Consider the following 70,426-nt stretch of genomic DNA (forward strand, 5'->3'; position numbering starts at 1 on the left):
GCTGATATCCTTAACGGGCTCTGCGGTCTGGGAAGACTGGGGAAACGGCATCCCAGATGAGGACACAGCAGGGCAGAGGCCCTGAGATGAGGAAGTGCTGGGAGAAGGGTGGAAAATCATCTTTGCGGCTAGAATTGCACATGAGGATGTGAGAGGTGAGGCCTGGGAGGGAACTGTGGGGGAATGCAGGGGCTCTGCAGGCTGGGATTTTGCTCTGAACCCCAGCAGACTGACAGGACCTGCAGTGGGTTCTTGACACGTCCCCTTTAGCCCTTGAGGCTTCCCCACGTGGTGCGGTGGTAAAGAATCCGACTGCCAAAGCGAGAGACGCAAAAGACTCCCTGGATCCCCGGTTGGGGAAGATCCCCTGGAGAAGGAAACGGCAACCCACTTCAGTATTCTCGGGAGAATTTAATGGACAGAGCAGGCTGGCGGGCTACAGCTCCTGGGTTGCAGAGTCGGACATGACTGAGCACACATCTTAGCCCTTACTGATAAATTTCAGGAATCCGAGATGAGGCCAAGGAAATGGAGTGGCCTCGACACTCACGCAGACACTGACCCAAGCCCGCCAAGGGGCTGGTGGGCGGAGTCCGGCCGAGGCCCCGCCCAGGCTGCCTGGGCGCCCCACCCCCTCGGACGAAGACAGGAAACCTGCACGACCCCGACCCTCAAAGACCCCGAAGCACAGACTCAGCCCGCGGAGGAGGAGCACGGTCAACAAACGTGGCCTTTATTTCCGGGAGAGCCTGAAGGAAGGTGGGGCCGGGTGGGTCCTACTGGCCTGGGGGGACCGTCGGGACCAGCTCCATCGACGGCGCCAGGTCACCCTCACTGGGGAGCGGGGGGCCGGCCTGCTGGGGTAGGGGGCGGGCGTCAGGCCTGCTGGGGCGGGGAGCGGGGGGCCGGCCTGCTGGGGTAGGGGGCGGGCGTCAGGCCTGCTGGGGCGGGGAGCGGGGGGCCGGCCTGCTGGGGTAGGGGGCGGGCGTCAGGCCTGCTGGGGCGGGCCCGGTTCCCACCCCACGAGGACGCCTCCCGCGGGGACCCCGGGCGCGCGCCGCCCGCTCTGTCTCGGCGCGCCTGCCGGCTCTCTACCTCTCCAGCGCCGGCCCGGTCCTCTGGAGTGCGCGGGGTCTGGGCGGGGGCCTCCCCGCCGCGTTTCTCCAGCTCCGCCTTCAGCCTGCGGGGAAAGGGCGCTGAGGACCCCCGCGGAGCCGCGAGGAGGCCGGGGCGCGGGGGGAGCCCCGCCCTCCGGGGGAGCCGGCGCTGGGGGCGGGCCTCGGCCCCTCCCCGCCTCCCCGGCCCCTCACCCGCCGATCGCAGCCCGGGCGGCGGGGGCCTCGGGCGGTGCGCGCAGCCGCCGCTCCACGTCCTCCAGCCGGGCCAGAGCCTGCCTCTCTGCGGGCGGGCGGGGCGTCGTGGGCGGTGCCGGGGCTCCCGCGGGCCGCCCCGGCCCCGCCCCCGCCCCCACCCCGGGCCCAGATCCCACCTTCGGTGAGCAGCTGCTCCTGGCTGCTCTGTAGGGCACGGATCTCCCAGGCCAGTCGCCGCTTCAGCATCTGCGAGGAGAGAGGAGCCCTCTCCTTGCAGCTCTCCTCCTGGGCCCCTCCTCTTCCGCACCTCTTGGAAAGTGCTAATCTGAATTAGTGGGTTCATGCCTTCATTCAGCTACCCATTCATTCGGTGTGCAGCTTCTGCTGGGGCCTGGGGGGCTCGGGGAGAGGCGCTTTCCCCCTCCAGTCACTCCCCAGGTCCCCGTGTACCTCTTAAACCTCACCTCTTCCCATTCTTTCATCCTCCAGCCCCACGGTTTGCACTTCCTCAAATACACCAGGCACGGTTCCCTCCCAGGGACATTTGCACTCTGACAACTGCATGGCTTCCTTGCTTATTAATCCGTGTCTGTGTTCAGATGACACCTGCTCACAGAGGACTTCCCCACTGGCATTACAGGATCTATCGACTTATTTTCTTGTTTTAGACTCTGGGCATGCCCACCCCGTGCCGCTAACCAGCTTGGGGACAGCAAAGACTTGGCCCCTCTGGAGTGCCGCTGGACACATCCAGAGACACTGGCTGAAGGAAGGGGTGGCCTGGCCATGTCTGGGTTAGAGTTCCCACTTGCCACTGCAGGATGAGTACTGTAGGCGAGCAGGAGGGGAGCGAGGTTAGCAAAGGCCAGGGCAGCAGTCTGGCTACCGGAGGCTGAGTGTGGCGGTGGGGGTTGGTGAGAGGTAGCTGGATGGACTGAGCTGAGCGGGTGACAGGAAGAAAGGAGTCAAGGACCACCCCTTGGCGTTGGGCCTGGGCAGTAGGAGGACCCTGGGCCCATCAGCAGACAAGCTGGAGCCAGGCGAGGAGGGGCTTCAACCGAGGCAATGATAATGGCTCACGTGGAATTCCCAGAGGTCCTTGTGCGGGCCTATTAAATCCTCCAGCTGTTCTTCCATGGGCAACCTAGGGGCCGACATCCAGGAATAAACAAGCTCACGGTAGGACTGACACCCAGCCTGGCCCAGTCTGGGGCTTCAGATCTGTGCCTAGGGCTCCCTCTGCTAGGAGCCCCTTCATGGGTTTTATCCTCCAAGCCTTGCTTCCAGTAGCTTACCTTGCAACAAGCTTGTCTTCCAACAAGCTCTCCCTCAGGCAAGCCCCACTCCCATCCCCCACACCAGGCCACTCCAAGCCCTAGACCCAGGGTCACCCCAGGGTTACCCCAGCTTCCTCTGTCCTTGACTCTCTGTGATCTGAGAGTTTTGGATAGAAATTTGCTCTGTGTGCTCCGTCAACATGTAGTTCCTGGGAAAGGAAAGAAAACCCTCATTTATAGTCTCTGAATGAGCCACCAAGCCTTCTAGCCAGAGTGGGGCTGGGAGTCTGTTCAGAACCTTTATCATTCTCCTTTTTTTTTAAATCAAATGTGAACCTTATGAGCCTTTCTTGACACTCTCACCCTGTCCATTCTGTCTCCCATCAAACCGTGCCTTTCCAAGAAATTCCTGTGAAGGGTACATTGGTTTAGTTTCATACATTCTAAAGTCCAGGGTTGAAGCCTGGATCTGCTATTCCACTATAATCTTACACAAGTTATTCAACCTCTGTGGGTCTGTTTCCTCACATGTAAAATGGTGGGACTGTCATTGTGAGGACTGGTTGATAATGGAACACTGTCTGCCCCTCGGACGGTGGTAGGTGTAGTGTGATTAAGCATATATACACTTAACTATCTGTCATCAGGTTTTCCCACGTTATTAAAAATCTTGATGCCCCAGGGTGTGAGACCTCTGGTCACAAGAATGTGTTAAGCAAAGGTTCAAAGGATGGAGAGAGAGATGGATAGATGGCTGGACAGTGAATTGAATAGGTGAGTGATAGGCTGGAGAGATGAAGTCTGGTTAGAGAAATGATGAGTGGAAGGATAATGGATGGATGGAGAAATACAGGAAAGACTGACAGAAGGATGGATAGCTGGATGGATGGATGGCTGGGCAAAGAAATGAATGACTACATGGGTGACTGGAAAGGTGGAGAAAAGAATGGTTGGATGGATGGAAGATGATTAGATGGAAGGCTGGAGAGATTAATGGCTGGCTGGCTGGCTGAAGAGCTGGATAGTTGGTTGGATGTATGGGAGAGTGGACAGATGGGTGTGTAAATGGGTGGCTGGGGGCATACATGAGCAGACAGATAAACAAATGAATGGATGGCAGAAGAGCTGGATAAACCATAGGGGAAGACCTAAAATAATATCAGTGGATGGAATTTAGTATCCACTTGATAAAGAAACTAGCAGTGAATGATTAAATGAGTTCATCTTAATACTACCACTTATCAAAGATGAGCAGGCGAGGCTCTCATCTAGCCACTCGATTTTATACAAAGGGAAAATGAGTGTATGCCCAGGATTTCTTTCCCCTAGCTCTTGCCCCTTCCTCCTTCAGGCTGGGAAATGAGGCGGGGAAGAACTGGGCAGGACCTCTTACCTCTGTACCTCCTCCGCCTTCCTTTGGCAGTGTAGCTGGAGGGTCCGCAGTGCCTCTGGGGGGAGAGGGACCAGGGGGCTCTGAGGAGTCAGATGGGCCAGAAGGGGCCTCACAGCACACTGGCCATTGGAGGGCACTGAGGGGACTTCAGTGTTTACTCCAAGTCAGACGGCAGCTGAGGGGCAGATCTGAGCAGAGAGGGAAGCACCCTGCCTCTGATCTCAGGGGGATTCCTCTGGCTGCCTGGGAACTTCAGGCTTTTGTAGGGGGACTGGGTAGAATAATGAGGATGAAGCAGCTGGTAAATACCTTGCTTTCTGCTCAAAACCTCCTCTAGGTGCACTTTCTCTCCATTCACTGGAAAACACAGGGACACTTTGAGTCTCCAGGCGCCTCATGCTATGCCCAGACTGCAGCTTCATGCAAAGGGAAGGCCCCAGGTCACACAGAAGGTACAACCACCTCAGGGGAGGGCGGTGTCTTCTTGCTGGCCCCGCACCCATCTCCCGCTGGGGACCATCTTGATCCCGCTTTCTCCCCCTGGGAGCCCACACGCGCTGTAAGAAGGGGTGACGGCAGGGCTCCCTTGTGTAGCAAGTGCTCAGGAGAATGGAGAGGGTGAGAAATGCAGAAGGACACCATGACAAGCAGGGATAAAGGCTGTGAAGAAATAAACCAGACTGGGGGGTGCGAGATGAGGTGGCATTTGATGTTCAGAGGGGGCCGCCAGGGTAGACCTGTTGGGGTGAAGTGTCAGCTGAAAGGTGACTCAAAACAGTGTGAGGCGATGTGGGTTATGTAGGATGAAAGCATCAAAGGTGGAGGGAGCAGACTGCGCAAAGACCCTGAGGTCAGCACTGGCCACAAGCTCCCTGCACCCTTCTGCTGGTCCCACTTACAGGAATCCAGGTCCCGACGCAGGGCCTCCCAAAGAGCTTGGGCTTCTCCCAGTTCCTCGCTGGATTTCTCCTTCGCTGGGCCAGAGAAAGGAAGAAGACACAGTGCGGCCTCCAGCCTTGCTGGATTCTCCCGCAGACCGGGACGCTGCACGCCCACCTTCAGACAATCTAGAGGGGCCTGGATCTTACAGGTGATGCAGTGGAGGCTTCCCCAGCCCATGCCCCTCTTGGCCATGGGCCATCTTAGATCCCAGAGTTTACCTTGCTGAAGCTCATGAATCCGGTTAATCAGGTCTTCAATCTGTGGCTCCAGGCTTCCCTCTGCAGAAGGAAATAAAAGACTGAGCCAGAGACGGCAGGTGCCTGGCTGTCCTGGGCAGAAGGAGCAGGGTGGGTGTTGGCACTGTGTCTCTGCTGCTGTTGATCAGCATTTACGGAGCGCGCAAGAGAAACCCTTGCAGGGCCTGCATTCTGGGTGGGATAGATGGACACTAAACAAAGATTTGTGATGTCAATGCTGGTGGCAGTGGATGCTGCGAAAGGAAATAAAGTGGAACAAGGGGCTGAAGGATCAAAGAAGGTGCCTCTTGAGATATGGAGAGGCCCCAAATGATGTGGAGGAAGGAACCCTGTGGTTCTGGGGTGCAGGGTGTAGGGAGCGTAGAGGGGGTAACATGCCAGCCGGAAGGACCATGAATGCAAAGCCCCTGCAGTGACTGAGACACACGCCTAAAACATATGGCTAAGGGGCCTGGGATGGCTGGTGTGAGTCTAGTGAGCTAGCAGACAGTAGCAGGAGGCAAGGTGGAGACGTAGGGATGGCAGATTGCTCAGGGCCTTCTGGGCCATGGCAGAGGCTTGTGCATGTAATTCGGAATGAGGTGGGAGACAGTGAAACTAATGCCCCATCGCATGGAAAGCCTGGCAGGGTGGGTTGTCGCTTCTGCATATCTGGACTCCGGTGTTGAAATATGAAGAAGACGCCACTTGCATTTTGACAGCTATCAAATTCTCCAATGACAGGGAGATCACTGCCTCTTTAGGGAGTCATCTCTAACTTCACACAGTCCAAATTTCAGTGCTCCGAATGCGGAAGCCCTTCTTGTCCTCTCTGGCTTCAAGGTTGAAAGCACAGAATTGAGGGGAAAATCTGCCCAACCTTTGCTGGGTGTCACTACCACCCCGAGACATTCTGAAGTTGAGTTTCTGAATTTTTCGAAGGCCACTAACCCAGCTCCTGTGACTTCGTGGAGACTGAGTGCTCTCCGATTAGGACGTGACTCCCTGAGGTCTTTGTTTTACCGGGAATGGTCAGGGTCACTGTGCATTTTCAATCCCCCAATTCCTCTAATTTTAGCCTAGGCAGCAGCTCCAATGCTATAGCTGCAGAGTCAGGGAAGGGAAGGTTTTCATTTATTTGGAACAGACCAGTGGATTGTAAGCTGCTGATGGACTAGGGGAGAGGGAAATCCAACCTCAAACCCAGCCAGTACTTTGCCCCAGCCCTGATGTAGGTACTGGATGCAGGCTGGCTCCCAGTCTCCCACCAACAAGCAAAGCCAGGTGCAAAGCTGCTTGTGTTGCCATCTGCCATTTATATATAAAAAAGGACAAAGAATATATCCCCAAAATGGAATTTTTTTAAATCTCCAGAAAAATACCAGAAAATTAAAAAATAGTTGCTGCTGGCCTATGGGTCAGGGAGATGGCTGGCTGGCTGGCTGGCTGGTGTGTGTGTGTGTGTGTGCGCGCGTGCCTATGGGTCAGGGAGATGGCTGGGTGGTGTGTGTGTGTGTGTGTGTGTGTGTGCCTATGGGTCAGGGAGATGGCTGGCTGGTGTGTGTGTGTGTGTGTGTGTGTGTGCCTATGGGTCAGGGAGATGGCTGGCTGGTGTGTGTGTGTGTGTACGTGTGTGTGTGTGTGTGTGTGTGCCTATGGGTCAGGGAGATGGCTGGCTGGTGTGTGTGTGTGTGTGTGTGTGCGCCTATGGGTCAGGGAGATGGCTGGCTGGTGTGTGTGTGTGCGTGTGTGTGTGCCTATGGGTCAGGGAGATGGCTGGCTGGTGTGTGTGTGTGTGTGTGTGTGCCTATGGGTCAGGGAGATGGCTGGCTGGTGTGTGTGTGTGTGTGTGTGTGCCTATGGGTCAGGGAGATGGCTGGCTGGTGTGTGTGTGTGCGTGTGTGTGTGCCTATGGGTCAGGGAGATGGCTGGCTGGTGTGTGTGTGTGTGTGTGTGTGCCTATGGGTCAGGGAGATGGCTGGCTGGTGTGTGTGTGTGTGTGTGTGTGTGTGTGCGTGTGTGTGTGTGTGTGTATGCACACATGCATTTGTGTGTTGGGGAGTAGCTTATATGTCTTGAATTTTGAAGCTGTGCTTTTGGCTGAAAGAACGAAATGATATAAGAGGGAGAAAGTGCAATGGAATAATTTCCCAAGGTTGTGACTTGAGGGGTCAGGGATTGAACCATATCTTCCTGTCTTAAAACCTCTTCAGGCTAAGCCTCAGACACAAGGAGACACATGACCTTTCTGTAACTTTTTCACCATTTCCAGCAAGTCTTCGGTCTTCTCTGAAGACTCGGTCTGACCTGTGGAGTGAAAACCAGAATCACAGCATGCAATGAAAATGTGAGGGGACTGCAGAAAGGCCCATTCTTGTCTGGGAAGGGAGGAAGAACTCTCAGCAGGTTCTGAGAACACCCTGGGCTGAACCAAGGATCGGCCGAGGGGCAGCCCTCCAGCTGGAGAAGGGTCCCTACAGGACCCCTATCTTTGGTCCCTGAGGTCGAGGGAGTGCAGTGGGTGAATCAGAACCTCTACTAGTCAGTTCTCCCCAAGAGGTCACAGGACATCCCCCCTTAGCAAAATTCAGAGATGAGAGAAGATGAGGCACTTTTGTTGCTGCTGTTCTCAATCAGTTTGAAGTTGCAGGCAATGTGATAGGACAGAATGATTTCATATGAATTTCTTTCCAATAATTGTAGGCCACTATTTGCAAATTCTTAAAGAAGCGACAGGTTTAGGACACGGTTTAGCAATGGCTGCTAACATCCACAAAAGACACCTGGATATTGTGAGCCTCCTGATGAAAACACACCACCACCTGTTGAGGACTCTGCCCCCTGTCCCTGACCCCAACCAAGAGAAAAAGAAAAAGGAATACTATCAGGTTTGCATCTCTAAATACCAATTCAGAGGAAATATGAGGACTAGGAAAACATGTTAAATGACACAATGGGGATGAAGTCAGCATCATCCAGATGCTGGGAAATTCCACACATAGGACAACCTGGTTTCTTCAACAAATAAACTGAAAAGAAGGAAAAGCGGGGAAGAGGAAACCCTATAGATTAAGAGATGAGACATATAGCAATCAACTCTAATGAACAGACTTTATTTAGGTCTTGATTCAAATGTAATTTTGCCACATATATTTCTAGGTACTTTTTAAAGTGAGACTGTGTTACTTATAAGAACAACAAAAACAACAAAAATACCAACATCTTAAACTCTTGTAAAATCAGTGAGAAAAGGGCAACTACTAGTGACTCATTGCTTGCTCTCTAAGAAAAATTAAGCCGAGAAGATGAAAAGAAGCTCACAAAACGCATATGACAGCCAAAGAGTAAATGAAGAAATGCTTACCCACCTTGGTATACAGTGCAAAGTCCCTCCCTCAAGACCTAAGTTCCTCAGTTACCCTCTGCAAGGCCACCTGTGTGACAGGCTATTTGTGTGTACTCAGTGATCATTCAAATCACATACAAGCATTTTCTGATAAAGATGGTGTTATGTCCTAAATGGCATTTCACAGTTTATATTTTTCCTTTTTATTTAAAAAATATTTATTTGTTTGGCTGCATTGGGTCTTGGGGCACTCAGAATCTTCAATCTTCGTTGCAGCATTTGCGATCTTTAGTCACGGCATGTGGCATCTGCTTTTTAAGTTGTGGCATGCAGGATCTTTAGTTGCAGTATGTCAACTCTTAGCTGCAGCACTTGGGGTCTAGTTCCCTGACTAGGGACCGACTGAACTCAGGCCCCCTGCATTGGGAACGTGCAGGCTTAGCCAGGAGACCGCCAGAGAAGGCCCTGCATTTTTCTATCTGATAATATATATACTAATGATCTTTTAAAGTTGTCCCTTTTTGATGGACATTTAGGTTGCTGCTTTTGCTGTTACAAATAATGCCACAGTGACTATCTGTATTAGTTTTCTTGAGAAGCTGTAACAATACCTCTACATGGGTCTTTCTTTTGTGTCTTTCACCTGAAATTCTATCTCTGTATGTCCAAATTTCCCTCTTCTTATAATGACACCAGTTATTAGATTCGGGTACACCCTTATTCTGCACGACGCTTAACACAGTCTCAAAAACTCTGTTTCCAAATAAAGTCACATATTGAGGTTCGAGTGGACATGAATTTTAAGGGGACACTATTCAATCTAATGTAAGATCCTGGTACATTCTTTATGCATGCATGGGAATGTTACTGAATGAATTCCTAGGAGACTACTGGATGGATCAAGGGGCATGTATGTTACTAAATTTGGTATTTTGAAGTTGCCCTCCCCCTAGAGGCCCATGGAAGACTCCTTCCTCACACTCTTATCATTCAAAAATTTTTTCAACCTTTGTCACTTTTGCCAATCGTATAGGCAAAAACAATATTTCATTTCAAACTTTCTGGTAGTAAATATCAAAAACTTACTCAACTCCTCTGGATCAGAAATTCCACCTCAAGGCATCTATTTTATGAAATAATTAAGGATGGTGGGCAAGACTGTTTCATTGTCCATAATCTTAAAATATGGAAGCAACTTAAAGATACCTTAGTTGATTATGGCACCTTCATAAGCTAAAATACCTATTAGCCATTAAAAATCATGCTGTAAATCAGGGGCTCTTAACCCAAGCTTATTAAATTTTGCTGAAATATTTGGTATTATGTTCACTTTCTATACATCTTTTTTCCTTATATTAGTATGTATTCAATTTTGCATTTGAATTTTTAAGTTACTTAATAAACAGCTGTAGAAGAACAAGGAGTAAAAAGTAAAAGTCTCCTCTCACCAACAGTCCCTTATCCAAGTCACTCCAAGTTTGGGGAAGACACTTAGAACTTGATAAGATGTATCGCATGTATTGCTTTAATTTTCACTTACCCAGTTCAGTTCAGTCTCTCAGTCGTGTCCAACTCTTTGCGACCCCATGAATCGCAGCATGCCAGGCCTCCCTGTCCATCACCAACTCCCGGAGTTCACTCAAACTCATGTCCATCGAGTCGGTGATGCCATCCAGCCATCTCATTTTCTGTCGTCCCCTTCTCCTCCTGCCCTCAATCCCTCCCAGCATCAGAGTCTTTTCCAATGAGTCAATTCGTCTCATGAGGTGGCCAAAGTATTGCAGTTTCATCTTTAGCATCAGTCCTTCCAATGAACACCCAGAACTGATCTCCTTTAGGATGGACTGGTTGGATCTGCTTGCAGTCCAAGGGGCTCTTGAGTCTTCTCCAACACCACAGTTCAAAAGCATCAATTCTTCAATGTTCAGCTTTCTTCACAGTCCAACTTTCACATCCATACGTGACCACTGGAAAGACCATAGCCTTGACCAGACGGACCTTTGTTGGCAAAGTAACGTCTCTGCTTTTCAATATGCTGTCTAGGTTGGTCATAACTTTCCTTCCAAGGAGTAAGCGTCTTTTAATTTCCTGGCTGCAATCAGCATCTGCAGTGATTTTGGAGCCCCCAAAAATAAAGTCTGACACTGTTTCCCCATCTATTTCACTTACCCAAGTAACACTCTAAAAACATTCAAGCACTACAGAAATATGTGAAGTTAAATGCAACTCTCTTCTCTTCTTAGCTCTAAATCTTATTGCCTTTCTCTGGGATCATTGGTTGGTATGTCTCCTCTGGATACTTTTAAGTTCTTCAAATACTCTTAGTATTTGGAATAAAACAAAAAAAAAATTAAATCTACTTTAATAATAAAGGGAGGTGTTTGTGATTGCTTGTTTTGTTTTTAATATTATGAGGATTTCCAAATGCACATGAAATTAGATAGGATGCTGTGATGACCTCTGTTTTACTCACTGCCCGGATCTAACAATCATTAATATCCACTGGTATCTGCCTCAGCTATTGTGTGTGTGTGTGTGCTGAAATATTTTCAAGTAGGCCCCAGACTTCATGACATTTCATCCCTAGATGAAATTTATTAAGAGTCTCAAAAAAACAAACAGTCTAAACTACTAGAAGACATTTTCTTAGATGACTGCAGTTCTAGAATGTCACCAAGATTAACAATCATCACTAATCATTGAATCATTTATATCACCAAATACCCACAGCACATGTGGTTTCCCCTGATTGTCCTCATAGGTCTCTTACAGCTGGCTTTTTCAACTATTTTGGGAAAGCTCCGTTTTTCCTCTCCACTGCATTTCTAGTCACGCAGTAAGATCATGAGTAAATCTTTTAAATAGTTCAAGTAACATCGTGACAAAAATTTGAAAAAATCAATGTGACAAAACAAAACAATGAAGTATGAGCCCCTTTGAAACATTTTATTTTGAAATAATTCAGACATACATGAAAACTGTAGAAATAGGCCACAGTGCTCTTTCCTCCTGCATCAGATTCCACATTTGGGAGCATTTCTGCACACAAATTGCAGGCATCATAATCCACTATTTCTTAATATTCCGGTACATATTTCTAATTTATAAGGGAACTCTACCAGTATAACCATCAAAATAGAGATGTTAATAACTTGACCAACATTAAGGTACAATGGCCAGATGCCGATCGACAGTTTTTTCTCTTATAAAGTTATTCATTACTACTGGCATTTTCCTTTAAAATTTAAAAAAAATGCTTTCACTTCTGCACAACCTCCAAAATTCAAGTCCCTTGTTCAGAGTCACCAGTTAGGCCTTTAGCCTTCAGATATTTTTTTGTGTAACACACATAGAGATAAAACTGTATAACTGAACTGGCTTTTCCTTAATTCCAACTTGCTTTCCCTCCTAAGAATATGATCCCTGTGAAGCTTACTCTGTGTTAACGAATCACGGTGTTTGCCCTTTTTGTTTGGCTGTGCCGCAAGGCTTGCAGGATCTTAGTTCCCCAACTAAAGAATAGAACTGTAGCCACAACAGTTAAAGTGCTGAGTCCTAATTCACTGGACTGTCAGGGAATTCCTATAATCTTCTCCTTTTAAAATTAACTGTAATTAATTAAATTGGAATTTAATTATTTTTTCCTGCCTCTTAAAAAAAAAAAATGTCCACCACATAGGCATTCCATAATGTGTGAATATACTTAACGGTAGCCGTTTCCATGATTGTTTCTGTTTTGCTCCCATCAACAATATTCCAACGACCCTGCCTGGTCCACACATCTGTGTATTCTATGATTTTCAAGCATGGCGACCAAAGATAAATAGCGTTTTAGATGCTATGCGTATTCTGACAAACTGCCTCCAGCAAAGCCTTTGCTGGCCACTTCTACCATCAAGGCAAAAGAAGTCCTGTTCTGCCAGAGTAATCAATAGCAGATATTCTTCCTATTCTAAAGCCACTTTGGATGGTTTAGAAAGGGCAACTTGATATGCTTTCCAATTTTCTCCACTGCTGCTGAACTTAATCATAACTTCCTTTTTTAAAAAAATGTAATAATACTAGGGTTTTTCCCCCACAGTGGCAGCTATAAGTGCTTAATAAGGGCAATTTATTGGCAATGTATTGGCGTCTTCTTGTTGAAAGCTTGCACTCAACATGAGGCCATAATCTAAGAGAACTCTGAGTGTTATTTCATTATTCATACAATAAGAAAATTACTGAGCACCTACTTTTGCCAAGTAGGCACTGTTTTAGGTGCTGGGGAAATGGTAATGAATGGTCTGTTCTCAGGAAGCTCACATCCTAGGGCAGACAATATACAAGTACATAATCATAATCATTGCTGTCATCTGCATAGGTATATTTGGAAAGATGTAATCCAATGTGTTTATTATCAATAAGGTGGTCCAAAGAGTGTGTAGGCGGGTCAGCGATAGATGAAAGGAGGGCAAAGAGTTGACAACTGCTAATACACAGTGACCGGTACGTGGGCATTCTTTTCACTTTCTGTGCTTAGGTACATTTTGAAAATTTTTATAGTTAAAAAAAAAGTGCTAGTGGCATAGTGGGGGATCATTGTCTTGGACAATTTTCTTCTTTTGGCTAGATGGCAATTTCCAACTCCCTCTAGAACAATTTTGTCTTTCCTCTCACTGGGGTGTGGGGCGTCAGTATTAACAAAATGCCTGGGAGAAAAGAGGCCCTCTTAAGAGTGGCCATCCACGATTAAGATTCAAGAGTCCATGCAAAATGTGGTATGTGCTGGGAGGGTGTGAAATGACAATATTGGAATTACTGTTAAGTTTTCTTAGATGTGGTAGCAGTTGAGTGGGTTTTGTGAGATCCACCCCTTTATTGTTTGAAAAGATGAATACTGACGTATTCTATCTGTTTAACACACATATAACCAATAAAATTGACAAGTTAATCTAGATGCTGAGAATATACATGTTATTTATCTCCACTTTAACAGCAGTAATTTTTTTTTTTTTTTTTTGTACTGGTGCCAGTATTTCATTATTGTAAGGACACAAAGGGCTTCCCTGGTGGCTCAGCCGGCAAAGCATTCGCCTGCAATGCAGATCCCAGTTTCTTCCCTGGATTGGGAAGATTCCTTAGAGAAGGCAACCCACTCCAGTATTCTTGTCTGGAAATCCCCTGAACGAAGAAGTCTGGAGGGTTGCAGACTCGGACACGACGGAGTGACTATGCACTGCACTAGGGCAAGGGGACGAAGGTTCCCTCCCTTCGACCCTGGATGCCAGAGGCCCCTTGCCCTCACTACCTTCACCGTCCTCCACGACTTCCAGTGACTTCACTTCCCGAGGCTCCAGCTTCCCCGCCATTTTCCAGCACGCAGCTGATACTTTGCGCTTTGCTGATTGGTTTAAACAAAACAAAACCACGCGACGGCAGAAAGGCGGTACAGCGTGCACGTGTCCAGGGCGTCTCTGCGCATCAGTTGACCAGGGTGAAGAGCGACGGGTGATCAGCTCACTGAAGTGGAACACCCAGAGATCTCTGAGCGACAGTTAGCGCGCACGCGTGCAGCACGAGGCTCCAAGCTCCAGCTTAGCGAAACCCGAGGCAGGACTAGGGTCTTGGTTGTTGGGGTGTTGAGTGTTGCATACACACGTAGAAATTTCAGGCGGGTCTCGCTCTCTCCCTCTCATCTTTGCTTGGGTTGTGCGGTTTGTGAGTCCGGGACGACTGTGCAGGTGCTGTGTGGTGGTACGCAAGTGGTGCAGTCCCCTTTCGTTCACAAATCCTCATTTAACAGCCTATGAGCGGTTAGTTATCTCCAGCTCATGAATGAATAGAATGGGCCGTGGAAGCAAGTGGATCTGTGTAAAAATTCTGGATCTCAGTCACTGTGTGAAGTTGGGTACTTTGCCCCGGGTTACACGGGCAGGTAGAAGCTGGAGCTCACCTTATTACTAGCAGCAGCAGCCAGCACTGATGGGATCATTTTTTACTGGGTAAAGATGAAGCACACAAAGCACAAAGGAAATGTCCTTGTGGATATCGGTTTCAGGCCTTTTATGTGCAGTTCTCTTTTCTTTTAAAACATCCTCAGGCCGTTTCGTTTCAGGGCACAGACTTGGCCCTACATTTTCCAATTCCGGAACTGCGTGGGCCACCAAGGGAGACCCTGGCCAGCCCTAGACACTCTGGGCTGAGATCCCAGGGAGGAGGCAGGCCCCCAACGCAGGACCGAGCGTGTGGTGTCCAGGAATGGAGGAAGATGGTCCCTGACAGAGGCTGGCACACCATCCAACAGGAGGAGGTGAAGGCAGACGGAGGGCAAGAGGGAGTCTGAAGGATTTCCCCAGAGGTGGAGGGGCATGAGGGGGCTGGGTGGGCAGCCTGCTCACCTGTGTGCAATCACACTGCCACCCACGTGTCTTCGGTGGGCAGCCCCCCAGATCCCGCTGTACTGCCCAGGGAGACAGGGACCAGCCACAGGACATGGCAACCCACCCCGGTATTCCTGCCTGGGAAACTCCATGGACAGAGGAGCCTGGCGGGCTACAGTCTGTGGGGTTGCAAGAGAATCGGGCTTGACTGAGCAACTGAGCACACACACACACTACGGCCACCAACCCCCAACCCCGCCCCATTTCCAGGGTGAAGACAGAAGGTAAGAGCCCGGGGTGGTGGTTCTCAACACTGCCATCTGGGAGCTCTGCCTCTCAAGGGCCAGTAAACAAGCCATTGTGGGACGCTGGGTCCGCAGAGGCCGCTGGGGCTGCTGGGGGTGTGGAGTACTTGGGGGGGTAACGAATGAAGAGCCGATCCTCCTCTTTCTTCACCCAACGCAGGAGTTTGGTCACTGCGAGGATGGCACCTGCCTTGGTCACCAGGGGGCTGAGGCAGGTATACAGCTCAAATTTGGAGGTCACCTGCGGGTTTGAGAGGAGACATGGTCAGTTGGTCACTGCTGTCCATCCTCCCCTAGCCCCATACCTGTCTCCTGTTTGGAAAGTGCACCTGGTGGCAGCTCCAACCTGGTCACTGGGCTAAAGCAGGTAAGCTGATGCTTCTGTATCATGAGTGGGCCAGGGATCAGCTAGAACTAGTGATTTCAACTGTGTGCTATGTGTGTGTGTGGATACACTCTCTGGACCTCAGTTCACTCATCTGTGGACTGGAGATAATGACAACAGTGCTTAACATTTAATGAGCAATTGCTGTATACAAAGTCCTGTTCTAAGTTCCACACACTGAAGTTTTCATCATCTGTAGCCTGGGTGTGATATGAGGATTAATTCAACTTAGTCTTCACACCAGCCTGAGAGGCTTAACCCGACCAGGTCACCAGCACCTATCGACACCACCTCTTCATTCTCCCCCTCACTCCTTCTGTTCCAGCCACGCTAGCCTCTGCCTGCTGTTCCTCAGACACAGCCAGGTTCAGCCTCGCTGCATGGCACTGGCACAGTCCTTTCCCTCTGCCAGGTGCACTGTTCCTCCAGATACCCACATGCCCTGTGACCTCCCCTTCCACTTAGATGTCATTTCCTGACCGCCCGATTTAAAATCCAGGGACTACCAGATCCTGGTATTGAAATGCTATCCTCTACTAAAAGGTTCAGGGACTCACTGGACAGATGGTGGATTTCAGGACAGGCACAGAGAAATTACAAAATACGCTTGGACTATCTTTTGCCAGAAAGTAAGAAGAATTGATGCTTTTGAACTGTGGTGTTGGAGAAGACTCTTGAGAGTCCCTTGTACCGCAAGGAGATCCAACCAGTCCATTCTAAGGGAGATCGATCCTGGGTGTTCATTGGAAGGACTGATGCTAAAGCTGAAACTGCAATACTTTGGCCACCTCATGCAACGAGTTGACTCACTGGATAAGACTCTGATGCTGGGAAGGGTTGGGGGCGGGAGGAGAAGGGGACGACAGAGAATGAGATGGCTGGATGGCATTACCGACTCAGTGGACATGAGTTTGAGTCAACTCCGGGAGTTGGTGATGGACAGGGAGGCCTGGCGTGCTGATTCATGGGGTCGCGGAGAGTCGGACATGACTGAGCGACTGAACTGAACTGAAGAAGTACTTCAGAAGTGATACAGATGTGTCAGAAAGACATGGCGGGGGACTTCCTGGTGGTCCAGTGGTTCATACTCCACCACCGGAGACACAGGTTTGATCTCTGGTCAGGGAACTGAGATCCCACATGCCCACAAAGAGCAGTCAAAAAATTTAAAGAAAAAAATAAAAAGATATAAGGGCCAGTCTGGCTAAATCTATGGCTTCAGCTGACTAAATAAGAGAGAGTTTGAGTACAAAAATAAAAGACAGGAAAAGGTTTTAGCTCATTGAATTCAAGAAAAATCCATGATATGAAACTTAAAATTCAACAAATAAACGGGAGCAAGGAAAGCTCTTCCATACAGCAGAATCTCAACCAATAAACATAGATGTTGGGATGAAATGAGAAAAATCACCATATGGTAAACACCAAAGAAACAGCTGTCACAGGCAAAAATCATTAATGGATATTAAAATTAGTGGATGAAAATATGGTGAAAAAGAGAACACAGACCTAATCACCACAAGGTACTGACTAATTACGAACTGCAAAAAGACTAACTATGAAGTGGAGAAACCTGGCAGATACCGCCTTAGTAACAGGAGTCGTGCCAACAATGGGACACAGTGACGCCACGGTCCTCCTGATACAACACGGAGAAGGACACAACGTCACTTCTGCGAGAGGCTTGCTCAAGATGTGTGACCTGACAAAATATTATTAGAGAAAAACAAGTTGAGGGGCATTCTACAAACTAACTGGCTGGTACTTCCTAAAAATTCGCAGGTCGTGAAAGACAAAAAAGACCGAGGGAATGTTCCAGAATAAATGAGACTAGGATGACACAATCAATCTGAACATGTGCTCCTGGACTGGATCCTGGGCCAGTGAAAGGACATGAGTGGGACGACTGGTGAAGTCTGAATGAAGCCTGTGGATAAGATGTGATTGCACTGATGTTAATGCCCTGATTTTGATGAGTTCCTCTGGTTATGTTAACATCTGGAGAAACTAAGTCAAAGACCTACTTCACATAATTTTTTGCAACTTCTTTGTGAGTTTAAATTGCTTGAAAATGAAAACAAAGAAAATTTTTTAAATAAAATTCTCAGTCCAGAATAATGCCTGATACATAACAGACATGCAATAGATGAGTTAAAAAATGTGCACTAAATGTCAGAATCTAAGGGAAGTGCCATCTCCAATGGAGTCACGTTGACCAAACCCCCTGAATAGCTGACCTTTAACAGAAGTGTGGACAGTAGTCCTGAAGAGACCCCAGGGAAGGATACCCCAAGTGGAAGGCACAGCATGGAACCAAGCCTGCAGGGCTCAAGTGCTGGGGACAGACAGAATCAAAGTTCAACCGGTTCCCACGGCCACAGAGGGCGGGGCTGATGTGAAATTGGCAGGCAAAGTAGTCGTAGTTAATGGGACCTCTTGAGAGGGGAAGACATTAATGAGGGAATGGTCAACAGAAGGATGAGTCTAAGAGGTTTCAGACACTGAGACTGATGGGTTTCAAAGACACATGGGAAACTTCCCTGGTGGTCCAGCCGCTGAGACTCTGTGCTCCCCATTCTGGGGACCCACACTGGGTCCCGAGTCAGGGAACTAGATCCCACATGCCACAGCTAAAGAAAGATTCTGCATGCCCCAACAAAGACCCAGCACAGCCAAATAAATATTTAAAAACAAAACATGTGGAGTGACAGGGACAGTGCTGGATACAAAACCACAGCCCAGGCAAAGGTGTGGTGTGCTTGAAGGAGGCTGCTGTGGCTGGAGGGGACACAGCAGAGGGAAAGAAGGCTTGCAGTGCGGGGAATCGACTCCTTCAGAGCCCTGCTCAACTCACCCAGGCCAGAAGGGTCTCCTTCTCAGCCACGTGGTAGATGAGGCGCAGCGGCCGGGAGGTGCTGTGCAGCCGGGCGTGCAGGCGGTGGTACAGGTCAGACAGGCGCTGCCGCTCCTCCTCTCTGCTGTAGGGGGCCTCCAGCTCGGGGCTGCAGTGATGGAGAAGGGTGGGGGATAGGGTCAGTTTAGAGCTTTCTTGGCTAGCCCATTTCCCCCTGTCTGAGCAGTTCAATTAAAGTAAGGGAGCTGAGCCTCCTCCCCCATTAGACTGGAGGCTTCTTAGGGCCTAACCTCCCCATCAAATGTGGGGATTCCTGGAGTCCTGGGGCATTCCTCTCCATCAGGACAGGGGACTTTTTGAGGCTGGAGGCTGAGACTCCCGCCTCAGGCAGAGACCCATTCTACTGCATCTCTTGGGAGAAAGGCCGCTCCCTCTCCAGAGTCTTGTCTGTTAAGCGGCTGAACCTTCCAGTTAGATAGGCCTCCCCACCAAGCCAAATGCCCACGGGGGTAGAGCCCACCTGGTAAACTGGGGAAGCTGGCGGTGATGATCAGGGATGTCCAGTGGCTTATAGAGGAAGTGCCAGAGGCCAGGAGCACCCACAGCCTGCACACTGTAGGCCGAGGCACTGGCCGATGCAGCATTTGAGAAGCTGGCAGCCTCCCTAAGGGCACGCATGGCTCCGAGCGAGTGCATGCCCTCTTCAACCAGGCGCCGGCAGGTGGCCATATCATGGAAAGCCTCGGGGTCGGTGCCCAGCAGCAGCAGGCAGACGGGCATGGCGTCCAGGCGGGCCACGTAGGCATAGAAAAAACCATCAGGATTGAAGCGAGGCAGGCACACGGGCGCCCAGGCCTCACCCGCCGCGAAGGCCGGTGCCCCCATCCAGTCCAGCAGCAACTGCAGGTCGGCGGGGTCCAGCCGGCACTCGGCCAACACCGTCCGCTCCTGGGCGGCTGTCACCAGGCGCCCACCCACCGCCAGCACCGAGAGAGCCAGGCCGGGCGCCGTGCAGCGCCGGAGCAGCGTGCCCAGCGCATCCCGCAGCGGGCGAGCCAGAGGCACGCAGCGCACGGCGCCGAGCAGCAGGGCCCCCGGGTCCCGCTCCACACTGTCCAGAAGTCGGTCCAGGGTGCGCTCCGAGCCGGCCAGAAGGCGGCGGAGATCGTAGTTCTGCTTGCGCGCAAAGATGCGGGCCACGCTGGCGCGCGTCAGGGTGCTCACGATCTGTGCGTGCACAGCCAGCAGCTCCCCACGCAGCTGGGCAGCTGACTGAGGAGTCCTTGACACGGCCACCAGCAGCAGCGGGCCCTGCTGTAAGAACACCAGCTTGTGGTCCTCTGCGGGAGGGGAGCGAAGGGACAGTCGGACGGAGATGGGTCAGTGGTGACACAAGGGGGTCATATGCGGCTCTTCCACCCTCACCCCCCACTCCCCCCAACCCTCACCAAGGCACACACAATTGGTCCAAGCCCACTCTGTCACTCCGAGGACATCAGGACTAGGACAAGGACAAACTGCGGAGTTGGGACATTTGCAGAGATATGATGGAACGGTCAAGAATCAGGCATAAAGCATGCGGTGGGGAAGATGGAGAAAGGAAAACTAACAGAGCTAGAAAAACACCCAACTCACACAGCCCCCACGCTCAGGCTCTCAGGCAACAAGGAAGTATCCAGCCAGTTACTTACATCCCAGTGAGTTGATCAATCAAAACTCAGCAGGGTAAAGGGACAGATAGACCCCCCTGGACAGACGCCTGGCCAGCTTCCACACACACTGACTCACTCCTAACTAGCTCTGTAGTCCCCTAGGCAGCCAGCCACCCAGCCCTCCTGCCAGACTGCCAAGGTCCCAGTCACTGTTGCCTATTCTGCTTCCTGCTCCTTTGCTCACCAGCATAGATGGCGCGAATGGCATCTCCTGCACTCTGCACGAAGGACACCAGGGCTGTCATCACACCCATGGTGGTCGACAGGGCTTCCACGCTGCCATACCTCGAGTAGATGGGCTTGCCGGCCTCACTCAGCACAAACACATGCTTCCGCTTGCTGCGCCAGTCCTCGTCGCTCGGATCCCCGCCCGGGCCCCCCGAGCCAATCTCAAGGCCACCCAGAGGACTGCCCTCGGAGGCCGTGGGGCTCCAGAGCCCATAGGTGCATGATGGAGCCTCTGACTGGAGCAGCAGACTAGGTGACTGGTCCTTGGTCTTGGATCCTGAAAGGGAGCCCCCCAGTCAGTCATCTGCCTGTGGACCTCCACTAACCGCATGTGTCCACAGAACCACCAAATCCCTACCACTGACACACACCTCCAGGTGTCTCCTCTGCCCCTCAATGACATCTACCAACACTTAGGTTTCAATGACCTCCCCCACAAAAACGCCAATAAGCCCATCTAACTTTCATTACTGAATCCTCTATTTCCCTACTGAATAATTATTCCCCTTCAATAATTGCCATTCCCAAGTTTGCAAAGCACCCATCTGTGAATGATCTAGGTATTAGTTATATTAATGTGGGGTATTAATGTGGGGTCACTGAAATAATGACCCATCTGCCATTCCCAAATTTGCAAAGCATCTGTGAATGGTCATCGATATCTTCATCTTCAGTGAACCCCCATTTAATCTGACCCCTCATTTACTCTCCTGATATCCACTCATTAATGGCCACCATTATATCTACTAACATCTGTGTCAGCAGTTATGCACCCCTCACTACCCTAACCCCTTATTTATCCTCATAGATGTGCACTGATCCTGACGACACTATTGACTCTCCTGGTCACCCATTTATATTCTTGGGGAAGACCACTAATTCTCCCAAAGACTGCCATGATGATCCACTAACATCCAGATCTTTAGGACTCCCCCAACTTCCTATTCGTTCCCACTGCTGCTAGGTAACATTTCAGTGACCCCACATTAACATAACTAATACCTAGATCTTCAATGACCTTCAGTGCCTGCCCCAACCCACAATTTAATCTACTCCATGTCCACTGCATTCCCAACAATGACTACCATTGACCTCCAATAACATCCAAGGCTTCCAATGACCCCTACTGACTCCCCTGACCTTTATTCTCATTGATATGACTCTCCTTTATCCTCACTGATATCCACCCCACTCCCTACAATAACCACCATAATATACACTAACACACAGGACTTTAATGACCTCTATTGCCCTTCCCCATGACCATTATTAACATTCAACAGTGAAATCCACAATTTCATTGCCCTCTACTGACTACCCTCCCATTTATTTTAGTCAATGTCCACTGATCCCTACTGACAACCAGTATTATCCACTGGCAACTATGTATCAATACTTTCCCCATAAAATTCCAATGACCTCATATTCCCTCACTCTCTCATTGACAGTCCCCAATTACCTCCTCCCAATACTTCCCAAGTTCTCAAAGACAACCCCCCGCCTTACTGATTTTCAGTAATGTTCAATGATCCTTTCCAATGACCCCACCAACATCCACTAATTCCAAAGTGGTCAATAAGCACTCATTCCCCAATGATTTCTGCTAATCTTCCACTTTATACCACTACATATACACTGGGGTCTTCAAAGATCTTCCTACTGGTAATCTGACTCTCTAATTGTCTCACTGATGTCCACTGTCTCTCCAACAACGATCACCATTAAATCCACCAAGATCTGGCTCCTTAAAGATTCCATCCAACAACTGCCATCAACTCCTCAAAGATGTAAATATTCTGAGTGTCCACTGGCCTCCATGGATCCCCTTTCCCACTTCAGTGATTTAAAGCCCCCAAAGACACTAACTTCTAAATAGTCCCCCTTTGACCATATTAGGACTTCCCTTGTGGCTCAGCTGATAAAGAATCCACCTGCAACACGGGAGATCGGGGTTCGATCCCTGAGTTGGGAAGATCCCCTGGAGAAGCGAAAGGATACCCACTCCAGTATTCTGGCCTGGAGAATTCCATGGACTGTATACTCCATGGGGTCCCAAAGAGTCAGACACGACTGAGTGACTTTCACTGACCATATTAACTTTCTTTTGGTCATCATTGATCTAAACTGCCTAAACCCCCAGGGTTCCTCTCTAACCCCAACTGATCCCTTTCTGATTCTTCAATGGCCTATATTCACACCACCTCTCCAGTGAACACCCATTGACACTCGCTGATTTCCTTTTCACTCTTCAATGATTTAAACTACAACTTGAGCCTGCAATGACGTCCCACTGACCCAAAGTATGGTTTAAACTACTTCCCTAGTCCCAAAGACTCCTCTCTGGGCCCCCAAGAACCTTCCCCAAGAATAACATCCCCGAGGAATTCCTTCCGAGACCCTCGTGAAGGGAATGTATACCTGCTTTCTCCAAGCTTGCATCTCCAGGATCGGGTAAGTCCTTGTGAACCCCTCCACCGTCTTCAGCCTCCTCACTGGGGAACCGCATCTCCTCCAAGTCCTCCGTATCCCCAGGGACTGGGGCAGCAGTGTCTCCTCCGGCCTCCATCTGCACATCCCTGTGGGGGGGCGGTGGGATGGAGGGTGACCCGCAACAAAAGAAACTTCGTAAAAGCTTTTACTCAGCCTGGCCTCCTTGCACACACTCTTGGGGCTCGTTCTCTGCTGGCGTTTCCACAGGATGAAACATTCAAAAACACGACCACATACTTGCAACCTCCAACACTTCCCGCAAAGGAAGGCTCTGCCAAGCCTCAGCAAATAAAGATATACAAACACCTGTTTTAACTCTGCATCTCAATTGGCCAGGTACCATTAGTTCCCGTAGCCCCGGAAGCACCACACTTCCGGGTGTGGCTGCCGTCCCGCCACACTTCCGGGTGCGACGCCGCTCTGAAGGTGCTTCCGGTTGCGGAGCTTTCGTCGCCCTCCGGGCGCCAGACCCCTCCTTCCCACCGCCCACTCGTGTTCCCTCACCGGTGAAGTGGCCCGCGCTGCTCCCGGGTCTGCAACGGATCTGGCCGTCCCGGTCTTCCCTCACCCCCTCCGCGAGGGCACGTGTGGCTACGACTGGGGCGAAATGGGCCCACTTCTCGTGCGAAAGCCGCCGGCGTGAGGGGGGCGCGGCTCGCGCTCAGCCAATCCGGAGTACGGAGGGCGGACTTCCTCGCCGGTGGCCCAATAGAGAGAAGCCGGTCGCCTCAGGTCGCCCCGCCCCGTTCCGTCTGAGTTGTGTCTCCACAGAAACCTCGCGTCAGGTCGCTGTTGGACCCGCCCATCCCTTGACTGACATATCTCCGGACCCAATGGAAGGCTGGGGCCTATTCCTCTCTGCCCTGGAGGAAGCTCGCAGCCTAAGTCTTGATAGATGGGGCTCGCCAGAATGGAGGAGACTTCATCCTCTGATATCCTCCAGGAAAGGCAGGGGCAGGAAGGTGGAGCGGACAATGGACAGAGGGAAAATGCTTGACGGACAGGGGCCGCCCATAATCGGAGTGCCGTGCCCTGGCTGGCCAACTTAAGGGATTCGGTTGCTAAGGCGAGAGGCGGGCCTCTCAGGCAGGAAGTTTTTGTGGGTGTCTGGGGATTCAGGCAGCCTAAGGGCTTGGGGGCCTCTGGAAAAAGGGAGGCTCATGGCACAGAGGGGTGAGTTTGAGAAAGCAATGTGTAGGCTGACCAGACCCTGCCCAAACCCGCGAAAGGCGGAGCTGACCTCACTTCCGAGGATGGGGCTCTAGGGGTGAGGCTATGCAGGTTAGGAGTCCAGGCCTAACCGGGGCGTTTGTGGACGTGCCTTTGGCAGGCTCCTGATTCCTCCTTGACCCCAGCAAGGCTTGATCATCACCTTCTTTGCTGGCATTTTTGCAGCTTGGGCAGCTAACCAGTCGCCCTCTTTTGTATGAGTTTCACCCTTTTGGTGGCCTTATGGCCACTTGGGAGGGCTTATGGACCGCTTCTAATAGAGGATTTCAGAAGCATGCTTTCTCTCTAGACCGTTTGACTGAGGAGCCCCTATTCTTTCCACATTGCCCGTGAGTGTGCACCAGGGAGCATGCATAGTGAGAGTGTGTGTGTATATTTACTCCCTTGTCTTTAGTGTAGGGATCTTGTCAGAGCAATAATTTCTGGTCTATGAAGCTGCTTCCATCCGTGATCAGTCCCACATGAGGCTCAATGGAGTGTTGGTCCCTTAAGTTCCATCTGCTGCAGTACACTAGCTCAAAAAACGTGTAGGCAGTTGTGTGTTGAAGGGTGTGAAGCATCAGTCAGGAACAGTGTGGCTGGATTTCAGGCTGAAGTGACCTGAAGTCTTAAGTTGGGATTGTCTAAGAGGATACTCCTGAATTCTCTCAGAAGTCAGCCAATAGCTCCCTCTGTTCCAGTAAAGAAAAGATGTAAGGAGGGACATACATAGTGGTGGGTTGCCCCAGGGTAAATGTTTCAGCTTCCTGAAGCCTGTCACATGTAGCTGCTACAGCTGGAAAGAGAGGGAGCCACCCCTTAACAGTCTATACTAGTTGTTTTAAGAAGTAACCCGCCCCCGACCACCACCGCCGCCCTGACTCAGGCCTTGTCTCTCCTGGACATACAATTTGAAAGGTTGCTGCTGCTACTGCTGCTGCTAAGTCACTTCAGTCGTGTCTGACTCTGTGTGACCCCACAGACAGAAGCCCACCAGGCTTCCCCATCCCTGGGATTCTCCAGGCAAGAACAATGGAGTGGGTTACCATTTCCTTCTCCAATGTGTGAAAGTGAAAGTCGTGTCCAACCCCTAGCAACCCCACGGACTGCAGCCTACCAGGCTCCTCCATCCATGGGATTTCCTAGGCAAGAGTACTGGAGTGGCTTGCCATTAGGCTGAGGCTAACTTTGTTTTTATTGTTCCAAACGGTGTCTGATACTCTTTAGTCCAAGTAAGGGACTCAAGATTATGTCCCTTTAAAGCCTCATAGAAGAGTTTTCCTCTGAGCCCATAGTTTGGGATCCAAATCTGAGAGAACCCTGCCATTCCCAGGAAGACCCTCAGGTGCCTGTGGGTCTTGGGTGTTCTTAAGTCTGAACTGCCTGTTGTCTATTGGACAGAAGATCCCACTGTCTTAGGAAAGGAAAAAGCCTAGATAGGTGACTTGTTGCTGACATGTCTGGGCCTCTTTTTGGGAGACCTTATATCCAGAATTGGCCAAATAGTTTAGAGTTCTGATGGTGTTTTGTAGACCTTTCTCATATGTAGAGCTCGCTGCAAGCAAATTGTCCACATATTGGAGTAAGAGTCCTTTGTCCAATATTAAGTTTCTAAGGTCCCTAGCCAAAGGTTTCCCCAAAGTAGTGTTACCCAGTGAATTGGGTCCTGCTGCTCACTCCTTACAAAATCAATGCTCACAAATGTCAGTGGAGAGAAAAGATGCTTTTAATCAGAATGGCAGCAATCTGGGAGAAGGTGGACTCAGTGTTCCCCAGAAGCCACTTCCGAAGATTCTCTTCAGCCCTGAAAGTTTTGAAAGGGAAATGGAAGTAATCTCAGTAGGTAGGATGTGAGAGTCACGGCCATCCTCCACTGTGTGCACGCTGGTGGACTCCTCATGATCTTCCCCTAGATGTTAATCTTGTTCACACAGTGTGTTCAGGCTACTGAAGGGGAAGCTAAGGAAGAGATCTGGTCACTTGTTAACTACTTGTTCTTCATGTCTACTGCTTTGATCTATGGAAAAAACCAACAAGTTAGGCAAGGTATTGTGAGATTAAAAGATTTGAAAAGTATGCTTGGGTTGGAGTTGAGAACATGGGGTGCCTGGTTTAAAAGTAAGTTACAGTGTAGCTTTGCTAAGGTGATAAGGACAGGGGCTTCCTCCTGAGGGCAGTTTTCTGCAAAGAGCCGCTTCCAGGAGGGGAATTCTTAAATCCTTGATGGAGGTCTGTCCAAGCATACTGTTGAACTACCTGTGTTTCTGGGTCCTGCCACGTAAAAGCAAATAGCTCAGGGGAGAAAGAGCTCCATCTCCTTTTCTGGGGTTTCCATGAGCGCCATCTGTAGGCTCAAAGCATGCTCTGGTGGGTGGGCCCCTGATGTCAAGCTGTTCTGGTAAAAATGTTACTTGAGCTTTTAACTTACAAAGGAGATTCTGTCCCCAAAGAGGGATTGGACACTCTGGCATATCATAAGAAACAGTGTTTCAGGGTGAGGTCCCCTAGTTGACATTCTGGAGATTGTAAGAACGAATGATTTTGTGCTTCAGTCACCCCTCCTGTGACTGGGGTGAATTGAGATGTTTTCTGTGTCAGTTTGGTGCTTACCACAGAAGGTTGTGCCCGTATCTATTAGAAAGTCAGTCAATTTGCTCCCCACTATCAAAGTAGCCCGGGGCTCCTGTGGGGAAATTGGAATTGCATGCATGCCTCTAGTTAAAGGGTGCCCCCTAGATCTCTGGGTTCACCTTGAGTGTTCCTCTCTTTCTACCGTATAAGAGGCTCCTGGATTCCTTGTGTTGTTTTTGTTCCTATGTTTTAGCCCAGGGCAATCTTTTTTCCAGTGCCTTTCCTCCTTACAGTAAGTGCATCATTCCTTCCCCAGTGGCGACTTACCTCTCTTCGGGTTACGCACTTTACAGGAATCTAATGCTGACACCAGGAAAGTGGTGTTCCACTTTGCATCTTCTTTCTTCTGTCCTTGTTCCCTGTTGTTGAACATGTTAAAACAACATCTACCAATTGAGAAGCGTTCATTCCAAACGCACCATCTGAATTTTGTGATTTTCTTCTTATATCTGGGATAGTTTGTTGAGTGAAGCTCATATTTACTGTCCTGATATTCTCGGGGGCCTCAGGGTCTGCGTTCCTATAGCACCTATGAGCTTGATAAATTCTTTGAGTTTGTGTGCATGTGTGCGTGTGTTTGCATGTGTGCTCAGTCGTGTCTGACTTTCGTTACCCTATGGACTGTAGCCCGCCAGAATCCTCTGGTCCTGAGATTTCCCACGCAAGAATACTGGAGTGCGTTGCCTTTCCTCCAGAGGATCTTCCCAACCCAGGGATCGAACCTGCATCTCCTGTGTCTCCTGCATTGCAGGCGGATTCTTTACCGATTGAGAGATAACTCTGATGGAACCTCATTAAGATTTTGTTCTATCTCCTGAATTTTGTTTAAGCTCTATTGCCTAGGTATACCCTTTCAAAGATACACTTTCTATAATGCTCTAGGTGTGATATGCCTCCATTATTAGGATCCCAGTTAGGCTCAGCAATTCTGTTGTGTTGTACTCAGTCATGTATGATTCTTTGGGACCCCATGTACTGTAGCCCACCAGGCTCCTTTATCCATGGAATTTTCCAGGCAAGGCCTGGAGTGGGTTTCCATTTTCTCCTTCAGGGGGACTTCTGACCCAGAGGCCGAACTCGAGTCTCCAACAGTGGCAGGTGTACTCAACCACTGAGCCACCTGGAAAGACCCTAGGCTCAGCAATAGAAACTGCCAGATTTGCTTCTGAAGATGGATCTTCAGAAGCACACTAGATGGAGCTGGTGTGCTTCCTCTGTGAAAAGTGAAAGTGAAGTCGCTCAGTCGTGTCTGACTCTTTGTGACCCCAGGACTGTAGCCTGCCAGGCTCCTCAGTCCATGGAATTTTCCAGGTGTTTGAATCAGTTCTAATGAGGTGGATGAAACTGGAGCCTATTATACAGAGTGAAGTAAGTCAGAAAGAAAAACACCAACACCGTATATTAATGCATATATGTGGAATTTAGAAAGATGGTAATGATGACCCTATACACAAGACAGCAAAAGAGACACAGATGTGAAAAACAGACTTTTGGACTCTGTGGGAGAAAGTGAGGGTGGGATGATTTGAAAGAATAACATTGAAACGTGTATATTATCATATGAAACAGATCATCAGTCCAGGTTTGATGCATGAGACAGGGCGCTCAGGGCCGGTGCACTGGGATGCCCTGAGGGATGGGGTAGGGAGGGAGGTGGGAGGGGGGTTCAGGATGGGGAACATATGTACACCTGTGGCTGATTCATGTCAATGTATGGTAAAAACCACTACAATATTGTAAAGTAATTAACCTCCAATTAAAATAAACAAACAAACAAAAAAAGAGTACTGGATTGAGTTGCCATTTCCTTCTTCAGGGAATCTTCCTGGCCCAGGGATTGAACCCAGGTCTCCCGCATTGCAGGCAGATGCTTCACTGTCTGAGCCACCAGGGAAGCCTTCCTCTGTAGCCTTGTCAAAAGCCATCCTCCATTTATCCCCAAATTTATCCTCCATTTATCATGGAGGAATTGATGCTTTTGAACTGTGGTGTTGGAGAAGACTCTTGAGAGTCCCTTGACTGCAAGGAGATCCAACCAGTTTATCCTAAAGGAGATCAGTCCTGACTATTCATTGGAAGCACTGATGCTGAAACTGAAACTCTAGTACTTTGGCCACCTGCTGCAAAGAACTGACTCATTGGAAAAGACCCTGATGCTGGGAAAGATTGAAGGTGGGAGGAGAGGGGGATAACAGAGCATGAGATGATGGACTTGAGTTTCAGCAAGCTTCAGGAGTTGGTGATGGACAAGGAAGCCTGGTGTGCTGCAGTGCATGGGGTTGCAAAGAGTTGGACACCACTGGGCAACTGAACTATTTAACCATTTATCCCCGGTAAGCATCCTACCCCTGCAGAAGAGAATAACAACCCAGTCCAGTATTCTTGTCAGGAGAATTCCAAGAACAGAGTAGTCTGGCGGGTTACAATCCATAGGGTCGTAGGGGCACAAAGAGTCAGATAAGATTGAGCGACTAATACACAAGCTTTCTATTCATGAAAGTATGAATGTCCACCCATTTGGGAGGTTGAGTGGCAAAGACAGAAATAAAAAGTTCAGCCATGCAGGGTCCACTCAGCGAGGTTATGGTCTCTCCAGTTAAGCACATCTTAAGAGAATGGATTGTGCATCCATAGAAACCCAGCTGGTTGGCCATTTGCAGTAACACTTCTCATGGAGTAGCAGCACAAGGGAAACTGCCCAGCTCCAAGCTCGTTCTCTTTGCCACACGAGAGGCCAATAAATCAGGAGCCAGGTGTTGGGGCATGGAACAAGGACTTTGTTCGTAATGCCAGGATTCTGAGAAGATGGTGAGCCAGTGTCCTAGAAAAGCATCTTATCAGGGTCTGGAGGCTAGTTTCTTTTAGAGAACAAAGAAAGGGGAGGTGAGGACAGAAAGACCATGAGTTGTTGCAAAGATCTCCTGGTTTCGGCCAGACTGTGGGAGGGGATGTGTTATTTTTTTCTTTCCTGTAGCTTTTCACAGGTGGGCTGGTTCAGGATGTTTCCTAGGAGCTTAACGAAGGTATTTTAGTCTAACATTCAGGCATGGAGGGACAGGGTTGGAGACAGGCCATTATGCGTATTTTTGGCAATTGGCAACATTCCTTTAGTGACTACCTTGTAGTAAAAACAGTAGAAAGCAAAGTTTAAAAGAAACAAGGTTTCCCCAGGGGTCCAGTGGTTAAGACTCCATCAACCAACGCAAGGAACAGTTCGATCCCTGGCCAGGGGAAGATCCCACATGCCTCAGGGCAGCTAATCCCTGCACCACAGTTGCTGAAACCCATGTGCCTAGAGTCTGTGCTCTGCAACAGAAGCCACGACAATGAGACACCTGCGCACCGCAAGGAAGAGCAGCGCTGCTCGCTGCACCTGGAGAAAGCCTGAGTGCAGCAGCAGAAAATCAGTGCAGCCAAAAGGAAATAAATATATTTTTTTTAAAAAAGAAAAGAAAAAATTTAATTTGAAGTCAGATTCATTCTTCCTTACTTTCCTATAACAAATCCTGATATAAAGTAGGGCACGTGAGATAAAGCCAGGCTCCTGGCGAAAAGTAGGGTCAGAATATTTTAGCCAGGATAGGAGAGAAAAAGCCAGATCGCTGGCCGAAAAGTCCAAAAACCTGAGATCAGGCTAGTTAGGGGAAGCGCCCACTGCTCTTCTCTGTGTGATCTGTTCTCTATTTTTTCTCCCCTTTCCCTTCCACCTCACTCTCATCCTATCTCCATCTCTGTTCTGTGGCTTCACCAAGAACCAAGACTCTGTTTCCTCTTCTCAAATATTTGATTCACTTCGTTTCTCTGTTTGGGGTAGCCTCCTGTAATGGGAAGCAGACAGAGACTTGGCTGTTTTTTGAACTTGAGAGATAAATTTCCAAAACAGACACGGGTTGCTGCTTCCCTGAATTCCTGTCCCGTGAAGAAGCCCCATTTGTCTGAAAACATTAAGTTTAGTCACTTATCCATGACCAGCTCCTGCTGCTCTCTCTACCTGGCCACTGTCAATGAAACTACAAAGCGAGAGCCTCCTGCATGTCACTCCATATCACCTGACTAGTGAGTTGTCTTCGTCTCTAGGCTCATAAGAGCTTCCGTGGTGGCTCAGATGATAAAAGAATCTGCCTTCAGTGCAGCAGATCTGGGTTCAATGCCTGGGTCAGGAAGATCCCCTAAGGAAGGGAATGGCATCCCACTCCAGTACACTTGCCTAGAGAATCCCATGGGCAGAGGAGCCTAGCAGACTACAGTCCATGGGGTCTCCAAGTCTTACATGTCTGAGCAACTAAAACACACACACATATACACTCTCACACTCACTCATATAACTCCCCAAGCGCATCAACACTCCCAAACAGCTTAGGACTCCCAGGCGCTAGTCATCCCAAACAGATTCTTGCTAATCCCATCACTCCTCCTTGAAGCCCTCAAAGCTCATCAAGCACATGAATTCCTGTCCGCATTTGGGCACTTCTTTTGTTCAATCCTGGGTTTTCATTGGAAGGACTGATGCTGAAGCTGAAACTCCAATACTTTGGCCACCTCATGCAATGAGTTGACTCACTGGAAAAGAGTCTGATGCTGGGAGGGATTGGGGGTGGGAGGAGACGGGGACGACAGAGAATGAGATGGCTGGATGGCATCACCGACTCGATAGACATGAGTTTGAGTGAACTCTGGGAGTTGGTGTTGGACAGGGAGGCCTGGCGTGCTGTGATTCATGGGGTCGCAAAGAGTCGGACACGACTGAGCGACTGAACTGAACTGAACTGAACTTTGTTACAGTTCATGTGCTTACGACGTTCACGAATCAGTGTGATAGAGTAAACACGCCCCCCGATTGTCATCTCCCCTCCCACTCTTCCTTCCATTCACTTGACTGTTTGAATTCTTCCTCGCCCACAAGTCACACTCCTGGCCCTGTTTTTTCCTCAGTTTCAAGTACAGTTTGTGTCTCTACCCATATAAAACCTCACCAGATGCAGAATGCTCTGGGGTAAGAAGACTTCTTCGGTCTTGTGAACCTCTCTTAAAGACTGCGGAACCCAGGAATCATCTACGAGAGGGAGACAGGGGAAACATCCCGCCTGTTTGGAGTGCTGAGTGTTACGTTTGACTGTTAAATCCCACAGGGTCTTAGCCCCGTACCAGAGATGGTCTTGGAATGTGAGTGTGTGAATAGTAGGGTTGTGCCTCATGGATGCCTTTGGCAGCTTGACCCTTTTTCTCTGACGGGTCTGTAAGCCTGGCTCCCCATCCAAGTCAGGGGCAGGGCTCTGGAGTAACGGACAAGTCTGTAGAGAAGGGCATGACACATGGGGAGAATGCCCTGTGTTGCCCGTTTCATCCTCCTGTCTAGAATCTGGCTTTCCTCTGAATGGCCCAACTTCCCTCTTCCTGGTTTCCTGTTCTCAGAGAGCCTTGAAGGGGACCACACTGCTCAAAACAGGAAGTGCTCACACTGGGAGTTGAGGAGTAATACTGGCAGACTAGAGGAGCTAGACTGCCAAGCCCTATCTCCTCCAAAACACCCTGGGGATTTTGAGAGGCCCAGGGGTGTGCCTAATCCAATGGATTTAATTCTGAAGAGAGTGATCAACCTGCTATGTAGACAGAAGGGCTTGGGGAATGGTAATGACCTGGGTCACTGCCCAGGAGGGGAGCCCTGTAGGAGAACAGGGCCACCGGGGCCTGACCTGCTTGTGTTCTCCAGCCAAATGCTTGCTTGATCCTGAGCCTTCCTGGGCCTAGGAAGAAGTTAATGGTCTGGTTACGACCAGTGTGTATCCAGAATTGATGAAGACACGGTAACTGCTTTCTGACCCCTAATTGCCCTCTCAGTAAGTCCTTGATTCCACCTGTACATTTCCTTGCTTAACTTGTGCTCTGCTGTGACCCCTGCACATAGGGTCTTCAGGGTCAGGGGGACCTGAGACCTTTTAGGAAGTCAGCAAGCCATAGTGCAGGCTGGATGAGCTAGTCAGGGCCTCAGAGACTTAGATAAGAGGAAACCTGCTTCTCTCCCCATCCCATGACGAGGCATGGACTTGCCTTGCTAATGGCTCGGGTATGGCCAACCCTGTAGTTTGGGGTAGGAGTCATGAGCATTAAGCCTTGACTTGTGCTTGACCTTCCGATGAGGGCCTGACAGCTCTTGGGCGTTCTTAGGATGAAGATGAAGCCATTAATGCTGCAGATAATTGGCCCAGTAGAGGAGCCGAGAATTTCATAACTAACCTTATATCTTTGTGTGACCTTCCACAAGATCTAGCCAGGGCCTTGCCAAGACCTAACATGTGGCTGCATCAGTAGTTGAGGTCTGTGTTCCCTTCCATGAAATTGGATGGTTCATGAAATCATCATTTAAACAAATGAACTTTTCCCACCTCCATGTCCCAACTAAAATACAAGGGCTTTAAAAAACACCTCTGAGTGAATGGGTTTGGGTGAATTCTTGGAGCAGAACAAATTCTCTTGAAATAATAAGACTCTGGGCTCCCACAAATTCCCTTGTATTAATCACCTGTTCCTGCTTTAACAATTTACCACAACTTTCATGGCTTAAAACAAAACAGAGTTATCTTATTAGAGTTCTGTAGGTTAGAAATTCAACAGGGATTTCATTCATCAGGCTACAAATCAAGATATAATTTGGTGTTCTTTTCTGGAGGTTCTGGAGGAGAACCTGTTTTCCTGGTTTTTTTCTAGCTTCTGTGATCTTCCTATATTCCCTGTGTCATGATCCCCTGCCTTCAGCTCCACAGCTGGCAGTGTTGCATCTCCCTGACTACTGTTTGTAGTCACGCTGACTTTTCTGACTGAGAACCAGGAAAGGTTCTCTACTCTTCAAGATCTGCACAATTAAATTGGGCCTACCGAGATAAGCCAGAAGAACCTCCCCAACTCAGTGTCATTAAATTTAATCACACCAACAAAGCCAGCCACTTTTGCTATGTAAGGTAACATATTCACAGATTCTGGGGTTAGGACACGGACATCTTTGTGGGGAGCATTATTCTGCCCACCTACTATCGATTGAATTACAACATACACTCAAATCTGTCTGTCGAAGCCTTAACCCCCAGCATGATGGTATTTGGAGATGGGGGCCTTTGGGAGGTAATTAGGCTTAGACAGCTGTAAGGATGCGTCTTCCTGATGGAATTAGTGGCCTCATAAGAGGATACCAGAGAGCTTGCTCTCTCTCCACCATGTGAAAATGCAGAAAGAAAGGCAGTGGTCTGCAAGCCAGGAAGTGAGTCCTCACCAGAAACCAAATCTGCCATCACATTGATTTTGGACTTCCCAGGCTGCAGCACTGTGAGAAATAAATGCCTGCTGTTTAAGCCACCCAGTCTGTGCTATTTCATTATAGCACCTCGAGCCATCTAAAACATTCCATACTCTTCAAGCCCATGCCTCAGCCCTGTGTTTTTTGTTTTTTTTTTAATTACAGATGAGCAAGACAAGTGAAAGACTATTTGAGTTCATTTGTGTGACTTTTAAGGATGCTAACTGTTTACATCCAAAAGTGAACATTGCAGGAGAAATTGAACTTGTCGGGAAGCACTTGCCCTAGTTCCTCATCTAGGGTAAGTTGACCGTTGTCCAGACTCCTACCGCTAACGCTTGGAGTTCCTCAAAACTGTTCCCCACCCATCTTCCCAGGACCAAGGGTCCCCCTCCCTGCACATTATTCTTAATGAGCCTCCCAGGACTGATCAGCCACATCCCTTCTTAACATGCCCCAAGGTGCCCTGAGCCTCTGGAACAGGCTACCTGGAAACCACAGTGTGTTCTTTTCTATGGGTATCTGCACACACCAAGGTGGCTCCAGGCTATGACTTCTGTTTCCACAAACCTTTCTGAATCATAGGGAATTAAGACTGAATATATGCAGCAGGAATTTCTGGGAAAGATTTCTATCTGGGAGCAGCAACAAGTCACCCTACGGGTCATCAAGAGAGATTGTGACTATGCTAGTTCATTGATTTACTTATTTTTAATATATTTACTTGAAATTGCAGGATAATCACTTCCCAACATTGTGTTGGTTTCTGCCATACGTCAGCATGAATCAGCCACAGGGATACACACGGCCATTCCTGCGCTATGCTATTTTAGACTGTGTCATGGATGTGTTGAATACTACATGGCACGGTTTTATTTATTTTACTGTGCTGAATTTGCTTTATTTTTTCCTTCCAATCATATTGAGATATAATTGATGCATAGCACAGTGTAAGGGCTTCCCACGTGGCTCAGTGGCAAAGAATCTGGCTGCCAGTGCAGGAGATGCCTGAGATGAGGGTTCAATCCCTGGGTCAGGAAGATCCCTTGGAGGAGGGCATGGCAATCCACTCCAGTATTCTTGCCTGGAAAATCCCATGGAGAGAGGAGCTTGGTGGGATACAGTTCATAGTGTCGAAAAGAGTCAGACATGACTGAAGTGACTTAGCACACACACACAGTATAAGTTTAAGAGGTATAGCATAATGGTTTGACTTACATGCATCATGAAGTGATTACCACAATAATTTTAGTGAACATCCATCATTTCATATAGACAAAATTAAAGAAATAGAAAAAAAATATTTTCCCTTGTGATGAGAATTCTTAAGGTTTACTCCTGCAACCACCTTGTTATATAACCTATATAAACACTGTATTTAATAGTGGTAATCATATTTGCTCATATTGTACATCATATCTCAGGTGTTTGTCTTATAACTGGAAGCTTGTGCTTTGGACAGCCTTCTTCCAATTCCCCCTCCCTGCAATGCCTATCTCTGGTAACCATAAATCTGGTCTCTCTTTCTATGAGTTTGTTTTTTCTGTTTGGACATGGTTCCTTTGAAAATCTTCCATTGTAGTAAGTGACCAACCTGTTTCAGTTTAGAGCACACATTCTGGCCTACTTTAGGCACTGTGGCTCAGCTATGAATTTAGCTTTCAAAGTCTTTGCAGTGTGACTCTTGTCTGTCTTACTTGTGTGCTCCCAGAGAACAATTTGAAGCCTGTTTGGTTTCTGTATTGTAGTTCACTTCTCAAACCTTCTTCTGTGTTGATTGATTCTGGCCATTCTCATACATACATTTCCTAACGACATCAAATGCAGATTTACTGAATCCCTTTCTCCTGCACCATCATTTCCATAAAGCTCCCCATACTCTCTAGTTGAGATGGGAGAAATGCCATTTTGTTATTGTAGGGAAGCAGTGAGGATGTAGGAATGGAATTTCAAGCTCTAGGCAACAAGATGACAGCAATCATACGTATGTTGAAGGAGAAACAGACCTTATAGAATTAGTCCAGTGAAGTCACTAAACAGACAAAAATCTATCAACTACAATCACCTACAAGGCAGCAACAGAATCTAAAGTCAGTACAGTAGACTGTCTAAAATGCCGTGTTTTCAAGAATGCATGCAAAGAAACAGGAAAGTGTGCCTTGTGTGTGCATGGTATGTGTACACACACGCATGCTCTCAGTCATGTCAGACTCTCATACTCAGGAAAAAAATCCGTCAATAATAGTTCTGTGAGGGGGCTAACGTGTTGAACTTAGTAGAAAAGGACATCAAAACAGATATTATAAATATGCTTTAAAAACTGAAGAATTAAAATACAATTATGTGACTCAGGAAATTGATAAATATGAATAAATACACATAAACTAATAAGAATATCTGGAGTAAATAAGTACAATTCAATAACTTGTATGGATAATTCACTAGAGAAGTTCCACAGCAAAGGTGAGCTTGTAAAAGGAAGAGTCTGTAGATCTACTGATAGATCAATACAGATTGTCCAATGGATAGACATAAAAGAATGCAGAAAAATCAATGAATCCTAAGAGACACTGGGGAAACCATTAAACATGTTACATTAAACACATAATGTTAATCCCAGAGAGAAGAGGAAGGGAAGGAGGGAGGGAGGAAGGAAGGAAGTAGAAATTTAATGGCTGAAAGCCCCTCAGATTTGAGGAAAATATGTGCATTTAAGAAGTTCAATAAATTCAGAACAGGTTAAGCACAGCAGCGTTACTCCTACATATTATGGACAAGATATACCTAGCCTAGGCCACCGTTCTAAAATGATTCCCCGTTGGTGTTCATGTCTGATACATTCCACAGTTTCTCCAGAGCTCTCAAGATCCTTAGGGGATATATCCGTCCGTTCCGTTCCGTCGCTCAGTCGTGTCCGACTCTATGCGACCCTGTGGACTGTAGCCTACCAGGCTTCTCTGTCCATGGGATTCTCCAGGCAAGAATTCTGGAGTGGGTTACCGTTTCCTTCTCCAGGGGATCTTCCCAACCTGCATTGGAGGCAGACGCTTTAACCTCTGAGCCACCAGGGAAGCCCATAGGGGATATATAGTCAATTGTATTTTATTTTCATCTTTTGGATGTATCTGTGAGGGAAATAAAGGCTGATGGTGGGTTCACAAATTAACTGCAGTCATTCTTCTTAGGTGACTTGATACACGTCACCAATTCTACCTGCCCTGGACTCCTTTGCTTTATTTGGTTTATCCCTAAAAAGGGCCTTTTTTACAATTTTGGTTTTGCACTTTAACTTTTTAAATGATCTTTAATTTTGGAAATTTAGTATGGAGTTCCTGTATACCTTCCATCTAGTTTCCCCAAGGAAAGTACATAAATACAAGGAAAGTACATAGCACTTAACCATGGTTCAGTTCAGTTCAGTTCAGTTCAGTCGCTCAGTCGTGTCCGACTCTCCGCGACCCCATGAATCACAGCACGCCAGGCCTCCCTGTCCATCACCAACTCCCAGAGTTCACTCAAACTCATGTCCATCGAGTCGGTGATGCCATCCAGCCATCTCATTCTCCGTCGTCCCCTTCTCCTCCCGCCCCTAACCTTTCCCAGCATCAGAGTCTTTTCCAGTGAGTCAACTCGTCGCATGAGGTGGCCAAAGTATTGCAGCTTCAGCTTTAGCATCAGTCCCTCCAATGAACATCCAGGATTGATCTCCTCTAGAATGGACTGGTTGGATCTCCTTGCAGTATAAGGGACTCTCAAGAGTCTTCTCCAACACCACAGTTCAAAAGCATCGATTCTTCGGCGATCAGCTTTCTTCACAGTCCAACTCTCACATCCATACATGACCATGGGAAAAACCATTGCCTTGACTAGACTGACCTTGGTTGGCAAAGTAATGTCTCTGCTGTTTAATATACTATCAAGGTTGGTCATAACTTTCCTTCCAAGGAGTAAGCGTCTTTTAATTTCATGGCTGCAATCAGCATCTGCAGTGATTTTGGAGCCCCAAAAAATAAAGTCTGACACTGTTTCCACTGTTTTTCCATCTATTTCCCATGAAGTGATGGGACCAGATGCCATGATCTTTGTTTTCTGAATGTTGAGCTTCAAGCCAACCTTTTCACTCTCCTCTTTCACTTTCATCAAGAGGCTTTTGAGTTCCTCTTCACTTTCTGCCATAAGGGTGGTGTCATCTGCATATCTGAGGTTATTGATATTTCTCCCAGCAATCTTGATTCCAGCTTGTGCTTCTTCCAGCCCAGCGTTCCTCATGATGTACTCTGCATATAAGTTAAATAAGCAAGGTGACAATATACAACCTTGACGTACACCTTTTCCTATTTGGAACCAGTCTGTTGTTGCATGTCCAGTTCTAACTGTTGCTTCCTGACCTGCATACAGGTTTCTCAAGAGGCAGGTCAGGTGGTCTGGGATTCCCATCTCTTTCAGAATGTTCCACAGTTTATTGTGATCCACACAGTCAAAGGCTTTGGCATAGTCAATGAAGCAGAAATAGATGTTTTTCTGGAACTCTCTTGCTTTCTCCATGATCCAGCGGATGTTGGCAACTTGATCTCTGGTGCCTCTGCCTTTTCTAAAACCTGCTTGAACATCTGGGAGTTCACGGTTTACATACTGCTGAAGCCTGGCTTGGAGAATTTTGAGCATGACTTTACTAGCGTGTGAGATGAGTGCAATTGTGCGGTAGTTTGAGCATTCTTTGGTATTGCCTTTCTTTGGGATTGGGATGAAGACTGACCTTTTCCAGTCCTGTGGCCACTGCTGAGTTTTCCAAATCTGCTGGCATATTGAGTGCAGCACTTTCACAGCATCATCTTTCAAGACTTGAAATAGCTCAACTGGAATTCCATCACCACCACTAGCTTTGTTCGTAGTGATGCTCTCTAAGGCCCACTTGACTTCACATTCCAAGATGTCTGGCTCTAGGTCAGTGATCACGTTATTGTAACTATCTTGGTCGTGAAGATCTTTTTTGTACAGTTCTTCTGTGTATTCCTGCCACCTCTTCTTAATATCTTCTGCTTCTGTTAGGTCCATACCATTTCTGTCCTTTATCGAGCCCATCCTTGCATGAAATGTTCCCTTGGAATCTCTAATTTTCTTGAAGAGGTCTCTTGTTTTTCCTATTCTGTTGTTTTCCTCTATTTCTTTGCATTGATCGTTGAGGAAGGCTTTCTTATCTCTCCTTGCTATTCTTTGGAACTCTGCATTCAGATGCTTATATCTTTCCTTTTCTCCTTTGCTTTTCGCTTCTCTTCTTTTCACAGCTATTTGTAAGGCCTCCTCAGACAGCCATTTCGCTCTTTTGCATTTCTTTTCCATGGGGATGGTCTTGGTCCCTGTCTCCTGTACAATGTCACGAACCTCCGTCCAGAGTTCATCAGGCACTCTATCAATCAGATCTAGTCCCTTAAATCTATTTCTCACTTCCACTGTATAATCATAAGGGATTTGATTGAGGTCATATCTGAATGGTCTAGTGGTTTTCCCTACTTTCTTCAATTTCAGTCTGAATTTGGCAATAAGGAGTTCATGATCTGAGCCACAGTCAGCTCCTAGTCTTGTTTTTGCTAACTGTATACAGCTTCTCCATCTTTGGTTGCAAAGAATATAATCAATCTGATTTTGGTGTTTACCATCTGGTGATGTCCATGTGCAGAGTCTTCTCTTGTGTTGTTGGAAGAGGGTGTTTGCTATGACCAATGCATTCTCTTGACAAAACTCTATTAGCCTTTGCCCTGCTTCATTCCGTGCTCCAAGGCCAAATTTGCCTGTTACTCCAGGTGTTTCTTGACTTCCTACTTTTGCATTCCAGTCCCCTATAATGAAAAGGACATCTTTTTTGGGTGTTAGTTCTAAAAGGTCTTGTAGGTCTTCATAGAACCGTTCAACTTCGGCTTCTTCAGCATTACTGGTTGGGGCATAGTCCTGGATTACTGTAATATTGAATGTTTTGCCTTGGAAACAAACAGAAATCATTCTGTCGTTTTTAAGATTGTATCCAAGTACTGCATTTCGGACCCTTTTGTTGACCATGATGGCTACTCCATTTCTTCTAAGGGATTCCTGCCCACAGTAGTAGATATAATGGTCATCCGAGTTAAATTCACCCATTCCAGTCCATTTTAATTCACTGATTCCTAGAATGTTGACGTTCACTCTTGCCATCTCCTGTTTGACCACTTCCAATTTGCCTTGATTCATGGACCTAACATTCCAGGTTCCTATGCAATATTGCTCTTTACAGCACCGGACCTTGCTTCTATCACTGGTCACATCCACAACTGGGTATTGGTTTTGCTTTTGCTCCATCCCTTTATTCCTTCTATAATTATTTCTCCACTGAGTTCCAGTAGCATACTGGGCACCTACCGACCTGGGGAATTCCTCATTCAGTATCCTATCATTTTGCCCTTTGTTACTGGTCATGGGGTTCTCAAGGCAAGTATACTGAAGTGGTTTGCCATTCCCTTCTCCAGTGGACCACATTCGGCTGTGGTCCATGTGATCAGATCGGCTAGTTTCCTGTGATTATGATTTCAGTGTGTCTGCCCTCTGCTGCCCCCTCACAATACCTACCGTCTTATTTGGGTTTCTCTTACCTTGGTCGTGGAAAATCTCTTCACAGCCGCTCCATCAAAGTGCAGCCGCTGTACCTTACCTTGGACGAGGGGTATCTCCTCAAGGCCGCCCCTCCTAACCTTGAACGCGGAGTAGCTCCTCTGGGCCCTCCTGCGCCCGCGCAGCCACCATCTGTTGGACGTGGGGCAGCTCCTCTCGGCTGCCGGCCCTGGCCTCAGGCGTAGGGTAGCTCCTCACGGCCACACCTCCCTGCGTGGTTCGTTGTGAAATTAACACTGGTGCTTATGAGCTAACCTGTAACCTTTCTTCATGTTTACTCAGTCTTGCCACCCATATCCGTCTTCACTGCCCTGCTCAATCCTGGGTGACAGATGACGTTGTCTCCTTGTGCTCCGGTAGTCTTCCACAGTGTGCTGCGGTTCTCAGTCTTGCTGAGTTTTCCACAGCCTTGAGAGTCTTGAAGAGCACCAGCCAGGCGTTCTGTAGCATGTCCCTCACTGCTGTCCGCCTGGTGTTCCTCTTGTTGAGATTTGGGTAATGGGTTTTTGAGAGGATACCAAAGAGGCGGCTCCCCCTTCTCATTGTGTCATACCAGGTGATACATGACATCAACCTGAATCGTCACTGGTGATATTCACCTTGATCACGTGGTTGCAAAGGTGTCACCAGGTCTCTGCAATGTAAGGTCACTACTTTTACTTTTCCATACTTCATTCTTTGAAAATGAGTGAGTCACCAAGTCCAGCCTGCACACTAAAAAGGAAGTGAAATCCTCTAGGGGTGTCTCTATATTCATTACGTGGAATTTTTTTGTAGGGAAGATTTGCCTCTTTTCCTCATCTATTTCTTTATATTCAATCTTTAATTTATATCCATATAGTTATTGATACTTGTTTTGTTCTTTTGGAGCATAATCCTATACTATCACTATATATTTTGGGCAAATTATTCCATAACCTCAGATATGCAGATGATACCATCCTTATGGCAGAAAGTGAAGAAGAACTAAATAACCTCTTGATGAAAGTGAAAGAGGAGAGTGAAAAAATTGGCTTAAAGCTCAACATTCTGAAAACTAAAATCATGGCAGCTGGTCCCATGACTTCATGGCAAACAGTTAGGGAAACAGTGAAAGACTTTATTTTTGGGGACTCCAAAATCACTGCAGATGGTGACTGCAGCCATGACATTAAAAGGTGCTTACTCCTTGGAATAAAAGTTATGACCAACCTAGACAGCATATTAAAAAGCAGAGACATTACTTTGCCAACAAAGATCTGTCTGGTCAAGGCTATGGTTTTTCCCGTGGTCATGTATGGATGTGAGAGTTGGACTATAAAGAAAGCTGAGTGCTGAAGAATTGATGCTTTTGAACTGTGGTGCTGGAGAAGACTCTTGAGAGTCCCTTGGACTGCAAGGAGATCCAACCAGTCCATTCTAAAGGACATCAGTCCTGAGCATTGATTGGAAGGACTGATGCTAAAGCTGAAACTCCAATACTTTGGCCGCCTGATGCAAAGAGCTGACTCATTTGAAAAGACCCTGGTGCTGGGAAAGATTGAAGGTGGGAGGAGAAGGGGACGACAGAGGATGAGATGGTTGGATGGCATCACTGAGTCAATGGACATGAGTTTGAGTAAGCTCCAGGAGTTGGTGAAGGACAGGGAGTCTTGGCATGCTGCAGTCCATGAGGTCGCAAAGAGTCGGACACGACTGAGTGATGGAACTGAACTGAACCACTGAGAGTTCTTTGAGATCAACTCCTGGATCCTCTCGGTATATCTGTAATTTTTATGTGTTTATTTAAAAATTGTACATTCTTTTCAGTCATGGTCCCTCAGGGTGGAGAAGATGGGGGAGAGTTGGATTAAAGAGAACAAACTTTAGTTATAAGTTCTAAGGATGGAGTGTGCAGCATGGTGACTGCATTGTATACTCGAAACTTGCCAAGGGTACATATTAAGTGTTCTCACGGCACCAGAATCATTTTTTAAAGAAAATGCAGCTATGTGAGATGATAGATGTATTAATTTAGTTTGACTTGGTTATCATTTCACAAAGTATACATATATCAAACCATCTTGTCAGACACCTTAAATATATATAATTTTTATCAATTATACCTCAATAAAGCTAGAAGAAACTACGTCATTGCTTTGTGGCACAACACGATGCCCTGGGATCATTTTGCACTTTCCCTGCTTCAGTCCTAGAATCAGCCATTTTTCCCTGGTGCTATGCTTTTTGTCACATTCTACCAAATATTTTTCCTAACCCAGAGTCTTCCAAGGCTTTCCTACTAAGTCAATATAAGTGAAAAGGTCATAATGTATCCCAATTATGGACAGGTTGAGCCTGCTAGGAAAATAGAGACAATATCTCAATAAAATGACAGGTGCCTAGATGTCATGTGCTATCAAGAGCCGGGTGGTGGACATAGAACTAGAATCTGAGGTTGCTGGCCAGGTGGTATTGAAGATTCCACTTGGATGGGAGCACCAAGAATCCAGGATTTAAGACCAGGGCAGGAGCTGTTTTAGGTGGTGTAAGCCTGTCTTTAGGATGGCTCCTAGAAATGCTGTCTGGCGTTAAGCAGTCTACTGAATGTTTTGAAGGTAGTATTTTTGCCTCAGGCATCTGAGGGTTGTTAATAGGCCTTGCAGTGGTTTTGAGGAATGCCCATCACTTTTCTGCTCTGCTTTGCTGTGCTGGCTTCCAAGTTAGATGAAATAGAAATGAGGAACTTGCGTTAGTTTTACAGATAGCCCCCAGACAGATCTGAAGAAATACATGATGATTTGCAAAACCACCTGAACAGTCCTGCTGCCTGCAGGTTATCCAGCCCTCTTTTAGTATGATGGAGTGGATAAGTCCCACATCCCAGCGGCCAAGGACAGTCTTGAGTTCATCTTCTCCCACCTGTGCAGGGAGAACATCGCTCAGCTCTTCCTATCTGTCATGTTTCTGTGGTGGTCTGGCTTGGTGCTCAAGGGTTTTGTGAAACTGCTCAGTCTCAGCAACCCTGAGTGCGTGTTGTCAGAGATGTGTTGTGTCCTAGTCCTGTGCCTAGAAGACAGCCTCCCTGCTCACTGGCCCGTCTCCTCAAACTTGCTGTGGCGGTTAGGATGCGGGTTGAAAGCAAGAGAACTCTGGTGAGCTCGTCAGAAAGAGAGGAGAGAAATCAGAGCGTACCTCATGGCACTTCAGACGGAGAGCAGCTGAACTTGAAGAGGGATGGAATCAGAAACCGGAAAGATCCTGAGACCGCCTTCTCTTCCCTCTGCCTACTTCTCTCTCCAAATGTCTTTATACTGCTCTCCACACCTCCCTCTTTATCTCTGTTATTTACTTCTGAGTCCCCAGCTTTTCTTGTTTCTGAATGAAAACCCGAGCCACAGCAAGCTCTCAGATTCCTATGTTTTGTGTTCAGCCACATAGGAACAGCTGCCTTGGTGGCCCCAGTGCGAGGTTCCTCATCTGATGTCCGACAAGTTCAGTTCTGAGACTTGTTTCTTGCCGATCAGCTGTAGATAGGGCAGGGTCACGTACCCACATTGCTTCTGGAAGCCTGTCCCCACCGAGTGACAGAGAGGTCCAGGTTGAGGGGTCAGATCCACAAGGCTCCAACAGACAGAGGCGTCTCTGCATAGCTGTGCCTGTGGAGGCCTTACTCAGAATTTTACCAGGGCCATGGATGGTGCAGGAGGCCCCCTCTGGGGACTTCTGTTAGGCTCTGGCAGATGGCCATCCTGTAGTCACAAGTTTCTCTGCTCAGACAATACTCTCGCTTCAGAGAGTTGTCTGAGCTGTGATTTCCATCCCCTGTCTTCTGAAGGTGGTGCTTCCCTTCTCTTTTCGGCAACTTCTCCTCCCTCACCCATGTGGCCCCTCTGGTCCCTGAATCACTCAGCCCCACCCTCCCCTGGACAGAGGAGCCAAGGCTTGGGCCAAGCCAGTCCAATTAGAGCATCTCAGCCCAGACCTTAGTGATTGATCAGTGAAGGGCACGTGACCCTGGGAGGCAGTCTCCCTTGGAACTTTCTATGCCAGCAGAGAGCAAAGACTGCCTTCTGTCAGTGGGGTGGCTGAGCTGACAGAGGGGAGTGCATCTAAGGAAAGATACCAGAAGACTCAAAAAGAGTGTGAGGTGGAGAGGTGGACCAGAGCCCTGAAGCTGCTGAGTCTCTGCATCAAGCCAGATCTCAAGCCAGAGACAGTGTCGGATTTCCCAAGAGGGAGATCCCATAAATTCTGCCTCTTTTGCTTGACTTACATCAAGTTAGTTTTCTGTCACTTACAATCTAATGGACTGGTTTGTTTGCCTAAACCCAGACCCCAGGCTCTAGGATCTTCACAGGCCCTATTTAATCATTTCATTAATAGTTGTTTATTTTATCTGTAAAGATCTTCAAAGAAGAGCATCTAACTCACCAGCCACAGAGCCCCAGAACGTCACCCTTCATCACCCTTCAAAGTAGCCGCACATCTGGTGCTGGGATTAGTAACATTTGGTGCGGCATCATGAATGAATTCACAGGTTTAGTGATGCTAGCTTGCTGTCTGTTTTCTCTTAGGTGGATCATTTAGGGCCAAGATCATGAAATAATATTTAGAAAGGCAATTGCCTAGCTTTAGGGGAAAGTCCACTAATTTTTTTTCACCGTTTTTTTGTTGTTGCTGTGTTTTTGTTTTTCACTCTAACGTTGCTGCTGCTGCTGCTGCTAAGTCACTTCAGTCGTGTCCGACTCTGTGTGACCCCATAGACGGAAGCCCACCAGGCTCCCCCGTCCCTGGGATTCTCCAGGCAAGAACACCGGAGTGGGTTGCCATTTCCTTCTCCAATGTGTGAAAGTGAAAAGTGAAAGTGAAGTCGCTCAGTCGTGTCCGACGCTTAGCGACCCCACGGACTGCAGCCCACCAGGCTCCTCCATCCATGGGATTTTCTAGGCAAGAGTACTGGAGTGGCTTGCCATTGCCTTCTCTGCACTCTAACGTTAGGCATTCCTAAAGCATAAATGCAGAACCATAGGTGGAAACAAGGGATAGCTACATCCACACAGAAGTGCTGTGCTGACAGGAGCAGGAATTAGCCATACCCCAGGTTGGTAGGTCTGATGCCTATCCTTTGCCTTACTCACCTCCCTGACAGGCAGTGGTGATATGAACCAAGTGGTACAGAGTTTCCTAAAATCTCCTCAGCCCAGAGGTCCCCAACCTTTTTGGCACCGGGGACCGGTTCCATGGAAGACAGTTTTTCCACAGACCAGGAACAGCGGGGTGGTTCAGGATGATTCAGCACGTTACATTTATTGTGCACTTCGTTGTTGTTTAGTTGCCAAGCCATGTCTGACTCTGCGACATTATGGACTGTAGCCCGCCAGGCTCCTCTGTCTTTGGGATTTCAAGAATACTGGAATGGGCTGTCATTTCCTTCTCCAGGGGCTCTTCCCAACCCAGGGAATGAAAACTCGCATCTCCTGCATTGGCAGGCGGCTTCTTTATTGCTGAGCCACCAGGGAAGCCCTCTGTGTACCTTATTTCTAATCTCATGCTGCTGCTGGATCTGACAGGAGGTACCTGCTGTGGCCCAAAGGTTAGGGACTCCTGCCTTAGCTTGCAAAAATGAAAACTGAGCTCAGAGTGTGTGAAGGAAATTTGGGACATGCTTATAAGAAAATCTGGAAATTACTAAGAGTATTTTTCAACATGTATATGCATCATGAAGGTTTAGACCGCTTCGTCTCCTGTCATTAACAGTGTGAATTGCGGTCTCACAGGGAAGAACCTCATTTGGTCACGTTCTCATCAAACATCCTGAAACACCAGAAGGCAAGGCCCCTACACTCCAGTAGTCAAATTTTGAGATTAATTTTTTTGCATTAACTTAGTGGATACAAACTTCAACAACAGAATGAGGGCAAATCTGTAACTGTCAGCATTTATTTATTTATTGCATTATTTTAAAGTTAGAGATTATAGACATAGTCATACAAATTTAGTATAACAGGGGCTTCCCTGGTGGCTCAGTGATAAAGAATCTGCCTGCCAATGCAGGAGATGTGGATTCGAGCCCAAGGTCAGGAAGATCCCCTGGAGAAGGAAGTGGCCACCCACTCCAGTATTCTGGCCTGGAAAACCCATGAGCTGAGGAACCTGGTGGGCTATGGTTCATGGGGTCGCAAAAGAGTCAGGCACAACTTAGAGATTAAACAAGGACAACTACAGTGTTATAACAAGTTTACAAAGAATTGTAATTTAAATATAATGCATTCATTACGTATTTAAGTAAATTTCACTTTGAAAACAGAAGAAGTATATTTTTAAAGTATACTCAGAGGTGGAGTTATTTCTCATTGCATTATGTCAGGGGATGTGTGGTATCAGTAAAAATTATCACTGCTAAAATTAGTCTTGATTGCTTGATTTAGATGGTTTCTTCTTTATTTCTCTGTTATAAAATCTATATTTTCTTCTTTCTATATTCTGTTATTTGGGATATGGCAAGTCCACCTCATACTTAAGGGGAAGTAAATGAATTTCCACTTCTTAGAAGGCAAGTATCTCAACACGTTATTTGGAATTCTTCCAGACAGAATATTTTTCCCTCTTCCCATTTATTTAGTTTATTCAATATTTTATTAATATTGGTATGGGCTGATGGATGTTTATTTTGCTCTTTGAGGTATAATTCAATATTATATATCTTTTTTCTAGAAAATTTGTCCCCTATTTTAATTGTTCCAGTTGTTCTGTAGTTTTCTAGGAAAATTTTTCCAGCCTTGGATATTGGGAGTTCTTTCATATTGATTGTGTGTCCTTTTAACATAGATGAATCTTCTGTTTTACCTGCCCCAGCCCTGTATTCAACCCTTTTTCTAAAGGGCTCTGGTTTCTTTTTAATGGATTATGGTGTTTGGAAACCACATTCTGGGCACTAAATATGCTCATTGTTTTCAGGGTGTCAGTGCTTCTAGGTCTACTTAGGAACAGAGCCAAGAAACAAACAAATGAATAAATAAGTATTCAATAAATTTCTGTTTAATAAGTAGATTATAGGTATAGCTAACTTTGTATATAAGCATAACTATAATTATTGCTTCATCTGTGTATCTGAGTATAAAGTGAAATAGACATGAATTGTCACTGCACTGATATCTCTGACTATTACGTCACCACAGAATACAGTGTACCATTTCTAACCCCTTGCTTATGCAGGCAAGGTCCAATGAGTTCATTGGTGGCACTGAGAGGCCCTGGAAGAGAGCATGGGGACAAGCAGCTGATCCTTAACCTAATTGTGACTTTCTCCTGAGGCCAAAGGCAGGGTGTGTGGTTATAGCCTAAAAAAGATTGCATGTGGTTTGTTGGGGGTATGTTTTGACTCTGTGCTTGCCTGGACTTGGGCATTCTCAGAGGAAGGGGAAGGACCAGGGCATGGCCTCAGTCTGCAGAGAGGCCAGCATGGGATAAGGGTATAGGGACAAGTCCTATGTCCAAGAAAATGTATGGCCAACTTTGAAGGAAAATGGGGAATAATGACTGTGGGGATTAATCTCTGAAATTTTTGACATCCTACAGAGTTATTTCTTATCCTGGGACCCTCATAACCAGGGCCAAGAAAGTAGTCATAAGAATGCTGTCATTCTATTTGGGAATATTGGTTTCCTTTTAGGAAATGGGGATGATTTATGCATGTGTGTGTGTGTGCTAAGTTGCTTCAGTCATGTCCAACTTTCTGCAACCCTATGGACCATAGCCTGCCAGGCTCCTCCGTCCGTGGGATTCTCCAGGCAAGAATACTGGAGTGGGTTGCCGTTTCCTCTTCCAGGGGATCTTTCTGACCCAGGGATCGAACCCAAGTTTCTTACCTTTCCTGCATTGGCAGGTGGGTTCTTTACCACTAGCGCCACCTGGGAAGCCCATGGGATGATTTCCGTATATTGTTAATTTCAATTAAATAACAGTATAACCATGATTCGGAGAAGGCAATGGCAAGCCACTCCAGTACTCTTGCCTAGAAAATCCCATGGACAGAGGAGCCTGGTAGGCTGCAGGCCATGGGGTCGCTACAAGTCGGACATGACTGAGCGACTTCACTTTCACTTTTCACTTTTATACATTGGAGAAGGAAATGGCAACCCACTCCAGTGTTCTTGCCTGGAGAATCCCAGGGACGGGGGAGCCTGGTGGGCTGCTGTCTACGGGGTTGCACAGAGTCGGACACAACTGAAGTGACTTACATAACCATGATTAATACTGTATACCCTGGTGAATCCTGTTGTTGGCTTTTAATATGTACAAAATTGGGATAGTTATGAAATGGCAACCCACTCCAATATTCTTGGCTGGAAAATCCCATGGACAGAGGAGCCTGGTGGGCTACCAGCATGAAGTCACAAGAGTTGTACACGACTTAGTGACTGAACCTCCACCACCATGATGCACTGATATTATTTTTTTACTTTTATACTAGCAGCATGATTGAAATTAATACTATAATTAGAAATGAAAAGATACTTGTAAATTTGGAGGATAAATATATATTTCTATGAGTATTGTGAGGCATAAAAGAGATAGATTCTTATTTCTTAGAGCAATGTTAGTAACAAAAGCTGTTAACCGTGGAGTATACAGTACAAATCCAAATTTATTGAGCGTTTGCTTGGTTTCAGGCATAACCTCAACTGAATTCCGTGCATTAAGTATGTAACCTTGTCAGTAATCCTGTAAGAGAAGTTCTGTGATTAACTGCATCTCGTAGTTGAGGAGTCTAAAGCAAAAAGCTGTTGAAATGACTTGCACTGAGGGACTTCAGCCAGGAGTTCATACAACGTCGATTTTAACCCCAGCACCTTGAGTCCATGCTCCATTTAGTTAGCCTCTACGTTTCCATGGTATTAGAGGGATCCTTACTGTATAAGTAACAAGAATCATTTATCAGCATTCTATCACTCTTGCGTCACTAAAGACAGGAAAACTGCAGGCAGGTCTTTTCCTGAACCCTTCCTCGTCCCCCATGCTCCCGCCCTCCACCTTTCCTGGCCGTCTCTGCACCTTCCTGCGTCTCATCACCGTGCTGGGGCAGGCCTCTTCTTGTGCACTGTTACACCACTGGGTTGTCCTAGAAGTTGTGGGAGGGGTCTGTTAAGAATGCAGGTGCTTTGCTCTGGTGTTTCACCGTTGGGTTCTCAGGGGTGAGACCCAGGTCAGGTGGTTGAGGGACGGATACTGGGTGGCCATGCATTAGGACTGCACATTTTGTTATTTTGAGACGTGGCTGGAGGTACACGAGTGGGATCTTGAGTTCCTAGACATGAGGGCTGCATGCATTTCTTTCCACTCAGCTATTGCTGCTTTATTCTAGAATTCAACCCTATGAGAGCACATGGCCAGGGAAGCCCTACCAACTTGGCCCCATAATTATCTCCCTTAGAAAATGGAAGGCTCTCCACCCTTCTCTGTCTGAGAGAACATGCAGGGTGTCTGGAGTCTGACAGGTCCTCGTTCGATACAAAAACCCATTCCCCCACCGCACACTTATTCCCGAGTGCCATACCATCCTTTCTCTTTCCTCTGAAAATGGTCAGATCCCCTGAGGGGAAATCCAAATTTGTCTATGCAAATGATGAGGGAAAATACCATGGTTACATTCCTGAGGGGACTTTCCAGCAAAAATACCTCCTTTAGGAGGAGCTCACACACTCTGAGCCTTTTGTCTTCTCTGACTGCCCCGGCATGGAACCCTGGACTTTGGCCAACAGACCAGAAATCCAGCCGTGGTATCTCTGTAGTCACTTAGAACACTGTGCTCCCTCCCGGGACTGCTTATCCATGGTGGTTTGCTTTCCTGCCCAGGGCTTCCGGGGGCCCTCCGGGCTAGATTCTCTTAAACCCCAGGGTGGACACACTGTGCTCATCTTCCAAGTTTGACTTGTCTTCATAAGCAGTTTTGAGTAACAATAGATCAGAATCAAATAGATATAGCATGAAATGCAGAAAAGAGTGTAACTCAAATGCCTTCTTGATGTCTGCAGGACAGGTCATTCTACCATGAATGACCCACCTGCTGTTCCTTCAACCCAGGACCCGGCACTCACTCTCTGTGTGCCTTGCTGCCTCCCCCTCCTTCTTCCTTTTCTCCTCTCCTCTCTGTATGCTTGGCCTTTCCTCAGTTCCTTGTTTTCATCTGTTTTTGTCCTTTCTTTTTATTCCATGGGCTCCCGAGCTTCCCTTCCTCTGTCACTGCCACCTGCTTTACTTTCTACTGTTGCTCCACCTGCTGTCTTGCTTATTCCTTCCCTCTGCTCCCAGGACTCTGCCAGTCCTTCATCTTCTGCTCCATCTTGTTTCTATTGTCTTCCTGGAACAGGACACAGAATGAAGATGTGGTAGAGACTTCCCTGGTGGTCCAGTGGCTGAGACTCCACACTCCCAATGCAGGGGGCCCGGGTTCAGTCCCTGGTCAGGGAACCAGATCCTGCATGCCACAGCTAAGAGTTTGTGTGCCGCAGCTAAGGCCTGGTGCAGCCAAATAAATAAAGATAAATATTCTTTAAAAGATGTGGTAAACTTTGCTCTGCTTTCTGCATCCTCCAGAGAGACTTCCATACGGATGGTGGTCACAGCTTACTCATACTCACACAGTCGTACAGGCAAGGTTTCTCCTGCTCTGTGTTCAGGGAGTACAATGTACGAAACCCACCACCCGGCTGAACTCTGTGAACAGTCAGTTCTGAAATAACTTGACTAAGACCCTCATAGATGCCATGCCAACCTCCTCAAATCTAACAACACTGAAGTGTGTATTTTCTTTCTTGATCTGGATTCTTGTAATAGGAATACTTGGAGTTGTTGAATTTGATACAACTGTGGTCTTAGGAAATACACACACACACACGTTTCTCCATGGAGTTTGCTTTTAATTGAAGTAGAGTTGATTTACAATATTGTGTTAGTTTCAGGTGTACAGTAAAGTGATTCAGTTCCATATATATGTATTTTCAGAATATTTTCCAGTGTAGGATAGTACAAGATATTGAATATAGACCCTGGAATTATAAAGCAAACCCTTGATGCTTATATATTTTATGCATAATAGTGTGTATCTGTTAGTCCCATACTCCTAATTTATCTCTCCCTCTATTCCTTTTCCCCTTTGGTACTATACGTTTGTATTCTATGTCTGTGAGCCTGTTTCTGTTTGTATATAGGTTTATTTATATTATTTTTTAGATTACACATATAACTGATATCATGACATTTGTCTTTGACTTACATGGGAGCGGGGAGCAGCGAGTGGCCGCTGCTTGGCGCTGGAGCGGTGAGTGGCCAAGAGGAGACACCCCAGGTTCAAGGTAAGGAGCAGTGGCTGTGCTTTGCTGGAGCAGCCATGAAGAGATACCCCACGTCCATGCTAAGAGAAACCCCAGTAAGATGGTAGGCACTAACAGAGGGCATCAGAGGGCAGACAGACTGAAACCACAATCACAGAAAACTACCAATCTAATTACATGGACCACAGCCTTGTCTAACGCAATGAAACTAAGCCATGCCGTGTGGGGCCACCCAAGACAGATGTGTCATAGTGGAGAGTTCTGACAAAATGTGGTCCACTGGTAAAGGGAATGGCAAACCACTTCAGTATTCTTGCCTTGAGAACCCCATGAACAGTATGAAAAGGGAAAAAGATAGGACACTGAAAGATGAAAACTCCAGGTTGGTAGGTGCCCAATATGCTACTGGAGATCAATGGAGAAATAATTCCAGAAAGAATGAAGAGATGGACCCAAAGCAAAAATAACACCCGGTTGTGGATGTGATTGGTTATAGAAGTAAAGTCTGATGCTGTAAAGAGCAAGATTGCATAGGAACCTGGAATGTTAGGTCCATGAATCAAGGCAAATTGGAAGTGGTCAAACAGGAGATGGCAAGAGTGAACGTCGACATTTTAGGAATCAGCGAATTAAAATGGACTGGAATGGGTGAATTTAACTCAGATGACCATTGTATCTACTACTGTGGGCAAGAAACCCTTAGAAGAAAAGGAGTAGCCATCATGGTCAACAAAAGAGTCCGAAATGCAGTACTTGGATGTCGTCTCAAAAAAGACAGAATGATCTCTGTTTGTTTCCAAGGCAAACCATTCGGTTTTATGATAATCCAAGTCTATGCCCTGACCAGTAACAATGAAGAAGCTGAAGTTGAAAGGTTCTATGAAAACCTACAAGACCTTCTAGAACTAACACCCCAAAAAGATGTCCTTTACATCATAGGGGACTGGAATGCAAAAGTAGGAAGTGAAGAAACACCTGGAGTAACAGACAAATTTGGCCTTGGAGTACACAATGAAGCAGGGCAAAGGCTAACAGAGTTTTGCCAAGAGAACGCACTGGTCATAGCAAATACCCTCTTCCAACAACACAAGAGAAGACTCTACACATGGATATCACCAGATGGCCAACACCAAAATCAGACTGATTATATTCTTTGACACTTTATACAGTCAGCAAAAAAAGACTGGGAGCTGACTGTGGCTCAGATCATGAACTCCTTATTTCCAAATTCAGACTTAAATTGAAGGAAGAAGGGAAAACCACTAGGCCATTCAGGTATGACCTAAATCAAATCCCTAAGATTATACAGTAGAAGTAGCAAATAGATTTAAGGGACTAGATCTGATAGACAGAGTGCCTGATGAACTATGGACAGAGGTTCGTGACATTGTACAGGAGACAGGGATCAAGAACATCCCCAAGAAAAAGAAATGCAAAAAAGGTAAAACGGCTGTCTGAGGAGGCCTTACAAATAGCTGTGAAAAGAAGATAAGCTAAAAGCAAAGGAGAAAAGGAAAGATATACCCATGTGAATGCAGAGTTCTAAGGAATAGCAAGGAGGGATAAGAAAGCCTTCCTCAGTGATGAATGCAAAAAAATAGAGGAAAGCAATAGAATAGGAAAAACAAGAGATCTCTTCAAGAAAATTAGAGATACCAATGGAACATTTCATGCAAAGATGTGCTCAATAAAGGACAGAAATAGTATGGACCTAACAGAAGCAGAAGATATTAAGAAAAGGTGGCAAGAATACACAGAAGAACTATACAAAAAAGACCCAGATAATCACGATGGTGTGATCACTCACCTAGAGCCATACATCCTGGAATGAGAAGTCAAGTGGGCCTTAAGAAGCATCACTATGAACAAAGCTAGTGGAGGTAACGGAATTCCAGTTGAGCTATTTCAAATCCTGAAAGATGATGCTGTGAAAGTGCTGCACTCAATATGCCAGCAAATTTGGAAAACTCAGCAGTGGCCAAGGGACTGGAAAAGGTCAGTTTTTATTCCAATCCCAAAGAAAGGCAATGCCAAAGAATGCTCAAACTACCTCACAATTTCACTCTTCTCACACGCTAGTAAAGTCATGCTCAAAATTTACCAAGCCAGGCTTCAGCAGTATGTGAACCATGAACTTCCAGATGTTCAAGCTTGTTTTAGAAAAGGCAGAAGAATCAGAGATCAAATTGCCAACATCCGCTGAATTATCAAAAAAGTGAGAGCGTTCCAGTAGAACATCTATTTCTGCTTCATTGACTATGCCAAAGCCTTTGACTGTGTGGATCACAAGAAACTGTGGAAAATTCTGAAAGAGATGGGAATCCCAGACCACCTGACCTGCCTCTTGAGAAACCTGTATGCAGGTCAGGAAGCAACAGTTCAAATTGGACATGGAACAACAGACTGGTTCCAAATTGGAAAAGGAGTACGTCAAGGCTGTATATTGTCACCTTGCTTATTTAACTTATATGCAGAGTACATCATGAGGAATGCTGGGCTGGAAGAAGCACAAGCTTAAATCAACATTGCCAGGAGAAATATCAATAACCTCAGATATGCAGATGGCACCACCCTTATGGCAGAAAGTGAAGAGGAACTAAAGAGCCTCCTGATGAAAGTGAAAGAGGAGAATGAAAAAGTTGACTTAAAGCTCAACATTCAGAAAACTAAGATTATGGCATCCAGCCCCATCATTTCATGGCAGATAGATGGGGAAACAATGGAAACAGTGGCTGACTTTATTTCTGGGGCTCTAAAATCACTGCAGATGGTGACTGCAGCCATGAAATTAAAAGATGCTTACTCCTTGGAAGAAAATTTATGACCAAGCTAAACAGCATATTAAAAAGCAGAAAATTTGCTTTACCAATAAAGTTCTGTCTAGTCAAGGCTATGGTTTTTCCAGTAGTAATGTATGGATGTGAGAGTTGGACTACAAAGAAAGCTGAGTGCCAAAGAATTGATGCTTTTGAACTGTGGTGCTGGAGAAGACTCTTGAGAGTCCCTTGGACTGCAAGGAGTTCCAACCAGTCCATCCTAAAGGAAATCAGTCCTGAGTGTTCATTGGAAGGACTGATGTTGAAGCTGAAACTCCAGTACTTTGGCCACAGGATGTGAAGAGCTGACTCATTTGAAAAGACCCTGATGCTGGGAAAGATAGAGGGCAGGAGGAGAAGGGGACGACAGAGGATGAGATGGTTGGATGGCATCACCCACTCAATGCACATGAGTCTGGGTAAACTCTGGGAGTTGGTGATGTACAGGGAGGCCTGGCGTGCTGAAGTTCATGGGGTCACCAAGAATCAGACACGACTGAGCGACTGAACTGAACAACTTCACTTAGTATGATAATCTCTAGGACTGTCCATGTTGCTGCAGATGACAATATTTCACTCTTTTTATGCCTGAGTAATATTCCATTGTCTGTGTATGTGCATGCCACATCTTCTTAAGGCAGCTGTCTGTTGATGGGCACTTTGATCCTTTCCACGTCTTTTATAAGTGGTTCTAATAGCTTTCATGGCTATTATGAATAGTGCTGCTATAAACATTGGGGTGCATGTATCTTTTTGAATTAGAGCTTTAGCCTTTTCCAGATATATGTTCAAGAGTTGGATTTCTGGAGCATAAGGTAGTTCTATTTTTAGATTTTTAAGGGACCTCCACACTGTTCTCCATAGAGGCTGCACCCATTTACATTTCCACCAACAGTGTCGAAGGGCTCCTTTTTCTTCACACCCTTTCCAGCATTTATTATTTTTAGACTTTCTGATGATAAACCTTCTGTTTGTTATGAAGTGATATCTCATTTTGGTTTTGATTTGCATTTCTCTAATAATTAGCAACTTTGAGCATCTTTTCCTGCACCTGTTGCCCATCTGTACTTCTTCTTTGGAGAAATATCTATTTAGGTCTTCTGCCCATTTTTTTTTTTTTTGACTGGCTGTTTTTCTGATATTGAGTTATATGAGTTTTTTGTAAATTTTGGAAATTAAGCCCTTGTTGGTCGCATCATTTGTAAATATTTTCGCCTTTAAAGGGTTATCTTTTCCTTTTGTTGATTGTTTCCTTTGCTGTGCAAAAGATTGTAAGTTGGAATAAGTTCCTTTTATTTCTTTTGTCTTAGGAGTTGAATCTAAGAAAATATTGCCACAATTTACGTCTGAGGGCTTCCCAGGTGGCGCTATTGGTAAAGAACCTGCCTGTCAATGCAGGAGTTGCAGAGGTTGTGGATCTGGTCCCTAGTTGGGAAGATCCCCTGGAGGAGGGCATGGCAACCCACTCCAGTACTCTTTCCTGGAAAATCCCATGGATGGAGAAGCCTGGTAGGCTGCAATCCATGGGGTGACTAAGAGTCGGACACGACTGAGCAACTTCACTTTCACTTTTCACTTTCATGCATTGGAGAAGGAAATGGCAACCCACTCCAGTGTTCTTGCCTGGAGAATCCCAGGGATGGGGGAGCCTGTTGGGCTGCCATCTATGGGGTCGCACAGAGTCAGACACGACTGAAGTGACTTAGCAGCAGCAGCAGCAGCATTAAATCTGTAGATTACTTTGAGTAGTATGGCCATTTAAACCATATTAATTCTTTCAGTCCTAGAGCGTTGAGACTCCTTTCCATTTCTTTGAATCATGTTCAGTTTCCTTTATCACTGTTTTATGATTTTTAGCATATATGTCATTTACCTCCTTGGTCAGGTTTATTCCTAGATATTTTATTTTTTGATGTGACTTTAAAAATGGGACTCTTTTTTAAAAAAAACTATTTCTTTCTCATACTTCACTGTTAGTGTAAAGAAATTCAACAGATTTCTGTATATTAATCTTGTATCCTGCTATCTTGCTGAATTCATTTATTCTAATAGTTTTTGTGTGGAGTCTTTAGGGTTTTCCATATATAGTACCATGTCATCTGCATACAGTGGCAGTTTTCCCTCTTCCCTTTCAATTTGGATACCTCTTATTTCTTTTTCTTGTTTGGTTGCTGTAGCTGGGATTTCCAATACTATGTTCAATGAGATGGGGCATCAGTCTCTTTTTCCAAAATTTAGCCTAAAGGCTCTCAGCTTTTCACCATTGTGTATTATGTTGACCGTGGGTTTGTCACAAGTGACTTTTATTATGCTGATATATGTTCTCTGTATACTCACTTCAGTGAGAGTTTTTATCATGAATGGATGTTGAGCTTTACCAAATACTTTTTTGTGCATCTATTGAAATGATCGTTTTTTTCCTGCATCTATTGAGATGATCGTGGGGCTTTTGTTTTCATTGTTGTTGTTAATGTGGTGTATCACATTGATTGATTTGCATATGTTGAACCAGGCTTATGACCCTGGGATGAATCCAACTTGATCATGGTGTGTGATCCTTCTTGTGTATTGTTGGGTTCAGTTTGCTAATATTTTGTTGAAGATTTTTGCGTCTAATTTCATCAAAGATTTTGACCTGTAATCTTTTCTTTTTTTTTGTAGTGTATTCATCTGGTTTTAGTATAGAGTGCTGGTGGCTTCATAGAGTGACTTTGGGAGTGTTGCCTCCTCTCCCATCTTTTGGAATAATTTGAGAAGGACAGGTATATTCTTTGTGTGTTTGGTAGAATTCCCCAGTGAAGATATCTTGTCCTAGACTTTTGTTTGCAGGGAGTTTTTTGTTTATCTATTACAGGTTCTATAATAATTCTAGCAATCAGACAAAAGAGAGAAGACCCAAATAAACAAAAGAAATGAAAGAGAAGCAATAATAAGTGATACCCCACAAATGCAAACTTCAAAAACAAACTTATGGTTACCAAAAGGAAAACGTTGGGGGGATCTGTTCAAATGATCTGTTTCTTCTTGGCTTAGTTTTGGCAGACTGTGTTTCTAGAGGCTCGTCCATTTCTTCTAGGTTTTCCAATTTGTTGGCATATAACCATTCATAGTATTTTATTATGATTAAAGTTTTAAATTTTGTACTGGAGTTTAGTTGATTTACAATGTAGTATCAGTTTCAGGTGTACAGCAAAGTGATTGATTTTACATGCACATGTATCTATTCATGTCCAGATTCTTTTTCCAGAATATTGAGTAGAGTTCCCTGTGCTATACAGTAGGTCCTTGTTGATTATATATTTTATATATAGCAGTGTGTATATGTTAACTCCAAACTCCTGATTTATCCCTCCCTGTTACCTTTTCCTTTTGGTAACCATGTTTGTTTTTGAAGTTTATATTTCTAGGATATCACTTGTTATTGCTTCTCTTTCATTTCTTTTGTTTATTTGGAGCCCCTCTCTTTTCTCCTCAGTGACCCTGGCTAGAGGTTTGTTGATTTTCTTTATCCTTTCAAAAAAAGAAAACAGGTCTTGGTTTTATTTATCTTCCATGTTAATTTTCTGATCTCTATTTCATTTCCTGTCTGATCTTCATTATTCCCTCTTTTTGCTGACATTGGATTTTGTTTTTCTAATTCTTTTAGGTGGTAGATTAGGTTGTTGATTTCAGATTTTTCTTGTTTCATGGAGTTTTTTTAATTGGTAAATGTAAAAGATTTCAAGGACCATAGAAGCATCTTTATTTTCACTTTAAAGTGCAAAAGTTTGAAACAGCCAAGGTATTTGACTAATGAGAGCAAGGCTGAACATCTTTGCCCCTGCCATCCCCTCTCACCCTCAAAATACAGCCTTTAGTACTGTCCATGAAATGTATGGGAAAATCCTTTTAAAACTGGCAAGGTATCTATAGGAAGGAAGAAGCCTGCAGGTAATAAGCAGCAATTCTTAAGAACCTCATCACAACTGTAAACTTGAACCTCACAGACTCACCTCTTGTCCAGATTCATTTCCTTTGCATTTGGTATTTTTGTTAAAATGAATTTTCCCCTGCCTAATCTCAGAGTCTTCACTGTCCCTGACAGGGACTTGGAAATGGTAACTCATCATATAGAATTATTGTGTAATTCTGCACTGGACGCTGGTTTGAAGTTTACAGCAAAGGTGAATAAGAGCAAAATCTGTTGAGGGAGAAAATGTGGACTTGGAATAAGGTGAAAGGTGTATTTAAGAGCCACTAGCGGTCAAACTAAAGTTAGCAAACGATAAGCACTAAAGGGAAAATAGAAGAATATAGCCATCACTTTTGGGAATAAAGAGAAGGCCTAGAGTAATTGTGAAATGATTAAAGCTTTTGCAGGTGCTCCTGAAAGCCAATGTTCATAGCATTGTCACGTGAGGTGAGAGTACATCTCAACCTTGTTATCATCTCAAGAAATTTTCAGTTCAATGATGTTAGGCCCACAGTAATAAATATTCTGGAGCAAATTGAAGCCATTGGTAAATTGAGGTAATTAATTTATACTCAGGTAATTAATGTGCACTCTGACCAGGACAGGACATTATTTTTGTTTTTACACCATTAAACACCTCTTGTATATATATCAAACATAACCTACTGAGAATATTTCCATACTTGAAATCATAGGAAAAAAATGGCATAAAGTACTTTATATTATGTATATAATTTATACTTATTTTTAAATATAATTATATTTATTTTATTAAATATTTTTAATTTATTTTATATTTTATTTTCGTACACATTTCAAAAATTAATTTTAAAATATATGTCCCCAAATACATACACCAGGGACTAATCTCACCCTCTGATTACTGTTCATATAGGAAAAGAGGTGAAAGTGAATGGGGATATGGGACCAAGGAGGAGTACAGTGGTGTCAACAGCAGTAAGCTCAAGCCCATGAATGAACCTTTGAATATCCTGAAAGCAGGCCAGAATGAGGACTATAGAATCACTGCCCTGGGTCAAGGACACTTGGGATGGGCTGTCTGGGTTGAGGTTTTAGTCCATAGTATTGTGCTCAGATTAATTGCTTAGTTTTGACCAATGTACCATTATTACAGAAGATGTTATCTTTAGGGCAAACTAGGTAAAGGATATGTATGGATTTTCTGTCATCATTTTGGCACTGTTTTCTTTTAAACCCAAAATTATTCCAAAATTAAAACAGTTAATTGAATAAAATGAATAAAGAGAGAAGACCCTGTTCAGAAGGACCGTGGGAAATTTTCAAGTTGAAAACTTTGAGCTCAAACTTCAATTAATTTCTTAAAACATTCGTTGTTCATACCTCATTTTTACCATAATGCCGTTACATCCTCTGTAATTCCAGTCTATGTCCACATCTTACATTTTTATCATTTTATTACCTATTTTTATATTTTTACAGTGTTTGTGGTGCTTTATTTTACTTTTGGAAGGATGTTTTATTTTTAAAGTTGTCAAACTTATTAATATTTTCCTTCACATTGTGTACTTTTTGGGTTTTGAAGTCCTGAAAAATATTCCTCTTTGTGGCCTTATAGAAGTTTGAGTTTTATATTTTATTTTCAGGACTTTAATGTGACAAAGAATGATGTTTATATTTGCAGAGGAGTCTTGATTCAGTGAGATTAAGGAATATTCTTCCTCCCTCTCCCAGTAATTCTTGCTTGTGGTTGTCATGTGGGAAAGGGTTAGGGCATGTCAGGGGGAGTCTGACTCGAGTATTTCTGGATCTATCCCTTTGTATGGCCATTGGGTTCTTGCTTTTGGTAAGATGAGGAAATGTCGGAAATTCTGGAATGAAAAGGAATAGGGTCAGGTATGCTGTGTTACTGGACAAATAAATAAAAGATGATTGAAGAATCTTGAGAAGATAAAAGGAATTTGTTACCAGGGTTGGTTTTGTCAACTTAGGATTTATTTTTATACTTTTATTGATGCATACAGTACTTGCAGATAGTAAATGAAACTTAAGTGTACATATCAATTAATGTATTATATACAAAACTGATTCAGTTCTAATAAGAATAGCCAGGTCAAAAACCAGAATATTAAAACCCTATCAGGTAATAGACATCATTTCAGGGGTTGTTTCTGGAGGAGGAGTGGTCTCAGGGAGATAATTTGTGGTGTTGATTCTGGTCCATCCACAGCGACCATCGTGCCTGGGGGCACACATGGAGTACAGGGACTGGTCTCCTTCCCATATATTGTAATTGCAGTCTTTCTGCTCCCACACACACTCTTGATTATCAGGTTGGGGGCAATGGCGCCAGCAGAGAAAGCACGGCTGAATCTAGAGAGAGAGGGAGATCCAGGGCTTGTCGCAATGCCCTGCCTTCTCCTGTTCACAACCCCACTCTTAAAAACACGAGGGCAACAGGGATCTGAATACAGGTAGAATCTAAAGGTGTTGAGGGGGTGGGGGACAGGATGGGACCTGAGAGAGGAGGCCAGGGAAGAGGAGGAAGGGGTCATCCACAGAAGGAGGTAGGTGGGAGGGAACTCTGGGCACAAGGACATGGGACAAGTCATGCATCAGTGCCTGGGCAGTAGAGCAAAAAGGCTGGGAGGCCACTGACCTGACATTTGCATCCCCTTTTGTACAGCGCCTGGAAACCTAACCTCTGTTCGTTGGTGAGAAGGTACCAGAAATATACCATGTGGCATCTTGTGAAGTACAGTGCCCCCTTCCTCAGATAGCCTGCAGTGATCAGAGAGTACACCCTGAGAGTCAGCACAGCATGTGTGGGTGTCCCCAGGAAGGGTCACACTCTGGACCCCAGGTAGTCGGCCTAGAGGGTCTGGAAACCCCGAGGCTGTCAGGGTACGGAGTCATCCATGAATGATGGTCCAGCATTCTTCCCTGGAAAAATCTGTCAGATCGTGGAAAAGGGGCCCTTGGTCCTTGGCAGTGCTAGAGTTGCAGAAGTAGAGTGGGTCCCAAGGCAGAGGGGCTGAGTGTGGACTGGGTACTCACCTGCAATAAGTAATTGTGACTGTTGAGAAGTCCTCACCTCGTAACCACACTTGTCCCAGTCCTTGGGTGTGTATACAGAAGTGATGGGGTGGGTCTTCTTGGGAATCTTGAGTATCTGTGATGGGAAGGATCGAAAGAGCAGGACCTCAGTTTCTCATAGAAGTTGCTGGTATCTAGAAAACAACCACCTCCCTCAGCAAGCACAGATTGGAGAGCTTGTTGATTTTGAGGGAAGGGGGTAAGAAGGAAGGAGGTGTTGGGTCTAACCTGAGTGATGTTGATTCTGTAGCTTCGTTTTAATGCGGTGTCATTTCCACGTTCCAGTATATTACCTATTACAACTGGGAGGAGAAAGAAATGGGTCATTGACTTAAGAGTCTCCTGGAGACGTTTTTCCCATTGCCAGAGCTCCCCGACCTCTGCGTTTCTACACCCCATTGTGAGACCAACCACCCTCCTTGACGGATGCTTCTCTGATGTCTCCCTTGACTCACTGATGTCTGACATGCAGTAAAATGTCTGAGGATGCTTAATTTTACATTCACAGGCATCGCAGGGTGTTGACAGAGCCAGCAGTAAAGGAAAGGCCAGCAGGAAGGCAGGACCCATGGTGGTCCCTGGGGAACAGAGGGCATGAACAAAACCATGAACTGTTTCTTTGGCCCAGCTCCCCCATCCACCATTAGACAGAAACCAGGCTGGCTTTGGAAGACTGTCTACCTCCCTTCACCTCCAGGGTCATGAGCAGGTTGGTCCAGCTTCCGTGATCTTGGGGATCGAAGGTACAAGATCCGTGCCCCGCATCTAGAACACCTTACCTCAGTTGGGCTGAGCCGAGGTATGTCGCAGCTTCTTAGAATGGCCAGCACCACAAGCATAAATAGTCACCTGCACCTTTCACCCTGGGGTGTATCCATCAGGGAGGTACAATGTGATTACTGGGTGTACTAGTCCCTTGGAAACTTTTCTCTCTCATCTGCATTTCCTTTTCATCCTTCAGCCATATCAACCAGACTGTTAGGTACGGTCTGATTATTGAGTGCCCTTGTCATTTGGAATCCTTCTCTGTATGGCTGTTCAAAAAGCCACCAACTCCACATATATTCCTGGGCAGTATTATGAGCTGAGCTGTGTCCCCTAAGATTCACATGCTGAAGTCCTAACTCCCAGTCCTTAGAACATGACTGTGTTTAGAGATAGGGTCCTTAAAGTGAGAATTAAGGTGAAATGAGGTCATTTAGTTGGACCCTAATCCTACACGGTATCCTTGCAAGAAGAAGAGATGAGGACACAAACACATAGAGAGACATGAGAAAACACAAGGAGAAGATGGCCACCCAAACACCAAGGAGGTACCCGGAGAAGAAAACAGTCCTGCTGATGCTCTGATCTCAGACCCGTAGGCTCAGAACTGTGAAGAGAGAAACTGCTGCTGTTCAGGCTGCCCAGTACGTGTTGTTTTGTTATGGCAGCCCTAGAAAATGAAAAGGCTCGTATGTTTTATTTTTAGGAACTTTTTACAATTTAAATCTGCATTATGATTTTGGAAAGACAAAATCAGCCCCAATACCAGATCTACCAAACAAGATTTATTCAGTCACCTAACTTCTGTTTTTACATATACCTCTATTCTCTGCCCTACTCCCTTAGGCTTTAAATCATTGTATTATGCTTTATCCTCCCATTGCTCTTCTAACTGAAACATTTATAAACATAGACATAAGCACATTTATACCCTCCCTTATGTAAAATTGTAGCATTGTATATATATATATATATATATATATATATATATATAACATATATGTATGTATGTTTTGTCATCTTGTTATTTTTATTTTATGGCATATCCTAAGATGACACCATGGTGATATATATTCCTCATTCTTTACACAGTTGTATAATACTCCATGTTGATGTGCTTTGAACTATCCAACCAGTTCCTAATGATTGATCATTTCAACAGTTTCTTGTTGTTTTCTCTTACAGATAGTACTTCAGTGAACAGGCATGTTAATATATTTTATGTTTGACCATGTGTCTTTAGAAGTGATTTCTAAAAATAGAATTGAGATTAAGAGCCATTTGAACTTTTTCCTGTGACTTTTCCATATCTTGTCCTTTTTTTTTTTTTCTATAGAGTTGACGGACTTTTCCTGTTTTTGGAAACTGTGTATTAAAATTTTAACTCTTCACAGAATGCAAATTTTCCTCATATAATGATTTACTCCTCTTGAGTTTAAAAATTTATTTAATATAAATAGTTTAACAATGTTTTGATTAACTGCTTTGGAATTTGAGTCATTGTTAGCAATGGTTTCCCCTGGTAAGAGAGATTAGAAGATTTTTATCCATGATTTCTTCTTTTACATAATTTCACTTTTTATATTTAGATCTCTAACCCATTTTGGATTTCTCATAGTATGATACATGAACACATTTTATCTTGGTCCTTATTGGATATATATCCAATTAACCTAGTACATTTGTTACAAAGATAAGATCCTCTGTACTTAATTGAGATGTCACCTTTATCACATACTAAATTTCCATAGGCCTTTGAGACATAATTTTCTATTCTATTCAGTTTATCTATGTGTCCATTCCTTCATCAGTACCAGGTTATGGAGACCTTAAAACATAATTGTATATGTTTGAAATGCATTAGTACTATTCTAAAGAATATTTTTTCTTTTCTCTCTCTCTCTTTTTTTTTTCCATCTGCTAGAGGTCACCCGCATTCTTTGGCTCATGATGTCTTCCCATCTTCAAAGCCATCAATGGCTAGTCAAGTCTTTCTCACATCACAATACATGTTACTGACTCTTCTGCCTTCTTCTTCCACATTTAAAAGATCTTTGTGATTTCTTAGGCTCTACTCAGATAAGCCAGGATACCTCTTTATTTTTATTTTGTTTTTTGGTCATGCCACATGGCATGTAGGATCTTAGTTCCCCAACTAGAGGTCAAACTGTGACCCCTGCAGTGGAAGTATGTAGTGTTAACTGCACTTTGTGAAAGAAATGTGTTATTTTTTCTTTAGTGTTTATTAGAATTAACCAGTGAAACAAAGCTTATTTGGATTGTAAGAAAAATTCAGTATACAAAGTTAAAATACAGTGCTCTTGAAGTTTACTATTTTGTTGTGTGTATACTGGATATTTTTATCTTTCAAGGAATTTGTCTAGTTCACCTAAGCTTTCAAATTTATTAGCATCAGGTTCTTTATAATATTTCCTTGTTCTACTTTTATTAAGTTAAGATCTGTAGTGGTATTCCTTTATTATTGCAAATGATGGTAATCAACACATTTTCTCATTTTCCTTGATTAATATACTTATTGGGTTGTCAATTTGACTGCCTTTTTACAAAAACAACCCTTTGGTTTAATTGATAGTCTCTATTTTTCTATTTACTTTTTTTATATGTATTTCCTTTCTTCTCTTGAGATTTAGTAAAACATGTCCTTCTTTTTCCAACATCTTAAGGTGAAAACTGTGTTGCTGATATAAGAATTTTCTTTTTTTTCCTAATATAAGCATTTAAAGATGTAAGTTATACTTCAAACATCCTTCGAGCTCTGTCCTACAAAGTTTGAAATGTTTTGGTTCAGTTTTTATTCAATTCAAAAGATATCTCAATTCCTTCTGTGATTTCTCTTTTGACTCATGAATTGTTTGAAAGTATCCTGTTTAATTCCTAAATATCTGGAGAGTTTTGAATAACTTCTGTTGTAAATGCAACCCTTTGCAGTCAGAAAGCATGGTCTGTCTTATATGAGCCTTTTTAAATAATTAAGATTTATCTTACGTCACATCTTATCATCAGTATTGAAAAATGTTTGATTTGCGATGGAAAAAAAATAGCATTCTGCTGTTGTTTGGCAGAATAATCTGTCCAGTAGGTCATGTTAGTTGATAGCATTGCTTATGTGTTCTAAATACTCATTTTTATTTTAACTTAGAGGAAGCTAAAGGGGGGAGCTGAAATATCTAATATATATATATAATTCATGTAATATCATAGAATATGATTAAGTGAAATCATGTTGGTAGCTTGAAATTGGTGATGGGATGATGAAAGTATTTATAACATGGAAACTGGCAAATGTTAGAAATCAAGTGCTCCCACAAGTGCTGGTTATTAATTATTTATGACTGCAACACTGGACAGTTCCTCCATTAGAGATTGCACTTCTGATCTCCTGAACTGACCTAGAAAAAAATGCTCCTTCTTGCTTGGTCAGTGTGTATGTAAGAACTGACAGATGGGAATTGGGAACTGGTCCTTTCACAGGAGAAGAGAGAGCAGCATTCATAGGTATTTACTGAGTGCTCACTATGTTGCCTGCTGCTGCTGCTGCTGCTGTTAGCGATATTAATAATGTGGTTAGGCTGGCTTTCTGCTATTTCAGCTCTCTAGTATCTTTCAGTTCTCATTACGGCAATATGAGATTGCCCAATGGTTTAAGTATTACTCCTGACTCACCAAAGATCCTTGGTCCTTGAAAAGCTCATCAGCATAGCAAGTATCCTCTAACTGTGATCTGTCATTTCTTATATCCATGCTTTGTTTTGGAGTGAAGTTGGTCAGGGTTACACAGGCACACACTGGCTGGACAACACACCCCAACTTGTCACTGTGGCATCTAATGTTTATGATAAGAAACTCATTTTGATTCAGTTCTTTACTAAAATTAAAATGCTGTGCTAAATGGTTTTAGCTCTTACAAGGGAAGATTCTTTTTTATAACTCTTGACTGTGGAGCAAAAATTCAATCTGCGTTAACACTCAGGAAAGCTGGCTTTGAACAACTAAGCTCAATTTTGAGTTGAGAAACTAAGAATTTGACCAACTTGCTATGTCACCTAAAGAACAAATATTCTGAGTAAAGGCAAAAGCACTAATTAAAACATAAAGATGGAGTTTTATGATGTTTAAGTTCAGTGACAAAGTATAGTAGAGTGACTAAAACAAAACTATGGTTGGGGGAGATGAGGAAGGAAGTTTTGAATTAATTTTTCATTTTTATTTTAACATTTTATTCAGTTCAGTTTAGTTCAGTTCAGTCACTCAGTCGTGTCCGACTCTTTGCGACCCCATGAATCACAGCATGCCAGGCCTCCCTGTCCATCACTAACTCCCGGAGTTCACTCAAACTCATGTCCATCGAGTTGGTGCTGCCATCCAGCCATCTCATTCTCTGTTGTCCCCTTCTCCTCCCGCTCCCAATCCCTCCCAGCATGAGTCATTTCCAGTGAGTCAACTCTTCACATGAGATGGCCAAAGTATTGGAGTTTCAGCTTTAGCATCAGTCCTTCCAATGAACACCCAGGATTGATCTCCTTTAGAATGGACTGGTTGGATCTCCTTGCAGTCCAAGGGACTCTCAAGAGTCTTCTCCAGCACCGCAGTTCAAAAGCATCAATTCTTCGGCGATCAGCTTTCTTCACAGTCCAACTCTCACATCCATACATGACCATGGGAAAAACCATAGCCTTGACTAGATGGACCTTGGTTGGCAAAGCAATGTCTCTGCTTTTTAATATGCTGTCTAGGTTGGTCATAACTTTCCTTCCAAGGAGTAAGCGTCTTTTAATTTCATGGCTGCAATCAGCATCTGCAGTGATTTTGGAGCCCCCCAAAATAAAGTCTGACACTGTTTCCACTGTTTCCCCATCTATTTCCCATGAAGTGATGGGACCAGATGCCATGATCTTTGTTTTATGAATGCTGAGCTTCAAGTCAACTTTTTCACTCTCCTCTTCATCAAGAGGCTTTTTAGTTCCTCTTCACTTTCTGCCATAAGGGTGGTGTCATCTGCATAGCTGAGGTTATTGATATTTCTCCCGGCAATCTTGATTCCAGCTTGTCCTTTTTCCAGCCCAGGGTTTCTCATGATGTACTCTGCATATAAGTTAAATAAGCAGAGTGACAATATACAGCCTTGACGTACTCCTTTTCCTATTTGGAACCAGTCTGTTGTTCCATGTACAGTTCTAACTGTTTCTTCCTGACCTGCATACAGGTTTCTCAAGAGGCAGGTCAGGTTTTCTGGTTTCCCATCTCTTTCCCAATTTCCCACAGTTTGTTGTGATCCACACTGTCAAAGGCTTTGGCATAGTCAATGAAGCAGCAATAGATGGTTTTCTGGAACTCTCTTGCTTTCTCCATGATCCAGCGGATGCTGGCAATTTGATCTCTGGTGCCTCTGCCTTTTCTAAAACCAGCTTGAACATCTGGGAGTTCACGGTTCACATATTGCTGAAGCCTGGCTTGGAGAATTTTGAGCATGATTTTACTAGCGTGTGAGATGAGTGCAATTGTGCGGTAGTTTGAGCATTCTTTGGCATTGCCTTTCTTTGGGATTGGAGTGAAGACTGACCTTTTCCAGTCCTGTGGCCACTGCTGAGTTTTCCAAATTTGCTGGCATATTGAGTGCAGCACTTTCACAGCATCATCTTTCAGGATTTAAAATAGCTCAGCTGGAATTCCATCACCTCCACTAGCTTTGTTCGTAGTGATGCTTTCTAAGGCCCACTTGACTTCACATTCCAGGATGTCTGGCTCTAGGTAAGTGATCACACCATCGTGATTATCTTGGTCGTGAAGATCTTTTTTGTATAGTTCTTCTGTGTATTCTTGCCACCTCTTCTTAATATCTTCTGCTTTTGTTAGGTCCATACCACTTCTGTCCTTTATCGAGCCTATCTTTGCATGAAATGTTCCCTTGGCATCTCTAATTTTCTTGAAGAGATCTCTTGTCTTTCCTATTCTGTTGTTTTCCTCTATTTCTTTGCATTGATCACTGAGGAAGGCTTTCTTATCTCTCCTTGCTATTCTTTGTAACTCTGCATTCAGATGCTTATATCTTTCCTTTTCTCCTTTGCTTTTTGCTTCTCTTCTTTTCACAGCTATTTGTAAGGCCTCCTCAGACAGCCATTTTGCTTTTTTGCATTTCTTTTCCATGGGGATGGTCTTGGTCCCTGTCTCCTGTACAATGTCACAAACCTCTGTCCATAGTTCATCAGGCACTCTGTCTATCAGATCTCGTCCCTTAAATCTGTTTCTCACTTCCACTGTATAATCATAATGATTTGATTTAGGTCATATCTGAATGGTCTAGTGGTTTTCCCTACTTTCTTCAATTTAAGTCTGAATTTGGCAATAAGGAGTTCATGATCTGTGCCATAGTCAGCTCCTGGTCTTGTTTTTGCTGACTGTATAGAGCTTCTCCGTCTTAGGCTGCAAAGAATATAATCAATCTGATTTTGGTGTTGACCATCTGGTGATGTCCATTTGCTTCATTGACCATGAAATTGTGTCAATACCTCATTCCTTGATTCTAGTATTATTTATTGAGTGCCTAATATCAGCCAGTGCCTGAGGAAATGGGACAAAGATAATTTTTGCCATTTAGGATTGCAAGTTAACAGGAAGGTGTATTGGTGGTGGTAGGTAGCCAGGAAGTGTATTCCAGTAGTGTGACAAGTGCATTAGGACACATATTATGTGGTCCCGAGAGTGGGATAGAGCCTGAGAGGAATTTATTCTAAGCTGGAAATTTAGAGAAATATGCAAAAAGTAACAATAGGACAGGAATCTTACTAGTTAATCACTATGTTTTAATGGAATCACTTCTAGAATGAGGATAGAATTGACCATCTGGTGACCAGGAACCAGTCTCACTGTAGGCATTTATATATCTGTAAGATTAAAAAGAGCAAGTAAAGGTAATTCAAGATCTTGTATCTTTATAAAAGTTATATAATGAAATATATTACAAATATATATATATATATATATATATATATATATATATAAAATGAAAGACATGAAAAGGAAATTAGAGACAGGTGAAAAGATTTCGAGTCAGAAGATAATAGAGACATATGACTTTAAAGAAAAAACAAGAACAATTTTAAATAACAAGAATAGTTAACATCAGAAATTTTGAAATAAAGCAAAAGATAACAGCATGTCCTTTCAAAGTCAAACTAGGTTGTTGTTGAAAGGTCTCATCCAAGGATTGTTTAATGATCTAAGCAAATGCATCTGTGTTTAACTTTGTTCCTTATTATTTGATGGGAGCATCATTACTATGAATTTATACCTTAAGTTTTATATTTCTATCTGTTCAGAAATCTAATCTCCAAAGGTTTCAGTTTATGGCCCTGAAGGGCATTAACCACATTTGCAACCATTAACAAATCCATTTCAGCTTTCCATTGAATGACTATTTCAATTTCTGTTTCTTGAATTCTACTTTGAATCAGGTATACTATCTGAGTGATTTTTTAACTTATTAAATATATATGGAATTAAATAGTTGACATGTCCTTACTGTATGTTTACATGTCATATTTCTAACTTTTTGAAATTATCTTCCAATAAAAGCCATTACCTTTCTAAGAAAGTTCAATAGGAAATATTGATGTTTTTAGACAACTCACAACCACTCTGTTAAAGTAATCCAAAAGCCTAATTTATTGTAGGCAAATCAAAAGTCTGAAGTTCCCAATGGGCTCCATCCCAAAGATAAGGCCCTAGAGATAAAATAGTCCATTGTCCCATCCAGATCCAGTCCTACCCTTGAGTACAGATCCATTATTTTGTTCTAACACTATTTTTATACAGACCCAAAAACAAATTTGAAAGGATAATCACCATATTTTAAAGCAGGAAGGTGTAAAACTGTAAGGAACTTCCATTTCCCACTTT

The 70,426-nt window shown here is 45.2% G+C and overlaps 3 protein-coding genes and 1 long non-coding RNA gene across 6 annotated transcripts; 1 reads left to right on the forward strand and 3 right to left on the reverse strand.

Moving 5' to 3' along the window:
• Positions 1-712: 712 nt before the first annotated feature.
• SYCE1L (synaptonemal complex central element protein 1 like) lies at positions 713-13,901 on the reverse strand. Of its 3 annotated transcripts, XM_088830830.1 has the most exons (11): positions 13,795-13,901; positions 7,406-7,468; positions 5,144-5,203; positions 4,883-4,957; positions 4,293-4,340; positions 3,984-4,038; positions 2,716-2,799; positions 2,394-2,457; positions 1,311-1,559; positions 1,096-1,180; positions 713-857 (listed from the first exon to the last, which is right to left on the reverse strand). In XM_088830830.1, the coding sequence occupies exons 1-11, from the start codon at positions 13,853-13,855 to the stop codon at positions 832-834; spliced, it is 870 nt and encodes a 289-aa protein (XP_088686956.1). In that variant the 5' UTR covers positions 13,856-13,901; the 3' UTR covers positions 713-831. The 3 variants fall into 3 exon arrangements, with proteins under 3 accessions (XP_088686956.1, XP_088686955.1, XP_088686954.1); XM_088830829.1 differs by lacking the exons at positions 7,406-7,468; positions 13,795-13,901 and having other exon boundaries at positions 713-854; positions 1,311-1,398; positions 1,490-1,559; positions 4,883-6,560; XM_088830828.1 differs by lacking the exons at positions 7,406-7,468; positions 13,795-13,901 and having other exon boundaries at positions 1,311-1,398; positions 1,490-1,559; positions 4,883-6,477.
• LOC148774444 (uncharacterized) lies at positions 2,526-5,130 on the forward strand. Its single transcript, XR_016035968.1, has 3 exons — positions 2,526-3,364; positions 4,321-4,435; positions 4,885-5,130. It is a non-coding gene; the product is annotated as an uncharacterized LOC148774444 (long non-coding RNA).
• A 1,288-nt stretch (positions 13,902-15,189) lies between the features above and the next one.
• MON1B (MON1 vesicular trafficking associated B) lies at positions 15,190-23,499 on the reverse strand. The gene is made up of 6 exons (XM_055413087.2): positions 23,345-23,499; positions 22,769-22,926; positions 20,307-20,627; positions 18,931-19,750; positions 18,411-18,558; positions 15,190-15,412 (listed from the first exon to the last, which is right to left on the reverse strand). Exons 2-6 carry the CDS (start codon positions 22,914-22,916, stop codon positions 15,203-15,205), a joined length of 1,647 nt encoding a protein of 548 aa, XP_055269062.2. The 5' UTR covers positions 22,917-22,926; positions 23,345-23,499; the 3' UTR covers positions 15,190-15,202.
• Positions 23,500-60,787: 37,288 nt separating this feature from the next.
• Positions 60,788-62,314, reverse strand: LOC148774445 (metalloproteinase inhibitor 1-like). The gene is made up of 5 exons (XM_088829980.1): positions 62,200-62,314; positions 61,973-62,046; positions 61,706-61,820; positions 61,308-61,429; positions 60,788-61,021 (listed from the first exon to the last, which is right to left on the reverse strand). The coding sequence occupies exons 1-5, from the start codon at positions 62,312-62,314 to the stop codon at positions 60,788-60,790; spliced, it is 660 nt and encodes a 219-aa protein (XP_088686106.1).
• Between the last annotated feature and the right edge of the window lie 8,112 nt (positions 62,315-70,426).

Source organism: Moschus berezovskii, chromosome 22 (genome assembly GCF_049115385.1).
Source record: "Moschus berezovskii isolate FMDL1 chromosome 22, NW_MosBer_1.0, whole genome shotgun sequence".
NCBI classification, from domain to species: domain Eukaryota; kingdom Metazoa; phylum Chordata; class Mammalia; order Artiodactyla; family Moschidae; genus Moschus; species Moschus berezovskii.

What these genes read in the sequence shown, in the direction of transcription:
- SYCE1L (XM_088830830.1), bottom strand. Translation starts at nt 13,855, where the DNA reads ATGGCGGGGAAGCTGGAGCCTCGGGAAGTGAAGTCACTGGAAGTCGTG. An exon ending in GGTGAAAAAGTTACAGAAAG is followed by an intron (nt 5,204 to 7,405) that starts GTCATGTGTCTC and finishes TTCCTTCTGCAG; the next exon opens with AGGGAAGCCTGGAGCCACAG. An exon ending in AGGACCTCTGGGAATTCCAC is followed by an intron (nt 1,560 to 2,393) that starts GTGAGCCATTAT and finishes CTCTCCTCGCAG; the next exon opens with ATGCTGAAGCGGCGACTGGC.
- MON1B (XM_055413087.2), bottom strand. Translation starts at nt 22,916, where the DNA reads ATGGAGGCCGGAGGAGACACTGCTGCCCCAGTCCCTGGGGATACGGAG. An exon ending in TGCAAGCTTGGAGAAAGCAG is followed by an intron (nt 20,628 to 22,768) that starts GTATACATTCCC and finishes GCTCCCTTTCAG; the next exon opens with GATCCAAGACCAAGGACCAG. An exon ending in AGGAGACCCTTCTGGCCTGG is followed by an intron (nt 15,413 to 18,410) that starts GTGAGTTGAGCA and finishes TCAAACCCGCAG; the next exon opens with GTGACCTCCAAATTTGAGCT.
- LOC148774445 (XM_088829980.1), bottom strand. Translation starts at nt 62,314, where the DNA reads ATGGGTCCTGCCTTCCTGCTGGCCTTTCCTTTACTGCTGGCTCTGTCA. An exon ending in TTACTGCATGTCAGACATCA is followed by an intron (nt 62,047 to 62,199) that starts GTGAGTCAAGGG and finishes TTCTCCTCCCAG; the next exon opens with TTGTAATAGGTAATATACTG. An exon ending in ACAGAATCAACATCACTCAG is followed by an intron (nt 61,821 to 61,972) that starts GTTAGACCCAAC and finishes TTCCCATCACAG; the next exon opens with ATACTCAAGATTCCCAAGAA.